Below are 65,348 nucleotides of genomic sequence, written 5' to 3'. Positions count from 1 at the left end.
AATTTTGCTGACAAACTGGTTGCCTTTTAGTTAGCCATTGGGAGACTTCACTGCCTTTTACTCTTTCGGATAAGCTAGTAATACATATTAATTTGTTAAAAACTTAACTCATTATTGGTGTTATTTACATTGGCATGTGATCATGGGAACAAAACCTTGAGACAAGTTATACAAAGATTTTTACAGTTGGCAACTTTTATGAAGGACCAAATGAGTGGAAAAGTAGGGGATGAGAGGAGTCAGAAAGAATGAGCGATTTTTTTTTTTTTTTAATTTTCATTTTCTTACATAGGTGAGTCCAGAAAATGTTCTTCAATGTTAACAAGTAGTTATCTCAGGAAATAAATATATAATCCATAGTTCCTTAAGAACTTCATAATTCAGTGAGATATGAAGGTGGGATGCAGTGCATAAGGTGGGTATATGTTCCTGCTATGATCAAGTCTCCAGCATCCCCAAGTAGTCTGGGAGAGGAAGAGCACCTGCAGTGGAAATGGCCACTAGGTGGCAGTGTCACCCCACAGTCGCCAACAGGATGGCTCCATGCATCTTGATTATGATCTACTGGAGGGAATATAGTAGTAAATTGCTTTTCAGTATTGATAGACATCACATTCCCTTTTACCTTTGTAAAATTAATGTTGCCTATGTTCAACATCCTTTATTATTTAATAAATTTGTTTCAATATACAGGCACAAGAAAATGTCAAATTCCATTTCTTCAAAATTAAAATTTGGATGTGTTTACATAGCCCTACTTTAAATTTGAGGTATGTCTTAAGTTCAAATATTCATTTTTTTGTATTCTGTCTAAAGCATTTTTATACCAGTGTTGAAGACAGCTCAATAGAGCCACAGAATATTTATTTTGGAATACATTTTCTTTCGAGTGTAGAAAGCAAAATTAGGAACAAAATTACATGACCTCATCTTACTTGGCTATATTCAGCTGACTGAGTTGATCTACATAAAATGTTAATTACTATTTGAGAAACAGAAGACAAATGTACATGGTTCTGAACCTTCAGAGTCTAGGATTTCATGGGGCAACAGGACAAATTAAATCAGAAATGGAAGCCTCATCTCATTTGAACAAAGATTAGTGTTAGCTACTAAAGATTCAGCAATAAGTGGTATGATAAGGTCTTTGTTTCTTGTGGGCTTTATTTGTTAAAAACCAGTTCAATCATAATAGTTTAAAATTTTGAAGGATAGCCATCAATTAGAGAATTTGTCCTCTCAGAGAAGCTATAATCCTCAAATTTTAAAACATTCACAGTAAACAATAAACAACAACAAAAATTTCCCCCCCAAAAAAAATTTTATTGTCATTTAAAACACTTTTGGAGGGACTAGGGGTTTAGTTCTGTGGTAATGTTACCTAGCATGGGTAAGGCAAGCATATGATCCTGGGGGTCTGATTCACAGCACCACACTGAAGAAAAGCAAAACTTGCATCTGTGTATTCCAAATTTGAATTTTGGTTCTACCACAAATCTCAAGTACCTTCTATAGCCTCTCTAACCTTAGTTTTTCAATTTTCAAAATGGGGTCATTTCATAATGCCTATCACAGAGTTGTTAATGCCTATTACAGACTAATAAAATAACACTTGTTAGAGTATCAGTGTGTGATACAAAATTATATGGTAAATTAAAATGTCTTCTTGAGGTTATCAAAAAGAATCCACAGACTAATCATCTTTTCTGTTTTCAAAGTCACTGATATTTAAACTCTATGAATCTTTGTTGTGTATTTATGAAGACACAACTGGAGGCATAGCCCAATGGAACAGTACATACTTAGTATGTGCAAGGCCTCGTTCAATCCCCTGCTGTCCTCTCTCTCTAAAAATAAGATGCTTTACTTGTCCTTGTCTTGCATAGTCTACTTACTGTTCCCATTAAATAAGCATTTCCTACAAAATAAATGTGAGACCACAGCAGAGGATACAGTGAGGAGTTCATTAGTTTCTCAGAGCATTTCCTCATGTGTAGGTTTATTTTGTTGCCACATATGCAATACTTTGCGTTGCAAAGGCTCACCTTCTTCAGACCATCTCCCTAGAGAGCATCAGGTCACATCTTGGTTTGTACTCTGTTTGCTTTATGAAGTACTAGAGCCATCTTATATATAAAACTGTGTAGGACTCTGGAGGTTATAAAGTTCAGAACATCCCTGGGTTACACAATGATATGATTTTCAGGAACATGGGGATGACTCCAAAACCTACATCACTTTTATAGAAAGCCTACCATTCACAAAGACATATTTCTTATATCTTTAAAACTAAATTTTTCTCTTAATAGAACATTTAGAATCACATTAATATTGGTTTAGTTTCTTAATGCCTCATAATACAAATAAACTATATTATTTAAGCCATTTATCACAATATTATGTTCTTTTCTTTTCACTTTTATGAAAAAAAGTAACCACTTGAAATAAATGAATTTTTGAAGAACTGCTTACATCCTGCCATTGACAGAAGAGATGTGACTAGATTAGGGAGAAAAATGTGTTTTTCCCATATTGGTTTTCTAAATGTTTATATGTGTACAGTGTTATCAAGGGGAAGGGTACACAAATTTCTGAGATATAACTTTTGCTGGTTGACAACCTCCAATATGTGTGGAGAGGCAGGAATAAGCACACAGAATAACTACATGACAGTATAAAGCAGATTCTAAGAGTCTGGTATCACTCTTGCTGCTGAGGAAGTTCCAAAGACAGTCTGAGTGAAAGAAGTTGGGGAGTGGTTTGTAGAAGAGGGATTTGGTAGAGTATGTAGACTGAAAAAGAACTTACAAAGGAGGAAATCATGCAGAAAATCCAAATGACAGAAGTGAAAATAGTATGCTTGCTCTGCTATGGTTGGGGAAAGGTTGTTATACAGTAAAGAACCAAGTCAAAGATGATTTGAAATTAAAAGAAAAAGAAGAAAGTTGATATATTAGGTGGGGGGGGAAGGCTACCAGGTTTTGAGTAGTGCAGCAACTTGATTTTAAAAGATGGGGAAAGGGTTAAGGGAAATTTGTCAATGTTAGAATTGATTGGAGGGAACCTGGAATAGAATCTTAAAGGTTCTATTAAGTCTTAAAGTTGAACACTCCTGAATATATTCTATTCTATTCTACTATAGTAACAGAGATCTCTATGACTTTGTTTCTACTGTAGAGATAAGAAAACATTTTTAGATGTAAAATTTCTTGCCCAACTCACAGAGTGAGTAAGCTTGAGAAGGAGTAGGAGGGAAGGATGGAATTGATAAATAATGAAAGGTGAGGGGTGACAAAGCCAGCATACTCAGGTGGTTTAGAGCTTATACTCAGCAAAGTCACTGAGATCCACAGTGACTTGTCTTCTTGTCACTGTAGACATATTTCACAACCAGGTTTTAAGTTCTATCCTCCACAAAGTTTCCTCGCCTTAAAAAAAAAAAAAGTGGAATTGTTTTTGTTTTTGTTTTTCTATAAGCCTTATCACTTATAAACTAAGAACTTATAAGTTCTTATCACATGTCCAAGAAAACCCATGTCACTAGACAGAAGCACACAGTAGAAATTCCTAATATTTTTTATTGGTGGGGGGAATTCATGCTGAAGGGAGGGAATACCTTCTCCTTGAGGTCCAGGCTACTGAGGTACCTAGAGAGGATCAGAAGAATTCATTATTCTATAACTTGGTATTTCTCCAGTTTTCAATATGTGGAAACCATTCATCCTTTCTATTAATTTTCCTATCCCTCCTTCTTTAAAAAAATTTTGCAAAGAAATAATGTTTTATCTTTGTCAGCAGGATGCATGCTAAGTGCAGTGCTCTGGTCGTAAATGCATAGGAAGTGAAGTGGAAATTGTAGTTTACAGTGTGAAATGGATGGGCACCAGGCTTTTATGTTAATGTAAGCATATCCATAAGTGTAGTTGAGATTGAATTAAGAATATACTGATGACACAGTCTTTACAGGAAGCTTCATCTAAAATACATGGAGCTGTGAAATTACTGGTTGCTAGAACCCAACACCATCAACTAATCTCAGACTTAAGTCATTTGTTTATATCCAATAAACATTCTCACTCAGCTTGTTTAAATCTAATACTTGTTTCTTAGTCTAGATTTTCATTTTAATTTACTCATTATTTTTTAAAAGATTTAAACACTCTAAACAACTTATACCTCCAGAAACATAACTTTACAGAAGAAAGAAAAAGGCAGGTCCAGTTAATCCGTAAGTGAGGTGCTCACCCCCACCCCCCAGCACTCTTTTTATAGAAGACCTCAACCTCTTCATTTGAGAAGTGGTTCCTAGACGTTGCTGAAGTTCAGACACCTCTTTTAGGATCAGTCTGAATACATGATAGACAAATCTTCTATCAAGTTTTTCCCCAGCAGCCAACAATATAAATTCCTGTTCTGGAAGGGGTGTCTAAGAAAATGGAAGGAGAGGAACCAATAATTAAATCAACTTTTTTTTTTTTTTAAAGAAAGAGTGAGAGTGAGAGAGAGAATTTTTTAATATTTATTTTTTAGTTCTCAGTGAACACAACATCTTTGTTTGTTTGTGGTGCTGAGGATCGAACCCGGGCCACACGCATGCCAGGTGAACGCGCTACCGCTTGAGCCACATCCCCAGCCCATTAAATCAACTTTTATGAAAGAGAAGATATTGTTAGGAAAGACACTGACAAAATCCACCCCCCCCCAAAAAAAACAAATAAAAAAAATTAAAGGTGTCCTTTTTATAATATATATATTACTTTGGAAGTCAGCCACCTATAGGTAAAGACATACTTCTGATGTTCCAAGGGCTTGACATTATTATCACCACCAATCTTATACATTTGAGCATCTAAATTATTACAGTTTTAATTAATTCCAAGCTTATCCTAAATGTATTATTCTGTGAACTAGCAAAACCTCCCTCAGGGATATCTTTGGCCTTTAAATGTATTTCTTGAAGAATCAATTTTGCTTCTCTTGAAGACCAAATACCAAGACAGGACTAGGCAATTGATTGTGTAAGCCCATCTGTATAGACTCATGGGGGAGTCCCAAATAAATACACCAATCAGAAGGCTCGGCTTACTTTCATGGTATTTTTTGGTTATAAGGGTTGATCCTGACTGTTCTGGTAAAGATAAAGGGCAATTTACCAGTGTTCTTTTAATAATTTTCTATAAAAAGAAATGTACATTTCCTTAATCTATAAGTTGATTATTAATCATTTTTCTAATTTTTTTCATGTAATTTAACAGATTTGTTTTTAATGATGATTTCCTAAATTTAGTGAAATATCAATGAACAAATGCCTGGGATAAAGTTCTTTTATGTTACTTGTGTTTTTAAACTTTCGTCTAGAAACCATCTGTAGTTGCCTTTCCAACTGACCCTCTCATAAATACTTTGATTCAAACATCTCATTGGTCCCTTCCCAGGAGAGAGTAAATAAATGAACACTGAGCAGCAATTCATGCCTTTAACTTGTTCCTTCCCAGTTGATAGCAGCATTGATGCTAACCAGCCATTCATTCCTTCTACTGCTCTCTTCTAGTGGAGGCCAAACAAAGCTGAAGCTAAACAGTCATTAGTCATTGCCTCTGTGGAGTCAGCTTCTTTCTGGCCCTTCCCTTTCTTCAGCCTCCCAAATACCCTCAGAAACACTCTGGAACACGCTTTGACCCCCTTTAGCTAAATTCTGCATCTAGCCCTCTCAGTCCTTTCCCCCACTGGAATCTGGAAGGAATTCCTGTCAGTGATTTCCCATTGTCTCTATAAACAATTTTCTCTCAATATTAAGTATTTCTAACTCCATGACTTTGATTCTTTTTCAGTTTATCTATTTTATCTTAAGTTGTAGAATTTTAAGAACGAAGGTAAATCATATTTGAAAAATAATAAAAAATAATATATTCAAATTAGAAAGGAGGCGATTAATTTCTGGAAAAACAAAAAGTTGCACAAGAAACAAAATACAATGAGAATATGACACTTAGCTTGACACAGTACTTATCTAGCTGTAATTTTGAAATCCAACTACAAAAATAAACAAAAGTATATGAAAACTACATTAGAAGAATGGGAAGAAAATTGTGTGTGTGAGTGTGGGATAGTCAGGAGAATCAAACTCATTTTCCTTGGGAAGCAGAAGAAAATAGATAGTTACTAACAATATCTAAAAATTATCAGTAGAATCTTCCTGAAGAATAGCAAAACAAAATTTAACATTGCTGGCATTGGGGAGTAGGAACTAGCCACTTGTCTGGCTAAGCCAGGGAACCCCCCATGTTATAAGCTTTGTAGTATTGTTTTGGCTCTGAAAACCATGAATACCTATTGCTATAATAAAAGATAAGCCGTACGCAGTGGCACACACCTGTAATCCCAGAGGCTCTAGTGACTGATTCAGGAGGATCTTGAGTTCAAAGCCAGCCTCAGCAAAAAAGCAAGGTTTCTCACAATTCAGTGAGACCCTGTCTTTAAATTAAAAATATAAAATAGAGCTGGGGTTGTGGGTCAGTGGTCAAGTGCCCCTGAGTTCAATCCCGAATGCCCAAACACATACACACACACACACACACACACACACACACACACACACACCATTTAATTAAAAAGTAATTTAAAAAAGAATCAAGGCATAAACAAATAATTGAAAAAATTATCTCAGGCAAGATCATCTTCCTAAATTGAAATCAAGATCCTCTCCCTTAGTCACCTGACTCCCTAGAGTCAGGTCAGGCTGTTACCACAGGTGTAGTCACTGGAGCCTGCATGCCTTGGAATGAAATCTTTCTGGACCTGGAATCTCACCAGCTTCACCTGCAGGCTCACCAACAGGCCCGCTCTTCTGCCTGGCCAACCCTAGTCTCTTCCTCCTGAGTAGAGCACATCATAACACTGGTGGTAGTGATGGTGGTGGTAGTGGTGGTGATGGTGGTGTTCCGTTAGGTCCTTCCTGTGATTCTCAGATACATCTACATTCTTGATACTATTTTAATTGGTGCTCCCCTTATGGTTTTTATAACTGCAATCAGCTATCTACCAAAAATGTTTATGGAATGAGAGGCATCAATTCTCCTTACCATTAAAACTATTATTTCCATAGACTTTTTTTTTGTTGCACAGTCCATGAACTGTGCAAAAAATGCCACCTTGATTTCTCATTTTCTCAAAGAGCTCTGTACTCCATGAAGCTTGGTACACATGTTGTTGCACACGGCTGCCGTCTGTCATCATGGAGTAGTGAGTTCTGATCACTGAGACTGTGTCAGGTGCCAATACTCATCCTTCAGATTAGTGCTCTACCAAGAATTTTAAGAACATCATTTCGGTTTTACTGCAGTCATCTACCCTTGTTTCTGAAGTTTAGTTGTGCTGTTGGCATGTGTGTTTAGGTTAATGTCACGGTGAAATCCAATGTGTGAACATGGGGCTGTACTAAAATGGGCACATTACTCAGAGGGTTTTTCAGGCTCTTCCATCTCCACCAGTTGCTTTTTACATCAAAGGGAGAGAATAGTAAGAAACCACATAGTTGGTTTTCTGACTGTTTTACAATAGCACTTTAAAGTCAGGACTCTTTATAAGCATTCAAGGAAGAAATGCATAAGCAAAGTTTTAAGAAAACTTTTATTGAAAGATTGGACTTACTGAAGAAACTATGCTAACTGGAATGTTGTATAATCTACATTAGAATTCCTGTTTTCATTTCATAAAATGTAACTCATTAAAGATCAAAATGTTTATATGAATTAGTCTATGCAAAGCTGCTTTGGTGTTCTCTATGAAGATGTTCATAGTTTTGCTTTCTTTATAAAAACCTTATGGAGATTGGAGATTATTTTTCTTAAAAATTCTTAACCTTTCATTCTATTTAGCATTAGCAGTAAGCATCTTTGTATTCATCATATTGATTTATATCTTTCAGATTGATAAATGGATATGATGTCAACCATGGGAATAGCAGTGATTTGTTTGAAGATCAGTCCAACTTTTAGGAAATAAATACAAGGCTTTTCAGAGGGCTAGAAAATCTGTGATAATACTTGTGCTCATTTATAATATAGTCATAGAATCAAAGATGTTAGAACTGAAAGAGAGCATTCCGACTTAATTTTATGGATGAGAACTATGAGCTCAGAGATGAGTGGCTTTTCAAGGTTAAATAGAGAGCAAATATCAAATCTTAAGTCTCATTGATCCCAAATTCATCATTTCTTCCACTGTGTTATACTATCAAAATATTTTTAAGTCTTGCTAGAATTCTATTTAAGCCCACAGAAATGCCCATTTACTAACTGAAATCCAAGTACCAATAATTTCTAATTGTTCTCAGGTTTTATATTATCAGTATATATTTATATATCATATTATATTTAGAAATCCATGTTATTTTTCTAGTTCTCTAATGGCAACATTAATTATCTTGGCTTCCAATGCAGGATCACACTGCAAGTGCTTGCATTCATTTACAGTTTGTGTCTAATCACTGTATAATAGCTTTTTGGTCCACAAACCATTTGTTTTAAAGCATAAACTCCTGCATCCAAAATCTTTTTTTACAATTATAAATTCCTGGACTGCAAGGACATTAATGATTTTCCTAGGCTGGAAGTGTTGCTTAGTGGTAGATTCTCACCTAGCATGCAAAAGGCCGTGGGTTTATTACTCAACAACAACAACAACAATACACACACACACACTTTCCTAATGTGTACAGGCTGCATAAAGTGTGCTTTTTTTTAAGAGAGAGAGAATTTTAATATTTATTTTTGAGAGAGAGAGAGAATTTTAATATTTATTTTTTCGTTTTCGGCGGACACAACATCTTTGTTTGTATGTGGTGCTGAGAATCGAACCCAGGCCAAACGCATGTCAGGCAAGCGCGCTACCGCTTGAGCCACATCCCCAACCCCATAAAATGCACTTTAATACCCTAAATAAGTATCTTAACATGAAGTGCGAGGGATTTCTTTCAAGTTCATGTTTGTGTGTTTGTGTGTGTGTGTGTGTGTGTGTGTGTGTGTGTGTAAAATCTGAATCAATGTCTTGGTGCCCTGGGGCAGTTCCACGTTTGTTTTTTGTGTGGCCTACATGCCCTATGGGCATTTGCCAGGTGATAGTCATTATAATAAGCATTATTGTTACAGTCCTATTCCTTCCTTTTCCTTTTATTAAGGCCACACTTCTACAAAATAGCTGAAGAAGCTGATCACATGGAAGACATTTTATTTTTATATAGTCTTTAAAGGACTGGTTTCAGTTCATCATAAAATACAACATAATTATGGAATCTGAAAATTGAAAGGAACATTGGAAAACAACCTCTTATGTCTACTGTGAAAAAATATTTTAAAAAAAGCAAAGAAATCCTCCACAACTCTTCAATAGCTAGCTAGCATAGCTCATAACCATTAAAATCAGTTATCTTATTACTTTTATAATTCCTTATTTTTGTAATGGGATCACATAACATATTTATGTCTGCTGTCAAAAGATTATTTAGATTATTTACTGGTGGTATAGATCACAGATTTTTAAAAAGCCTTGATTTTCTTAAGATCTTCTTAATAACTACCTATATTCTTTGAAAAGCATATTTTAATTTCTGAGATTTTTTTAACAGAATGCTCATGAAATGAAAAGAAGTGACTGTTATCAGAACAAATTGAAGTCTACCTTGGGAATGATTTTCCTTGAGGATAAATAGAAAAATAAATATTCCCAGGCAAGCTATACAACAGCTCACCAGGTTTGGCCCATCAGAAGTGGCTATATTTGGGGGTTGTGTGGGTATTAAACTGTGGTTTCCAAAGAGATGTTCCTGAATTCAGCACAAAGCACAATCTGGCTGCAGTCACTGTCTCTATAGCACTCTTTCACCAAAGGAGAATTTAGATCGTGTTGATTATACTGATTATATACCTCAAGCAGTCCTGAGCTGCTCCTTTGTTATTTAGGAAATTTTCTTGAGAAATAAGTTTCTTGATTTCATATTCCTGGGTGCAGTGCGGTTGAAGAAAAAAAAAATCAAGCGAGAAAGCTGCACAGCATTCAGGCAAAATCTGGTTGGAGAGGAAATCTGTTCCCATGATTAGTGAGCGAGCTTCCCCAGCTAGCCTGTAGGTGGGTGTGTTTAACAGAAGGAAGCAATGGGGACCGCCTGTCAGCCAGCCTTTCGAGCTAATTAGCTCAGCATACAACAAAGATAAGTGAGCCTGAGAGGAGGGCCCCCTGAGGGGTCTTTAGATTCTGGGAAATGTCTGATTGGCAGATGTTAAAAGGGATTCTTTGGTAATCCAGTGCATCAATGAGCTGCACAAATTCAGTCCAGGACTGCAAGAATTCAGGCATGAGGACACTGTGCAGCAGGCTCACACAGACAGACCCGAGATGGACAGAACCTTGGAATCTCTGAGACACATCATTGCCCAAGTCTTGCCTCACAGAGACCCAGCTCTAGTCTTCAAAGACCGTAAGTATTGAACGGGAAAGAAGTTTTTTTTTTTTTTTTTTTTTTTGACTTTAGAAAATAGTTCTAAACGTCTAGTCACATCCCATTTAAGTATGAATTCTTCTAAATCTCTGTAGTCATGTTCTGTGTCCTAAATGATGTCTAACTTGTTCCTGACTCCAGTCAGAAGATTTCATTTCATCTACTGGCAAGAGGCGCTGGGTGATTTTGCAGTGACACATCTTGCAGGACTGTTTAGAAGTTCCTTTCTTCCAAAAATCTAAAACCCGCCAAATCTTAATGAACTTTTCCAGATGCTCTTTAAATAAAGCAGGACTGACTGGAACCGAGATTAAAACTAAAAATAAGTTGGAAATGATAATACAATATACCTGTATTTGTTAACCTGTTTAATTCTCCACAGCATATATTAGTTTTGGTAGACCAAGTATTGTGTTTCTATAAAATTTTGTTGCAAAATTTAATAATGAATCACCACTGAGCTCTTTAATTTTGATAACAAATTATAACACTTCAGGTAAAAATAAAATGAGAATCACTCCCCCCCCCCCCAATCTCAGCAAAACCCCATCCTTTGGTATAGGTGTTATTTCAAAATCTTTTAAAAAAATAATTATGAAAAATAATTAAATCAAGCTTTCCAATTGTAGCAATACTATTAAACTATTTGTCATATAACTTCGTTTCTGGAACCAATTTGATTTCCTGCTGCTGCAAAACAGACTATCTTCACGTTGTATCTTATCTACAATGGGTTTCATATTACAAAGGGCTTCTGAAATAGAACTTTGCTTTGGAACTGCCCAAAAGGTAAAATGCATATGGATTTTTTTTTTAACTTCAATCGGTTACAGCTTTCCTCCTTGTGAATCTAGTTATGTTTGTCTCCATCAAAACATCAATGGTTTGGATTTTTGCTTTCTGATTACTGAATAACGTTCCTTTCCAGATGTCCTTTTAGTTTATATTTCTCATATGTGTGATGAAAAAAGAGAAATGTTGGGCCATTTTATTCTATAAATTTTTCCTCTTAGAAATTAAATTGTAACCAATCTACCCTCTAAGGCATGAAGTGAAAGCCTTTTCTTCTTCTTCTTTTTCTTTTTAATATTGTCTGCAAGCATTTGTCAATAGCTATGTTAGAGCTAATAAAAATCACTCCATCCCCTAGCCTAGCCTGGAGTCTATTCAGGCGTGGTATGTTTCTTTAAGTGAAAAGAGAAGGAAAGAATGTCTCTCTCCTACAAAGGCTCTGAATTACTAGTGAAGGATAAAAGGGCTTTTCGGCTGCCCAAAGCTTTGGATAAATTATATAGGACCAGGGGACTTATGCTGAGAGTGGAGGCAGTAAAAAGAAATAGAAGATTTTTCCCTAAGCTCACTGTAAATTTAAGAAGTTTAAATTTGAGATTGTATGGCCCACTTTTTAAGCTGATCTAAATTCCAGAAATTGCTTACAGTTTAGAAGAGAGAATAGAATTCTTTAGAGGGAGTAATAATGAAGCTTATATTAAGTTCTATCATCCAGACTTCTTCAGGAAGTCTTTTATATCCAAAAACAAAAGCATCCCATTTTATATATTTCATTCATGGATACAGAACCTAGATTTGATCCCGTAGCATTGCCTGCTTACCCTAGCATGGGCTGCCACTCTGCAGTTGCTTGCCTGGCTTAATGGGTGTGAATATTAAGCTACTGACCCTCTTCCTTCTGGTTTTTATAATGTGAAAAATGACTCCGTGAAAGAGAGTCAAATAGTATATTTCTAGACCAGGAGTTTCCGTAGCATTGAAACATCTTATCACTCACCATCCTGTGGAATAGTGGGAATGGGTTAACTTGCTTTCTGGTGCAGAACCTCAAACCTGTTTGAGGTCTAAACCATGCCTTGGCAACCTGTAGGTGCTACACATGCCAGAGTTTGGCACGTGGACCTCCTTTCTTTGGCACACTCATAAGTTGCTGCCACCACACTTTTGCTGGCAGCCTGTAAAAAAACTGCCACTAGCCTTGAATGGCAGGTTCTGAGAAGCTCCCCCTCCTCCTGTTCACTCCTGGCTCCTCCTCCTCTGCCACCCCTTCCAACCTCTTTCTGCCAGAAGGGAAGGGCTGAATACTTGAGCACATTACTGCCAATTAAGAACAATGGTCACCTTGCTTTTCTGCAAGCTGAAAAGCTGATCCAAGAATTTTTAACACCCAGCCCAGTTGAACAAAGAAGCATTAAAAAAAAAAAAAAAAGACTTTCAGTTTTTCTAATTTTTTCTTCTGTGAATGCAAAAGCAGCATTTGCTCTCTTCACTATTTAGACACACAGAAGGCCTAGAGTGTAAATGGTCACTCTATTCATTCATTGCCCTCCTCCGTTGGCTTTGGATTTGCTTAAAAACAAGCAATTGGTCAGAAAAAGCACCCAGTACGTTTTCTGGTCTGAGACAGATGCACATGGGAACAGTTACATTCATTGAAGGAAATTAACTTCTCAAGTTTTTTTTTTTTTTCCTCAGGCAAGGAGGTCCTTCAAATTTTACAATATGTTAAATCTGTCATTTTATTTTAGAGGAGGTGTTCATCTGGGAGTATTTGTGATTTGTTTTTTATTTTCTCTTTACTGAAAGGAAATTAATTCCATAACACGTTTTTTGTTCTTTATTCCCTATTTCACATTTCAAATAAAAAATAATGGAAAGAGGTTTTAAACAAGGCAGGCTCTCAATTTGAAGTTTGCTTGTCTAGGCTGACACTACATCAATTTCTCTTCTTTGTAACAAGTAGCACTGGATAGTTCCATACTACCAGACAGGATGTCTTTGCAGAGAAATTATGGAATATGTCCATGTTGCAATATGTATTCCCAGCTTTGTGCAATATCCAGGTTCTCTTCACGCATCATACATCACAACCAAAGATGAGCTCTCATGAAGGTGGCCCTGGTGCTCTTTCAGGGGAGTATATGTGCTTACTGTTTGTTTGCCACTGTCTGCCATGTCCTCAGTTGCTTTCTCAAAAGATATCATCACATGACTATAAGAGGATTGCACTTGCAGATCCTGATCTGAGTGTTAACTCTTCAAATTGAAGGAGTGTAATATGCTTATCAGCCATTTTGGAGCTCTTCCTTCATCCATTTAATAGTAACATGAGGATAGGAAGTCCTGGTCATGTGATAGGCACTGTGCTAGAAACATTGTCCACAGCAATCCCGCAATACATACCGTTGTTATTTATAGGTAAGGGAACTGAGTTTCATGGAGGTTAAGATAATGTAGCTAATAAGGGATGGAGGCACAGGATACAAACTCCTCACCTTTTGTTCTTTAGTCTTCCAAATCCTCACCTTTAGTAATTAAAAGACTCAGGTGTTGGTTACCATGTCCTTGCATTATAATAGCAGTATCTATTAGGAAAACATGGAGGGGAAAGAAATAGGCTTCTCTAGAAGTTTGAAGAGAGCCTATTGGTTTCATCTGAGCAAGAGTATGTTGAGAAAGTGAGAAGAAAGGGCATATATTTTGGGGGTGAGGGTACCAGGGATTGAACTCAGGGGTACTTGACAACTGAGCCATATCCTCAGTCCTATTTTATATTTTTAATTAAAAAAAAAAAGATCTCACTGAGTTGCATAGCACCTCATTTTTTGCTGAGTCTGGCTTTGAACTTGTAAACCTCTTGCCTCAGACTTCCAAACTCCTGGATTTACAGGTGTGCACCACTGCACCCCTGAGCAGGAAGGGCATTTTTTAGGAGAGAAATATCTTGTCCCATAGAAATGCAAGAAGCATGCCCTGGGAAGATGCAAGTTGGGTCTGACTGACATTCAGGCAAAAGGGAGCCATTGGAGTTAACCATGATCCTAGATAAATTCAGGGAATTTATGGCTTTATAGTACATTGGGGAAAAGCTTATATGGACATCTGTTGGAGGTACACTTTCTAATACCTAAGTTAGGGGGAATCACAGCTTTTTCTCAGCAAGAAACAATTCACTAGCTCAGGCAAGATGTAAGATTTGTGAATGTCAAATGTGCTTATGGGGAGAAACCACTTTCATTGACTGAAGGACAAAATCAAGACATACTTTCTTTAAAAAAAATTGTTTAAAATCTGGCATAATTATCAATATGAAAATGAGGTTTTTTTTTCTAGCATTGACTTTATAAAGTGACAGGTATATTTCCCTCTATCTCACAATTAAAAAGTAAGATGGAACTTGTACTAAACGTTGCTCGACTGGAAGAAAATTTCTCACATATTTGAGGTACATTAACTCTTTTATTTAGAAAAACATTTTTCTGCATGAAAGGTTTTATTTATATCAGATAGGTGAATACTTTACTTCAAAGAGTATATTTTTACCCTTTGGAAAAATTGAACCAGACGATAGAGCTATTAAAAACATCTTAGTAATCATGACTCTGGCTATATGCAGCAGAGGAGAGCAAAACCCTCAAGAGTCAAGTATTTTTTCCATCCCATGCTTTTTAGTGTAGTTACTTGAAATCTATAAATTTGATGATACATTTATAGTTTTCACATTTCACAAAAAGGAATGGAGTAGGAGGGAAGGGATGGAGGTCCTTGTGGGGTAAAATCCCTACACACATTGCACTGCGTTCCACAATAGAAATCATGCCTGAAAGAATATACAACTCAGAAACAAACAAAAACTTCACTGTTTGCTCTCTCATTTTAGAATAATGACTACATCTTAATTATAATAATTTAAGCTCTGATAATTTTAGCATTAAACTGGAGATGTGTGTTTTATAGAAGCCTATTCAAATAGTAGTTTTACTTTATTATGGATGTTGCTATTTTTATTTGAATTTATACTAAGAAAAATGTAGATTTCAATTCAGCCATCAGTGACAGAAGAGCTGTTTGACGTTTGACAGAGTTTAAATACTGAAAGTCTCAGCACCAGAGAAAAATTTTTCAAAATGAGGGGGGGGGGAGTGGCTTCTTGATCACAGAGCCCTATCTGTCCTGATACTTTTATTTCTTATGTATAAAAAAGACTTAACAGATCAAAATAAAATATGATAGAAACCCATCCTATGAGGCCAAGCTATCTCATCTCACCAGAGAGTTTTTTTAAAGAAAAAAACAGTTAAGATTTGTAGCCTGAACTCAATTTTAACAACTTCTGAAACTCATGTGTTAAGTTACAGCCCATAATAGGATACAGCTGCCTAAGGGTGAGTTTCTAAGTTACGATCTTTCTGTTTAAATGATACGGTTTTACTGATTATGTGCTACAGATTGATTTAAGAAATGTAAGACAACTTTAGAAGCCCTTCATAAAAGAATCTTCTCTTTTTTAATACATTTCATATTGAAGTTTTAACCCCAAAGGCTCTTAATTTCTTTTCTTCCATGTTCAAATGCCCATTTAAGTTTAGTCTGTAGAAGTAGTTAAAATACTTATATTCTAAAAGAAAAAAAAAGAATTTTATTGTAAAGTTTATTATTATGTAATTTTTTACATTTTCTCTCTAGTATCCACAGGATGTTGTTTGACTTAGGGTTTTGCCCTTTTTTCCTGGTGGGATGATAATCAGTTGATCCCTAGTTTGAGCTCCTCTTGTTAAGCAGCTGTGGAACCCATCATTTAGTCACCACTCCATTGGCACTCATGGCCCATCCTATTTAGTTTACATTGTCTCCTGTGTGGCACTGCACAGCCTATTATCACTTCCCTGGGGTGTTTTTGTCCACGCCTAAGTTGTAAGTCCCAGAGCAGAGCTGGACCTTGCACTTTTTTGAAACCCCAAATTGCCTCCCACAGAGACAGACATCTGAACAGGTGCACAACAGATGGTTTTTGATTGCTGATTGGTGATCTTTCTTCCTCACGATAAGAGGGGCAGATTTTTGCCTCTGGCAGGTGCTCTCCTTTGTGATGAAAGGACCTTTCTAATCCATTCATCCACTGGCACCCATTATCACAGGCTAACCTCATGTAGGGATAAGTTGACCAATACACAGGAGCAAGCTTGGAGCACAAAGGGGCCATACAGGTAAACATAGTCACATCAGGCAGCTCAGCCAGAGAGATGCTTCCAGCTGGCCTTAGAGTAGCTCAGCATCATCCCCACCAGAGCACAGAGCTTTACCTAACCCATCCTATGTTCATCCTTGGCATGTACCAACAACTGTGGGTCACCAAGGGCCATGCACATGCTCTTCAAGATCAAATTCTATCTGTGCCTCGTATATACACACTGCTTAGACGGCTGTGTCCAGTATTGAGGAGTATTCTTAAAATGACTATTTCCAGGGAAGGAAGATATATAATAAACTTAAAGCAACATTTGTAAAGATTTGACTATTTTAAAACAAAGTAGAACTGGTCAGTTAAGCAACCTGTGTGACAGATCCTTATTTGGTAATCTAAAATCAAAGGTCCTACAAAGTCCCTTTTAAATATAATATAATGTCAATGCCTGATAGAATATGGGAAAGATACATACATACTTCCTGATTGGTTAAATAGGTTACATCAGATTTTTATTTTATGCATCTTTTGAGATTGAATGACATCATCTGACCCATAGTGCATATATAAAGTGCACATGTGAATTCAGACATGCTTATTTAAATGTTTTATGCTTATGAATTCTTATTTTAATTTGTGTTTGTGACTCTCCTGCTCTTTTCTAGTCTCTATCCTCACCCCCTGTGCTTGCAAACATAGAAAGCAAGTGGTATTTAAATCCCCCCCCCAAAAAAAAAGATTTATAGTTCAGCAGCTTTCCATTCTAAAGGTGAAAATTAAACCAAAAAGAATGAATATTTCTTTTGCATATTTCATAGAATCTCCTGAGAGGCTGACTTCGTAAAACAACCCCCAAAAGATCATAATTCCCTCAGGAAAATATTTGGGGCAGGGGGTGGAGGTGAAATGAGAAAAGAAAAAGCAAACAAACGTAGAAACTCTGCTAGCTTTCCAGCTGCTGAAGGAGTTGACTCTGGGGGGCACAAGTAAAGAAGAACCCCTCTGCTGGAAACAAAGCAGGACTCCAAGCTGCCTGTGTCCCACCCTGCCACTGTGGCTACATCTCAGTGCCTACACGAAGAAAAAAAGGGACCCAGACACACAGGCTGTATCTCCAACATTCCATTTGCCTGATCAAAGCAGGGACTGAGGATGGTTACACGGATAGACAGTATCCTGGCATCCACACAGACCCAGCACAAAACCCAAGCACACTCCATTTTTCAACCCAATTGCATAAATGACAAAATACAGCATCATATCTTGAGTTTGTCTCTTCAATTTGGGGGGACTCTTCCTATCTGTCCTCAACAAAATTAGGATATGACATTGGTAAGAACAAGTTGTTCAGGATTGAATTACTAGAATAGAAAATACCAATTAAGTCTATTTTAAAATATCACCTGCTAAGATTGTATTAAAATATTTTATAACATAAATCCATCTGTTTAGAGGTTGAGAATCAATTTGAAAATAGGTTAATCATCTTGAAAGCCTCTTAATGATTTATCCCTAAATGGCAGCCTTTCCAGTTTGTCTTCAATTGTTTTGGGCAATGGAAATTTTACCCAGCTAGAATTTTTCCTCACGTAGGGCTAAAAGAAATTGATCATTTTTTTTCCTGATAGATTTATAATAGACTTTTAAGTTCCCTTTTTGCACACAAATGACTATCTTCTATGCAGGACTTATATTAGTTAATTGAACTGAGCAATGAAGTATATTGTTTCTATTTTCCTGAGGCATATTTAGTCATTAAATATTAATTTAAAATAAAAGTTAACTCCTTTCTGTAGGTTTTGCTAAGAGAAGGTCTGTTGTCTTTAGCATTCATTTGAAAGTCAAAAATTGGGACAAAAAATCCATGCTTCCAGATCCTGAGACATGTAGCACTGGACACATTTATATGCTATTATAGAGCTTTGACTTCGCCAATGAGTGTTAGCAAAAGAGCTTCCTCTTTTGGATCTCTGGGCTCTTCACATATCTTGGAATAAATAGCAGGATGTGTTCAACTGGAGACTTTTCAGAGTTGTAGACTATTTTTAGAATATTTAATCATACGGTTTCCAATTCAAGAACAGTCAGTTTCAAAGATGCAATATGCAAACATATAATCATGCCTTTTCCCTTTTCTTTCCTGTCACCTTCTATAATCACAAATATTGGCTAACACTCTAGAACCATGTGTGAAACCTATTGTGAGCATTTTCCATAGCAACTCTGTGATATAGGTAGTGCATTTCCCAGCTGAGGAACTGATGCGTGGAGTGGTACAGACAGGATTCAAACCCAGGCAGTCTGACTCTAGAGAGGAGGTTTTTAACTACTCAGTTAATGGCCTGCCTGTTGATAAAAGATGGAGAGACAAGATGCAGTACACATTTTATTGTGTATGAAGTAGTGCCTATATTTTAGGATTCTTCTATAACATACTCTGAAATCCACTGGGAATTTAAATTCTCTACCTCTCACACTTTCCATATGAAAACATATATCATGTGTCCCTATGGTATCTCCATTATGTCCAAGCTATGAAAATGAAAATACAATAATGTGTATATATGACAAGCTGTGAATTTTTAGGGTAAGCTCTCCGGGTGTCCACTTATTGATGTCCTTTTCTGAAGGTGCTTCAGCCTCCTTCCAGGATATGGAAGGAACACTTTTTCTTTTTTCCCTAACACATGTTAGGCAAGCACTCTCCACCACTGATCTACATCCCCAGCCCAGAAGCATTCTTTTGCTTGCTTCATCTCCTGCCCACATCTCATGTCTTTTTCTACATAGGCTCCTCTTAGAGAAATGTTCTGCCCTGAGCTCCTCAGATGCACAAGAGCAACCACACATTCTGAGTGTCTGGGCCCTTCCTTGTGGCTCCACAGTTTCATGGATGGAGTCGCCACCTACAGGCAGCAAGCATAGTACTTTAGGCAAGGGTAAAGGGCAATGGATTCCGCGTTTCCAGTGTTATCTCCCACTCGGGTAAAGCTGGGGCATAAAGATGGGATCCTTTCCAAGCATTACAAAGAGCTAAGCCCCCTTACCCTGTTCCCTTATCAAATCATACCCTTTTCCTAATGGCACCCTTTCTTATTGCTCCTATAGGAGAATAAAAAAATGACTTCTCACTGCCCTTTTGGGTTTCTTGGTTGGGTATAGGCCAAATTGACATTCAACAGATCAATAGGAGAACATCCATATTTAAGTATACATATATGCAAGAGATTCCCACAAAATATGAGACTCAAAGGAGAGTCAGATAAATTTAGCATCCTGAGTTATGGAAAGGAGCAGGGTCTTGGGGCTTCTGGAAGATGGTGGAGACACAAATTATGAGAGGGTGAGTAAGGAAATGTATAGCAAATGAAGGTTGTTTTAGGCAAACAAAAATTACAGGAATAAAAATTTTTCCAAGAACATCCCTCAAAATAATAGGGGAGGGTCTGGATGGATGTGGTGTCAAGCTTCCGTCTCCTGTGATAGACTTTGATTCATAAGATTCCTGGGTAGGGGAGTCATGACTATTGATTTCCTTTTGTAGGATCCATCTTTAGGAAGATTAAGAGCAGCTCAGAGAAAGTTTCTGCTTGTATCCATTGGTCTCCAAGTATCTTAGGCTGAAAGTAACCAGCATACTAAGTGGCATCTTCTGAATATTTCACTTCCTATACAATTCTTCAGTGGAGGCATACTTACCCCTCTTACTCTTTTGTTTGATGCCACTCTCACTCTTTTGAAAGCAGGATTTCTCTTCCTTCCTCCCCACCTGTCTACACTTTATTCCCCTAAGGAGAGTGCAGCTTTGGCTCTCCTCCGGTATACACTTTTCCTGACATTTTCCTGACACAGTCATTTACTTTCTCCCTTGTATTTACATAATCATTGTGCTACAAATTCTTAAGCTTTAAATATTATTTTAACATCATCTGTGTTCTACCGTTTAGCACTCTTAATAGTTTGTTCACTAATTATGTGATGAATGTATTGTTTCTCCAGTCAGATTGTAAAGCTCTTTGGGGATCTCTGTGCAGAAACTTGCATTTCTTTATTGTTTCATATTATCAAAGTCAGGGTTGACACATCAACTATGCCAGTGTCACATTGTTGGTAAATTATGGGGTTCTGTTCAACTGATCCCAGAAACTATATTTAACTCCTTTCAACACAGCACTCCAGGCAGTTGACATAAATTGATTGCAGTTGGCATCCAAAGCTAATGGAGCTACCATCCCCATTCAGAGATTTCCTAAGCCACGTTTATTGTAAAGGGACAAACCAAAGTGAGCGAGTGGACAGCAATCTTGTGTCTACTCTGAGCAGGCTGCATCTTTCTGCATGAGCTCTGCCGTCTCCAGCTGGGACATGGCCACCATCACACCCAGGCTTTGTGGCAACTGCAGAGGTTCATTTAGAAGGAAATCCTGACCTCTCCATGAATCACAGTGAATTTCACTCACCTTCTGCACATTCATTGTACTACAGCTGCTCAGACTATGCAGAGTCTTCTTAGATTCCAACTGAACTCCACAGCTGCTTCTAGGTAGACAGCCCAGTGCTGGATACCAAGAAGGCTATAGAAAAGAATGAATATCTGCCCTCTAGAATCCCATAGTCTGCTGCGAGTTAAGTAACGGAAAACTGCACTATTAGATGAATTGTTACCACAAGGGGTTTCATTCCTCTGGCCAGAAAGAAGTTCAGCCAAGTCTTACTTGATAAATTTAGCCAGGAGCCCCTATCCATTTTATTAGCATGGTTTATAGGCGATTAAGTGCTAAGACACAGGGCCACTAATGGAATAAGAGCTCAGAAGAGGGGATGCATGTGGGCTGGAATCAGAGAGCATGGCATGATGAAGGAGGTAGTGTTTCCTCTGAAGTGGGAGGAGAGGGGAGGGGCAGAAATAACACTCAAGGTAGAAAGAAGCACTTGAAACCAAGACAGAGATAAAAATTTTTAAAAATTAAATTAAAAACAGGAGAAAAAAAGAGATGATAAATAAGCACGCTGTGTTCAAGGACACACCAGTGGAGGATTTCTGCTAAAGAAGGTCAAAGGTTAGATAGCCAAGGTATTCCACAGTGTCTTCATTAGTTAGTTGAGAAAGCCTCAGTATTGAACTTGACTTGTGGGGGAGGAGGGGTCGAGGGGGGGATCTAGTTACTACTCTGAAATCTCAAGTCATTTTCAAATTTCAAAACACACTGAAGAAGAAAATGGTCATGCTACTATGTATAAACTACATGCCACATTGTCTTGTTGACACATAAAATATTCAAAATTGCTAAAGATGTCTATTATTCTGTCCAGAAAAGTAGTTCAGGGGGAAGAATCGATAAATTTGATGTGCAATGTCAACAGAGAGAAAAATTGCTTTCTATATTCTCAGACATTAAAAAGATGATTGAAGGCACAAAACCAAATTGGATATCATGCTATTGTTCCAAGATTTCTCCAACAATTCTCACCTTCTCCTTCCTTCCACACCCACAGCCTCAGCCATTTGATATTCTCTCTCTCTCTCTCTCTCTCTCTCTCTCTCTCTCTCTCTCTCTAATACTTCTTTAGTTGTAGATAGACACAATATTTTTATTTATTTTATGTAGGGCTGAGGATCAAACCCAGGACCTCATACCTGTGAGGCAAGCGCTGTACCACTGAGCTATAGGTCCAGCCCTGATGCTCTATTTCTTAAAAGCAGTTTTATTAGTTAGACTTACAGCAAAACCAAAATATGAGTTCTATTAAGCCCTGCACCAGATGTGCTGCTTGACCTGTTCTGACTCCTGGGCCAGCCAAATTGTCTCTTTTCTTCTAGTCTCCAGCTAAGGATCATGGATACCCTCATGTCCAGTGTACAGATTCACCAGATGACCCATTTATCTTGACCTGGTTCTGGATAAAGTCCTTCTTCTCCTTTCATGTCCATTAACAGATGAGAGAAAAAAAAGGATCTTTACTAATCTTTAAAATAAATAATATACTGCTAAAAATGATGTGTTCTAGACTGTAGCTTCCTTCCCTGAGATAGAGCGGAGACCTTTTGCTCCCACAAAGAGGAATAGAGGAAATGACAAAGACTGCTGCTGCCACAAGCCCCTCAACTACCATCTTGGCCATTTCCTCTTGAGACCTTTCCTTCATTTACATATTGAAAGAAGGGACTGGAACAGGAGGTTTAGCCACAGCCCACTTTGACCATAGTTAGCGGGTATTTACACCATTGCCGAGAGTGCAGAGTGTTGCTAAAAACTGATTCAGAAGATGTCTATTCACATGATCAGAGACTACTCATTTAGTAAGACAGCTCAGTGCTGGAACCATATCATCTCACTTATATGAAAAAGTACAGATATTAGCATGTGCTTTACTTGACTTTGTCAAGAACAAAATGTCAGAAAAATGGTTCACAGGAAAAGGTAAGTAAATTAATTCTTGTGGTGTGTTCCTTATACCCACCATGCCAGCAGCCTCACAAATGCAGCACATCTCCTACACCTCTGATGACATTCAAACACTCAACTAATATTTATTATGTTCCTACTATATTCAAAGCATTGTGGAAAAATGATGTCATTGGTCCTCCAAAGAGTAAGGTCTCTAGTAGACGTAGACAGACACAAAAACAACTTAAGTTCCATTGTATTAGGGAGTAACTTGTGATAAAAAAGAATATAGACTAGAAACACAGACTGACTGGATTTAAAATTCAAGACTTTGTAAGTGGGTGATTGCACCTTGAACTTATTTTATTTCTCATTTGTAAGCTGTGTATGAAAATACCTATTTCAAGGGGGATGTTTCCGGGTGAGGAGGCACACATCTGTAATTTCATAAGCTAGGGAGGCTGAGGCAGGAGGATCCTGTGTTTAAGGCCAGCCTCAGCAAAAGTGAGGTGCTAAGCAACTCAGTGAGACTGTGTCTCTAAAGAAAATACAAAATAGGGCTGGGGATGTAGCTCAGGAGTCAAATGCCCCTGAGTTTGATCCTTGATACAAAAAAAAAAAAAGAGGGTGTTGAAGGATCAAGCAGTGTTTGACTTATAATAATTACATAAGAGAGATGGGAGTAGTCCTTCTTACAACAGGACTTCTTAAACTTTAATTGCATCCAATTGCCTGAGAATTTTTTAAGTGAAGATCTAGTTTGGTAGGACTGGGGTAGGGGCTGAGGTTCTGCATTTCTAACAAATCCCCAAGAGATATTCATGATATTTCCCAGACACTGCACTTTCATTAGCAAATGACTAGAGATTATATTTTGTTTTTATTTTTGAGGAGCTGATGCTGGAGGTGAGTCTTAAAAACGAATAGGCACCATTCAAGAAGACAGTAGGCAGTAGAAATGAGGGTATTCCAGGAGGATGGAAGGAAGTATGGGGCTGGCCAGTGCTAAAAGAAATACAGGAGAATGAGAAGACGGGAGGAAGAACTTGGAGAGAGGAGTTCGGGATGAAAGACCAAGGCAAAACAGAGGATCTTTCATGCCTTGCTAGGAGCTATTTATTTTACAGGTAATGAGGAACCACAAAAGGATTTTAAAATGTGGAGGATGTGATCACCTATGAGACCTAAAATTATTGCCCCGAGAACACTGGGAGGATGAGAGGATGACTGGCATCAGAAGGGTCCTGTGCTATATGTGTGAGATGGAAGGAGTAGGAGCCACTTGGCAATGGTAGTGTGAACTGAGGCAGAGATGCCTTTGGGGGACATCCAGGATATGGAATTGATGGAACTTGGGCATTCATTAAATATGAAAAGAGGAAATAAAGTTTAAGGTTCCTGCCAGCTTTCTGATTTAGGTTACTGTGTAGGTGATAACATCACTTTCCAAGTAATTCAGAAGGATAAAAAGTGATTCAGGAGGAAGATAAGAGTTTATAGAAAATAAAGTGAGTTGAATTTGGGAATATGTTCTATTTGTGCAAAATCCGAATGGAAGTGTTTACCTAGCAAAGTTGGAGTTACCGGAGAACAATTTGAGAGCTGTTCTTTATAAAATGGCAGATAGTGTTGTGGAGATAGGTTCCATCATTCAAGGAGAATAACAGAGAGAGAAGCAAGAAAAAACAAGATAGGATTCTATTTGGAAACCAACATGAGGAATTAGCAAAGGGAGAGAAACCTACAAAAGCAACCTGGGAGAAATTATTAGGAAAAGAGACTCATAATCAGGGAGAAATACTATCAGAAAAGCAGAAAATATTGTCAGGCAGATTTCTAGAATTTCCAGAAGAAACTGATAGCTATATCAAATGCAGCTGAAATCAAATAAATTAGAACTAAAAGCTAGGAATTGGTGATATTCATCAAAGTATTTTCAGTGAAATAATGTAGAGGGAAGCCAGATTGTGGCAGGCTAAAAAATGAATGTAAGATAAGAAAGCAGAAATAGACAATGTAAAATATTCTTTCTAGCAGTTTGGCTATATTAGGAAGAGTTCATAACCAGTGGCCAGAAATAGTTCCAAAGTTGAGTGTTCCACGTAATTGATTGATTAATTCACTTATTCATTCATTTGTTGTCCCAAGCACATTATGGCTTCTGGGAAGCAGTAAGTAGAGGAAGCATTGAAAAATAGGTCAAAAGAAAGACTAAGAAAACAATGCTCAGGAAAAGCAGCACAATTCATTTGAGACTATAGGAAATAAGGTGGAGTTGGACATTTGTGCAAATGGGTCACAAGATGTAGGGATGGATATTGCACACTTGGTAGCTCAGGTTTATTCTTTAAATGGAAAGCAGGATAATTGACTGGGCGCACCTAGAGATTAAACTGTGTAATGAGGTTTAACTTCAGTCCTGGGTGGTTGCTTTCAAACGTGACCCTCTGCTCACATTTTCTTTGAAATTGCCCATAAAAGTTGCTGATGCTACCTCACCAAAAGAAAGGAGCACGTGTTTCATAAATAGAGCATCCTCTGGTATACACCAATCTCTGAAATTCCAAACAGCAAGCTGGCCTTCTTTCCTTTGCACTCTATTCATCTGGTTTTCCAGTTGACAAGAGGAGATAGAGATAGAAAGATGGATGGTGTGTGTGTATGTACATATGTTGTACTCTATAGGGGTGACGACATCTGTAGGACCATCAAAGAAATCTTCCAAGGTTGTAGAATGAAAATGTTGAAGACTGCTGCTTTTCTTCTTACTTAGTACATACCTTAAAACCATTTAACCCAAATAGTTTTATATGCCAAAATTCTTGTGTTCATTTTTCCTTGATAATCATGAATCCTCAACTTCCTACTCCAGTTCTCAGCTAAATCTCATTCTACAGTTTATTAACTTAAAATAGGAAGCTAATGGCCCTTGCTGAGTAGCAGATCAACAGCCTACTCCAGTAGTTTTAGGCTTCAATCTTCTGGACGCCTCTGCTGAGTTCTGAAGGTCAACTGCAAGTACAGACACAAACCAGTTGACTCATAAATCCTTGTTTTCTTAGAAATGGAAAGAAGAGGAGGAAAAGAGGATAGGAAGCAGAAATAGAGTTTAGAATATAAACATTATTATTCTATTTTGAGTTACATCTACTTGTAGAAAATACTATTTTAATTTTTAAATGAATTTAAAAGCTCTGTAATGGTCAATTATAAGCTTAACCCCCCTTCAGTATGTATTTTATTAACTCAACTTCCCCACTGATAGTCTTACCTTTTCTCAATTTATTTCCCAAAATACTTCTTAAATATTAAACACTGAAGTTTTCTTTTTCATCTCCCTAGACATTCAATTCCTCAGAAGTCTCCAGAGCTTTCTTAAATTATACACCATGAAGTTGATCCACTAGTGATGTAGGGAGGAGCTGCAATGAGGGGCCTGTACTCTAGTCAACAGCTTAGATAGAAAGTAGCTGTGCAACGTTTTTCCTCTGGATCAAAGTTTCTGGCACTTGTGGCTCCCAGAAAAGAATCAATGCACAGCATTTTGGAGCACATCCAGCAGCGTGTTCAGAATAATAGCTGAGGGCATAGACACCATGTTGGTAAAAAATATTTGAAAGGACAAAAACCATTTAATCTAGAACCTCAGGAAATGTGAGACTTGTCTGTATTGGTGTATGTTTATATGCAAGTAAAAAATGCCAGTTCAAAATGACTCAAGGGGAAAAGCAGATCATTTGTTTAGGTAACTCAACTAAGGATTCTGGATCTGGGCAAATCTGGAACAATGGGCTCACACTAGGTCATTAGAACTTCACTTTCTTTCTCTATCTCTTGGTTGTACCCTTCTCTGTGTTGACTCTCTAGACAGCTTTCCTTTTTGACTTAAGCAGTGCCATACTTACTTCCTAAACTTACTGCAACCCCAGGAAAAACGGAATTTCCAACAAAAGTTCTGGACTCATTGCCTGTAAATGATTTGGATTTGGTCAAATCCCCAGACCTACCCCCTGGAAATTGTGTGATTCTTCAAGTAAAACCTTTGTTCTTTTCACACAAGAAGGCAAACAAATGCCAGACAGCAGATATCTTACACTGCCTTCATATATGTGGTGGTCTCTCCTGTGGGTTAAGAGATAAACTATTATGAGAAGCCCCAGAGGTGAGAAGCAGACCCCCTGCATTCAACCTGACAGTAAAGCAGATTTCAGCTTACTCTGGCACACCATGAGCTGTTGAAACGCCCAGCTTTAGATATGTCACGTACCAGGTCCTTCCACATGTTCAGGTACAGGCCGGATGGGCAACTGTCAGGAGTACTGGTTAGGAATTCCTGCATTAGGCAGAGCTTTGCCTACATGACCCATAAGGTCACTTTTGACTCTACAATTCTATTATCCTTGTTAATTTCCACAATTCAATTTGGAGTACAGGATAAACAAACCAACCTAATTTGATCTGGAACTTCTGCAGGCTATCACGGGTCACTTAATCTAAAACACATGGCCTAGCCATTACCATGTTTTCTGAAGTCATCTAACAGAGCTTATCCTTAACAAGGTCTCCATGTTATTAGTTTCACTCATGGCCTTTCCCAGCCCCCTGCTTATTCCACAGTTGCCTTTCATTCTCCTTTAGATTGGGGGAGAGGGAGGATATAAGAGTTACCTTCTTTCTGAATTTCTTCTCTTAAATCTTATAAACGACGAATCCTAATTAAAATGATATCAATTTCATCTTTACTTCGCAACTGGACTTTCACTTTGCAGGGAGTTGATGAGAAATGGGAAATAAGGCCACCGATAAACATCACTCTGGGAAAGTCTATTCAGGAAAAATTTCAAAATTAGGATAAGTCTGAAAACCACTTTTTTTACTCATTAAGAAACATATACAGGGGCTGGGGATGTGGCTCAAGCAGTAGCGCGTTCTCCTGGCATGGTACCGCCAGGGTTCGATCCTCAGCACCACATACAAAGATGTTGTGTCTGCCGAAAACTAAAAATAAATATTAAAAAATTCTCTCTGTCTCTCTCTCTCTCTCTCTCTCTCTCTCGCTAAACACACACACACACACACACACACACACATATATATATATATATATATGTTTTATTTATTTAAATACATTTAAATAAAATATATTTTTTCAAAGCTGAAATCAGCCCCAACCTTACTGGAACTGCCATGTTACAGAATCTAGCTTCAAATAAAATTTGTTTTAGCCAGGGTATGTCCATCCTTAATAACAGATGGCTGTTTCTTATCTTTTTCAGTGAACGTTGTGTCAATGTTACAGGAATTTTGGGAAAGCAAGCAGCAGCAGCGGGCTGCATTCCCAAGCGAAGGTGTGGTCGTCTATGAGTCTCTGCCATCCTCCGGGCCTCCCTTTGTGAGTTATGTGACACTCCCAGGGGGAAGCTGTTTTGGCAACTTTCAGGTGAGAGGCAACTACCAATTCATTGGTGAAAGTTACTTGGTTAAAATAGAACAAATCCTTTTGTAAAATAGTGAAGTTATGTGTTTCCTTGGATATAGTGAACAAATTTGTGCCATATACTATCATATATACTGGAAAACTGGTCAAATGTTCCAATTTTTAAAACATTTTAAATTTAGCTTTATGTGAGAGTCTACCCTGATATTTCTTTATAGAAAATAAGTTTTATAGCACAGCATTTTATTTGCCAGATAGTTGCTGCCCTTTCCTTCAAAAACTTCTGGAATAAAACTTAAAGAACTAGCAAGTGGCGGCAAAGCCTTTCCATCAGGAGAAAGTGTCCCCTTTTATAAATTTAATATTAATCAATTTAATCAACCTGCACACCAAAGCACAAACCAACAGCAAAGTGTTGAGAGTCACAGGGCTGCTATCAGGCATCAGTGCTAAGCCCAAGTCTGCCACTCCCTACCTGCATACTCTTGGGAAACCTATTTACGTTTTTCATTTCCAAGCTTTAAGATGTGGAACAGCATCCACAGGATTAGTTGGAAATCTTATGAAATGTGCATATTATGTGTTCATCATGGTATCTGGTACATCATAGGTATCCCGAGAATTGTTTTTATTATAAAGACTCTTCCAGTTGGTTAAATTTTTATGTCTGTTGTCTAAAATGGTAGATTTCTAGCTGTATACTTTTCACACAAAAATATTTACCTACATTACCTCAACATTGTATAACAAAAAATAATTGAGTAACAGGAAGTATCAAGCAGTGGGCTGAGGTTATGGTCCCTACCCTGAAGAAATCAATGTTTTAAAAAAGTTACGGAAATTACAGAGTTATATTTAAGAGCCAATGAGGGCTCAAGGAAGGAAACTTCTAAATTTACCATACCTCTTTATAGAAATTTTTAATGTAATGACCTCTCATTTTTTAGTAACTGGCAAAGATGCTTTCATTATAGTGTACACTATGAAATTCACAAGCAACCAAGTATCTCTCTTAACTTTGACAGCTGAGAATTCCAGAGGCAGATTTTCATTGTGTCCCTTTGTAGTGTCAGTCTACAGAACTTAATGTTATATCAATTTTAAGGCTAACATCATGCCTGGTATTATTTGTGTTTCTATCTTTACTTTCCCTTCAAATATAATACCTCCTTCATTCATGTTATCCTTTTACCTGTTGTGTCTGTTTTACATTGTCTCAAGTCCTTGGTGGAATGAGGGATGAGTATAAATTAATAAAGAGACCCACAAACCTGTGCTGCCTTAGAGAAGTCAAAAGATTCCTAGAGGGCAAAAAGGCGAGTGGAGATGTGCATTCAAGAGTATTTTGGCCAGTCAAAAAGGGAAGAACACAGTTGCAGCATAAGGAATACTATGAGCACAGGCACATAGCAAGAGGAGACCACAAACACTTGCAGAATTGTGGGATATGAGAATCATTCTGTGTGGTAAGGACCTATGCGAAATGACAGCTAGGCACTCCCATTGAATGAGAGACCATCACACCCTCAAAGGAGCACAGGTTTTATTCTATATAATACCAACCTCTGAAGGTGAACAAATATATTTAGACATATTTCAGAAAGATTATTCTGGCAGTAGTATGAAAATGTTTCAGATCTAACTAGATGTGGTGATGCACGCCTGTAACCCCAGCTACTCAGGAGACTGAGGCAGGAAGATCACAAGTTCAAAACCGGCCAGGGCAACTTAGGGAGACACTTATAAAATATAAGAACTGTGGATGCAGCTCAGAGTTAGAGGGGCTGATTAGCTGTGTGAGGCCCTGAGTTTAATCCCAAGTACTGGGGGAAAATGCTTTAGATCTAAATGAAGCTAAAAACTGAGAGACCAACAGGAAATGAGCAATGAGTCCCCATGGAGGTAAGCAGCATACACAGTGTGGTTAGAAGGTAAGGGTGAAAGGACTATAGTAGGACAGGGGTTTGGGTGACACCTCAGCTTTGACTTTAATATCTGGACAAAAAAACGTAAGAGAAGGAAGAGCAGGTTTGTGGAAGATGAAGACAAAGTTCATGTGAGGTAACTGGAAGCCCCCAGGGAAAGAACTGCAAACAGCCCTTCAGAGAGAGATGACTTGTATATTTATACATTCCTGAGCTGAAGCCACCATGGCCACAGGTAGTGATGAGTGTAAAGTCCCTGATAACCTTCAGAAGAGTGATTTCAGTGAAGGAATGGGACACAACTCAGACTACAGAAGGTTAGAAGGTCAAGAGAGACTTAGGATGCAGGCTGCATACCTCAATAAGGATTTGGAAGACTACCTCCTACTCCTATGGTTAACTTTACTTGGGGAAAACAGAACCACCTTGCTTCGTGTCCAATGGGGAGCTGGTGAGAAAGCATGCTCTCATCTAATTGCCACCAGTGACTTCTGGGCATCTAATCTTAATTAAAACTGGGAAGGACAACTAAGACTGAGCCCCAATATTCAGACAGTCACCAAATAGCCTACAGAATCAACAAGATGAACTGCTCATAGATTATAAAATGTCAAGATGTCTCAAGATTGAATCAAGATGATGGACTTAGCACATACCTCAACCTTTTTTATAGTCTAAAATGTCTTGAAAAATGTTAAAGAAGTATTTAAAAATATGTAAATTCACAATATAGTGATGGGCAACAAGAAAGGGTGGCACTGGAAGAGCTGAACCTTGAGACAGTTCTGGGAGATGAAAGTGGAATCAGATTATCAGGTGCAAAAATACTACAGTCTAAACACATTCAGGAGGAATGTACTGTAAAGGTAAAGAAGAGCTAGAGAAACTCCAGGAACAGAAGAACAAATGCAGAGAGCAGGAAGGTTTTCTAGAATAATTTTAAAGCTAATTAAAGAACTGCTTCCAAAACTTGTGACACACAGAGCCAGTGAGGTATTGCTGTCCCCTTCCCTGAGCAGGAGTCAGCAGTGGATTTTGACATCTGATGAATGGAGGCAAATCACCTAACGAAAGCAGTTTGCATGTGGGTTTCAGAACAGACACAGCTTGACCAGAATAAAGGCAGGGAAGGAGAAGAAAGGCAGCAGTTGAGAAAGAGGTTCTCTAACTCATGTGTACCTATAGTCCACAATTGAGCATCCTGAGAGGATGGCTGCCAGTGAACATACCCTTCCTGCTCATCCAAAGGGCCTGTCAGCAGTTCCAGTGGGGAGACTCCCTAGGAAACACACTCAGACCAGGGAAAGGTCTTGCTGGCCACCTCGAGTAATAGGTATCTTGGTCCATGAATGTTAGTGAACTAAACATCTGAGGAAAACCAAAAGCATAAGAGAAAAGGCCAAGGCGAGCAAACAAAAGCACAAAGTAGTTCAAGCAATACAGAACGTAAGAAAATATTATAGTAGACATCCTGGGAAAATATTGAAAGGAATTTGCCCCCTAAAACAGCTATGATAAAATGAACAAGCAGGATACAAGAGATAAAATATGTTATTGCTAATTTAGAAAAATAGAAAGAACAAATAAAAGAGGTATGAAGAGTTGAGTAGACATAGATGACAGCCAAATTAGTAATAGGTAGCAAATTAAAAAATAATAATACAATAAGTCTTCAAGAACTTAAAGCAAAAAGAGCATTGGAGGATGAAAGTACAGGAGATGTGGAGACAAATCCTAAAGATGCACATTAATAAGAGCTCCAGAAAGAGGCATGAGAAATAGAGGGGAGGGAATAAATAACAGAAGCAATTTTCTTTGAGTTAAATAAATTCACAAGTTTCAGATTGAAATGGCCCAGCATATTTCCAGCCAGATAATGATAAAAGAATCACACAGCTCTGTGACTAGGTAGCACCTAAAGACAGGTTCTGCTTAAAAGTGACCAAGGAACCTTTTTTTTTTTTTGATATAGCATCTGTACATTATTCTGGCTTTTAAATTACATTAAATGTTTAGGTATTGATGAGGGAATTAGGAAAACTGATGAAAGGGACAAAAGTTGGGAAACTAGGTTAACAAAACCAAAATCTGTGTCTTCAAAGAGAAACAAACAAACAAAAAAGATAGATCTTTGGCATTTCTGTTTAGGCAAAAGAGCAAGGCATATACCTCACTAAGTGTAAGAGAAGGGATTCAGTCATAGGATTGTAATACAAGAATATTTCACGAATCTTATTTAAAAACGTGTTAGTAAGTTTTCAGTTATTGTGACAGAATACCTGAGATAAACAAAATACCTGAGATAGACAACCCGTAAACAGGAGAAGCTTATTTTGGCTCAGTTTTTGAGGTTTCTGTCCGTGGTCACTTGACCCTGTTGCCTTTGGGACTGTGGTGAGGCCCATCATGGCAGGGAGCAGGTGGTGGAGGACAACTGCTCAACTCATGGTAGGCAGGAAGTAAAGAGAGAGCAAGGCATGAAGGTCCCAACATACCCTGCAAGAGCATGCCCGCAGTGATCTACACCCTCCAACTAGTCCCCCCTGCCTCCTAAAGTTTCTACCAACTCCCAATTGCGTCACCCGCTGGGAATCAAGTCTTCAACACATGAGCTTTGGGGAAAACATTTGAGATCCAAATCATAACATTAACCATTTCCATACTCACACAGTAACCTACTTATGAGGACTGTTTCTACCTTCTCTTCAGGTCTAAACCCTGCCCTATCTGAGGACTCCATGCCATGTTATATTCTTGACAAATATTCTCTGAATCTTTCTACTAGAAATCTCTACCTCTGGTTTCCCAAGGCCATTATTTCTCTTTCTCTTCTGATGTTTTCATGTTTGCTACCTTCAACTGACTTCACTATGTATGTTCTATCACTGAAATAAAATGTAAGTGCCTCAGGGCCAGCATCTATATAGTATGTCCCTCATGATTTTAAGCACATTTGTCATATAATAAGTGCCTAATAGATTTTGTTGAATGAATATGGAAATGAATAACAAATCTGAAGAATAAATGAAGTTAGTGTCATTTTTGTACATAATCAATAGTAAAGATATTCCACTTAACTCTGCAAGGTAGAGGGCTAGGAAGTAAAAGCCAGTGACATTGAAATCAACAGATATTATTTTGTTCATATCTGTAGCTAAAATATTGGAAATGGATGAAAATTATTGATTAAAAAAGGACTTATAATTCTGGATTTAATTTAAGCATGATAATTTCCCCCATTTGACTCATGACTATAACCAACCAACTTTGGCTGCACTCACACTTGGGCACCAATACATTTGTTAAAATTTAATAAATTTCAGTGATAGAACATACATAGTAAAGTCAGTAGATGGCTCAGAGTTAAGGCTCTGAGTTCAATCTCCAAGACCACAAAAAATAATAATAAATTATAAAAAAACAAAAATAAACAAATGCACTCATTATAATCTATCTGGAATATAATGCATTTGGCAGATCATTGGAGTAGATTGAGGGGATATGAATCTAAGAAATGCTAGTTCTCTTGTTCTTATTTTTGCTATCCTGAGAATTATGAACTTCCCAATTGTCTCATAAATTTTGTCCTCAAATGATAGGACTTCCCTTAGGAGGTAGATCCAACATCCTCCTTGTGGTCTTTAAAAACATAGAAAACAAAATGAAAATTTGAACTCTTCAGCTGGAGGGCCTCTGATTGATCTCTCTGGTCATTTTAGGGTCTCCTTTTCCTTATGTTTAAATCATCATATTTTAAGGTTCTCAGGAGGATTGTTAACATCTTTGCTTTAGAAGATCCAGAATTTCCTGATTCAAATGTTTTGAAAATGTGTTTGGGTGGTTGGCTGCCAAACGTGGCCCCTTTACCCATTTGGCTCTCCAAAATATAATTTGAGAAAGGAAAATCAGGAGGAGAAAAAAAAAAAAAGAAAAATTTTCTTAAAGCAATGTCCCCGCAGTTTTCATTGTCAGTTCAGAAACCTTCCTACATTGCTTTTTTCACCATATAACACTTCATCATGCTTTTGCCAGCAGTTGGCCTAGGAGAGCCTGCATGCTCATTCCTGCAATGCCTTTCACATAACCAAATGTCACCCCTGTGCATTGCAAATCATTTCACAACGGATTATTAATGCCAAGACCATGTGCTGAGACATGGAGAAACCATTATGCCAGCAGTAGCCTTCTTACTGAGCCGTGGACGTCACTTCCAATGGTGCCAAGTAATTGAAAATACTTGAAGTGGAGTATGGGCCTGGATTGCACAACTAATCCCTCTGGTTTCAGGCCCTTTCATGAAAGCTGTAAGAGATTATGCTCATTCATTCTTTAGAAAAGTGGTATTCAGACTCAACCTTAGTCTTCTGATTAATCAAAGAAAGCAGTCCAGTTAAGGCTCCAATGGACACAAACCACTGGTTTTTATGTAAAGAAACTTCCCATTGAAGTAAATGGAAAGCTTGTGTCCACCAAGACTAATTAAAGAATTTTTTTTTGTTGGTCTTGACACCACAACCCACAAAAGAGAAAGAGGGGAGAAAAAAACCAGCATATGTAACCCCTGCCTTTAAACCAGGCCTTCAGAAACTACTACAAAAAGAGAAGTGAAAACATGATTTTATTTTTGAATTCCCAAACAATAAATAATTTGATTGATTGATGGATCCAAAATATTTTTCAGGAAGTTATATTGAAATGTATTAATTTTGTATCTTTTATGAAAGAAACCATTTTCTATTATTGCAGACATTAAGTGAAAATTCATTCATTATGAGTACAATTTCTTTATGCAATTTTTATCTAGGCAGTTAATCCTTCCCTAGCCACACATCATGACCATGAAAACTTGTGGTTTCACCATAAACTTTCCATGTTTCACAGTAAGAGGAACAGAAGGGCCATCAGATGGTCTTCTGGTCCCTCTCTTGAGGAACTCAGAAGGAAAGTCATTCATGCTTCAGCAGCTGCTTTTGTTTCCAAATCCAAAAGAGAACTTGAACATTTTATTTTATTTCATATTTTGATTTAAAGGTTTGTGATTCAAGTTTTGTTTTCAAGCCAGTGACGTGGTCTTCCATATAGAGTTTGCTAGAATGACTTGGATTAATGAATTCCATTCTTACTTTGAGTAAAAGCAAAAATTCCCTTGGCTATAGTACTACAACATGCAATTATTTATGTGCATGAATTATGATTAAATGAAAAATGTGCCCCCTGGCTAAAACATTAATGGAATAGCTTGATTTATTTGAAGTTTGAGACACTTATTCACCGGGGTATCATATCTTTTTCAAGTAAATATTTTGTTGTTGTTAAAATTGCTTCACAGAAAATAAACAGGTGTTAAAAGCTGAGGGGTGGTTGTTAGGCTAGTTGTATAGCACCAGAAACCACAAGAAGTTGACACATTTAATATTTCCACTGGCAAGCTGTTGATTTGTTGTGGGTCTTTTCTTCCATTTATGTTTGGTTTTGTGGAGCAGGGCTGCTCCACAGGGACACTGAGAGGGACACTGAGCGCAAATGTGCTCCTTACAAATATTTCTCTCTAAAAGGTATTGGATTCATTTAACGGCCTTTGATTATTTTGTCACTATAATATTCAAACCAATTTCATTTCCTATGAAAACACCTAAAAGAACTACTTCCCCAACGATCATATCTCCTAAAAGAAAGATAGGAGTTCTTAAGATTGTTTTATTTTTGTTACTTAGGCAAAAAAGGCATACTTCACCTATATGATCAAACATAATAACAGATGTTTTATACCTTCATGCATTAAGTGAATCTTCTTGAAGTCCAGGGAACTAAAGGTACATTTAAATCACAATAAATTCAGTTTATAAAATTAAGTTTTTCCCAGGAGAGAATGACTAAGAGAAAATTTGATCAATTTTTATACTGGACTAAATGGAATTGTAATGCTCTCTTTGCTGATAATTTAATAAGGCCTGGCCTTAACATTCCACACTCCAAATGGTGGCTAGATTCCTGCCATAAAATCGAAACTATTGCCCAGCACTAATGCTGTTTTAATGCTAAGTATTTCTATTTGAAGTCATCCATGACGTCTTCTCTGTCTCTAGAGTTGAATACCTAGACTCAGATGCAGCATAACAACTTCTAAAGGCACACTTCCTGGTGGAAATCTCCATAGGAAAAATTCTGGTTTATTACTAATGAGACCCAAAGATAGGAAGGCCAATTAAAACCCTATCCCCATTTAAAAGTCTTGTCAGCTAATTATCAGACATTAATGACTTGCCCATGAAATTTGGAAGTGCATATTGTTTTAATGAGACCCCAGCTTCCTTGCCTCACTTGAATCTGTTTCTTTTATTAAGCGGAGTGGATTGAGATTCTTGACCTTCAAAGAAGACAGTAAAGTGTAGAGAAAGAAAAGTTTAGACAAGGCCCCATGATAGACTTCAAACTATCTCCACAGGAGTCTCCCAGACCCTGGTCTGTGAACTCCAGGAGGATACTCACTGTCTGCCCCTCTCATCTCTCCTTGCTGAGTAGGGAAGAAAGTCTGACTCCCTCTCCTTCTAATCCCCTCCCATCCCATTCATGTGATCCTTTTAAAGCATCAAAATTACTATAAAAATAAACTGAAATATTGAGACCTGATCAATTCATCTTGTTTTCACCTTAATTTGAAAAAAAAAAATTAAATTAAAAAAACAGGAGAGAAAGAAAAAGGCTTCAAGGAGCACAGTACCACGTGGGTTTGTAATAGTTACCAGGGACTTGCTCCAGGTATGTGTGTAGAATAGCATTTTCGGCAGAGGTAAATTAGGAGAAGGCCAGGTGGTTTATATTATAAAAATAACATTCTGACCCACCATGTGCCTGAAACATTTCTTTCAGTTGACAGGAACTGGTGAGTTTTCTCTGAAAATTGGACTCTCAGACCAGTCCCCTCCCCCATACCTAGCAAAGACCCACATTCCCAGCACACACAGAGCTCTAAATTGTTCCCAACATATTTGCTGGCAGCATGACCTACAGAGAGACACAATATTGGGTGACTGAGTTTCAATCATTGCCCTCTTTTCATATCACCATCTGGAAGGGGGTAAAATGCTAATATACCCACAATTAGATAAATTGGAACACATGTAAATGTTCATGCTTCGGCCAGGGCAGTCAAGGTCTTAAAGAACAGAAAGCACTGGGGCCTGGCTTGTGGCATTCTTTTTTTTTTTTTTTTTTTGCTGAAGGCTTGCTGTCAGGATGAAACCGAGGTGTCGGTGACACTGACCAGAGCTGGCAGGCCATACACACAAACTCTTGCAAGTCACAGAGACTGTAAGTTGCAAAAGCAAAATGTTCCGAACCACCTGAATGTTAGACATAACAGTCTACAGGATTTGGGCAAGAATTCTCACCTCTCACAGTCAGTTTATTAAGTTTTGCCACCTGCACAATCCCAGCTTGGAGAACCTCTCAGTACTGTGTACTGTTGAGGGAATGCCACCTAAATATCACTGACCTGTCATTAACTCTAGGGAGGATGGCATCATTATCTTTGGATACAATCTGCAGCATTTGCCATTACATTACTATTATTCAAAAAATTTTGCTCCTTACAAGCCACATTTCAATCCCTTGGTTACCACTGATAGGCAGTGAGTAAGAGTGAACCTAATTTGGTTGTACACATTTTGAATCTGAAGACCTTTCTTCCTATCTTTAAAACACATGCATGAATAATTCTAGAAAGCCTCTTGTTTATGATGCACTGTGTTTGTGGTGTATGTTCAGTAAAATCTTGGGACATAGAAATGTCTACTGAACACATGCATCCTGCCTCATTTTCTGAAACAAAAGCATGGATGAAAATTGATCAAATGAGGGTAACATTGTTCAGAGTATGCATTGTGTCAGTTTGGTTAGAAGGTGTTTCTGTAAACAGTAACACACCTATAACTAGTTCTAAAATATTTCACAAATAGCAATAAAACTAATTTCTTAGGAGGCATTTCCATTTAAAACATTCATGACTATCAAAATTTTATTTAAATTAATTTAACAGCTTCTGTTCATCCTAAAAAATTGACTAACCATTATTTTATTTGAGGACAGTTTAAAAATAAATCTTGGATGGATCAGGTATGGTGGTGCATGCCTGTAATCCCAGCAGCTAAGTTCAAAGTCACTCTCAGCAACTTAGTGAGGCTCTCAGCAATTGAGTGAGACACTATCTCAAAATTTAAAAACTTAGAAAGCCCTGGGGATGTGGCTTGGTGAGTGACAATCTCGTCGTCGTGTCATCCTCATCATCTTGGATGGATGTTAACATTACATTATGAAAAATTATTATGGAAGAAATAAAACTTGATGAGTAGAAAAGTAAAATTGAGATATCACTTAGATAAGTCAGCAAATTTTAGAAGAACTGTAATGAAGAATTTTTTGTTGTTAACCTGAATACTGCTTTTTTTGACTTTGGGTAGAGGCAATTTCTCTGGTGAAAAATTAGCACTTTTCAATGTTAACAAAGGTGAATTTACCATGAAGACCAAGAAGCTTCCACAAAGGCCCCTTGCAAGTCACAATGCCAACTTTTTTTCACTTGTAACTTTATGTGGTTTTTCTTAAATAAGGTCCCCAAATTGGGTAAGCCTTGGGCCACATAAAACCTGGATCTGTCCTTGCCAGTTAAATATGAGAGTCAGGGAAAGCATGGAGTGATGTTCCTCAAAAAGGAACTTCATAATCGCCTGGAAATCTTAATAAAATGTCGATCACCCACTGTGATCCATCCGCAGAGATTCTGGTTCAATAGGTCAGGTTGGAACCTGGGGTTACGTATGTTTAACAAGTTCCCAGAAGACTGTGCCATGAACACGGAAGCTTTTGAACTTTGTTCTCTACTCCTGGATTAGGCTTGGTGGTTTTTGATGATCTAAGCTCCAAAATAAAACACAAAGCCAGAAGGAGCTGGGCTGGAGAGGGGGATGGGATTTCTTAACCCATACAACTGAGAAAATTTAATATGAATGATTTTTACTTTTGAAGTTCCCAAACATTTCTTAAAATTGTTAAACAACTCCAAGAGGCAGACTTTCCAAAGCTCTTGGCCCCATATTTCATCAAGAGGATATATTCAATCCAAAGGAGACATTTCCTACAAGAGATAACATTTGATCTCTTGTTTAGTCATATTGGTCTTTCTATTTCTATCTTCCTATAGTTCAGGAAACCATCAAATGGGGAATAGGAGAAAGGATATTAAGATAATCATTAACACATTCCCCTCCTCGGCGAGCATGATTTACTACCACAGTGTCCTCTGTCCTCCTTGGCCTTTTAAGTGAAATCAAGTTTGCCATGTAGGGATGGGGAAAACACCATTGGAATCTGATGGCAAAATGACCCATGGAATGTCAAAGTTGGAGTCTTGTCTACAGTACTCAACTGGATTAGGGAATACTGTGTGACCTTAGCCAAATTACCTGTCCTCAAATTACATTTCCACAACTGCAAAATCAGGATGACAAAATCAGCCTCACAGGATTGCTGTAATAATGGAATGTAATAATAAACAAAGTGCTTAGCACAGTTCCAAGCACATAGTGTCAGCAATGAGGATTATTGTTATTGAGCTCTCCCTCAAGGGTGTGGTAAGACAATTTCTAATTACTGGCAGTCAGCAAAGCCTTTGTCATAGTTATCTATTGCTGCATAACAAATTGCCTCAAAAGTTATAAACATTAACTGTCTCCTATAGTCCCTGATGACCAGGAATCTGAAGGCAGCTTAGTTCGGCGATTCTGGCTCAGGGTCTTAGAAGGTTGCAGTCCATTTGTCAGCTGAAGCTGCACTCATCTGAAGCCTTGATTGGGACTGGAGGACCAGCTTCCAATCTCTCTCAGGTGCTATTGGCAGAAGGCTTTTATTCCCTGTCATGTGTCCCTGCTCATAACTGGGAAGCTGATTTTTTTTCTAAAGCAGTGATCAAAGAGAAAACAAGCAGGACCGAGATGGAAGCTCACGGTCTTTTACAATCCAATATTGGAAGAGATAGCCCATCACTTCTGCCATGTTCCATTGGTTTCACAGACCACCCCCAGTGCAGTCTGAGCAGGAATACACTAGAATGTGAACCCTAGGAGGTAAGATCATGAGGGCATGTTGCAGGCAGGCTACTACTGCCTTTAAATAGCTTCCTGGGTTATTTTAAGTCATTCTTTTTTTTTTCTTTAATTTTAGATTAGTCAGAAGACTTTGAAATGATTATAATGGTTTATAATCTACCAGCAAATGAAAGGCATCTGAGCATCAAGACAAATAATGTCTGAGTGAGGTCTGCTGGCCACTTGGAAAGCATGTGGCTCCATGTGCCTAAGAAATCCACAGCTGACTTCAGTAAAATCTACACTGTTAAATATTCTAGCTCTGCACGTTCACAGAGTGCAAGGGACAGGCGTTGTCTGTCTATACTAACAAGTAAGAATGGCTAGTGGATGTAAGTAAGAATGGCACAGTGTACTAATCTGTATTTATGATGGGGTCTGGATTTAAAATAGCAAGAATAAACTATGCAACCTGGGAAGTCTAATTCTAGCAGGCAGTTACATTGAAATAACATCATACTTCACTCACTCCCCAACTGATGTCTTTGAGGGCCAGTTTGAACACCAATAAAACGTCCTGTCACTTACCATATTTTATTTTCTTACAGCATTTCCCACTCTTTGATGGTAACTCTAACAGAATTCTTCTTCCAGCAGAATCTACACTCTGGTTTAGATAGACTCAGTAGATTTCTGTTTTGCTGAATTTCTTTCCCAAGTACAGGTTCTTATGGGTCTAAAGTTCCCCTTAAAAAAACCCTAAAGAAAAATATGCAACAATTACTGGCTTAGATTTGTAGGAGAAAGTGACTGGTTAATATTATAGCCATTTTGAAGAACGTGTCTTTCAGAAATGTATAATACAGTAGTAAGAAAAGCCCCAAGATGCTCAGAATTTATTTTATGCACTTATCAATTGGTACACTTTCTATCCTGTTTTAAGGAAGGATTTTGTACACTGAAACAAGAAAATAAGTAAAGACAGTGTCCATCTTAACATTCTGATACTGGCTGAGTCTCTTTTCCCACGCATCCTGGGTAAAGACTCTTTCTGTTCTCTCATCCTGGCTGCACTTTGATCTCTGAAGCAGTGCCATTTGGTTGTAAATGTGGTGCCTTTGATCTAGTACTTAGCTGGTCTTATTTAAAATAGATAGTTTTTTTTTTTAAACTAAGTAGTGTTTACTAGGGCTCTCTCTTTATGAAAAATGGCTTAAATTGCTATTATTTAGATAGAAACTTGTTTCCTAAGAGTGCTCCAATCTGAATCTAATTCTCTAAATTCTAAAACCCAACAGGTCTAGTGTAGATTTTGTAAAGCTAAATTGCTATTAAAATGTGCTGCTGCTACAGATGTCAGGTAATACTTGCAAAAACTTTGTTTGCTTTTTAATGGGGAACTGATTTTCCAAAGAATAATAAACATAGCCTGCACTTAGGCAAAAATGGTCCTATCAGTCTGTCTAAACATAATACCCAATTATCCCTCTGAAATCCAGGTATTAATGTATTTTTATATTACTGGGTTACACATACCACACAACGTATATTGAAATGGGACCCTTTTCTCAAATAATTTTTTCTTTAAGAATTTCTTGAACATTATATTTGGTGGTCTAGTAACTTTTAAAAAAATTTTCCTATGCTGTATTCAGTTATTCACAAAAGCACTGTGCAAGTAGGGCAGGGGACTTATAGTCAGCTAAGACATGGATTCTGCCCTGAGGGAACTCACAACCTGGAGGTGAAGCAGGAAGGCACAGCACTAGCAAACAATCACCCTGCAGTATAGTCATGGTCAGTGGTCCTCTTAGCCTGGCCTTGAACATGCTCAGGAAACACTTCTAGGGAAGGTGGCATCAGAGTTCAGTAAAGGACTGCGGACTCAGGACCCTACATTCTGTAAATTTCCAGCAAAGTCTACAAGACAAAGCTCTGGTTTTACATAGGTGACCTAAACCTTGGAGGAGGTCTAAACTTTGAATGACTTTGCTGCCTATAGCTACATCCAAAGTCTTTTTTCTCATCATTCAAAACAAGGAGAAAACCCAAACTATTTTCCACATATGTTTTAGAACTCCAACTCTATTCTTTCCCTTAAATGATTGTATTAGTTTTCCATCACTGTGACAAAATACCTGAGAGAACCAACTGAAAAGGAAAAAAAAAGATTATTTTGGTCTGGTTTCAGAGGTTTTCGTCCATGGACAGTTGATTCTGTGACTTTTAGGCCTATGATGAGGCAGCAAATCATGACAGGAGTTTGTGGTACAAGAAAGTTGCTCACCACCTTGCAGCCAGGAAGTGAAAGAGAGAGAAGAGTAGCTTGAGTCCCAGTGTCCCCTCACAGGGCATATCTCCAGTGACTTAACTTTATTTCTCTAGGACCCACTTCCTAAAGGTTCCACAACCTCCCAGTCCACATGGCTGGGGACCAAGCCTTCAATATGTGGGGTTTGGGCAGCATTTAAGATCCAAAATGTAGCAAGATTATATGGAAAATTACTCTGTATTGTGATTTAAAGTAGCTCTTCCTGCCCTTAAATATTCTACTTTATTAGGCCCATTCAGGTTTTTTTTTTTTTTTTTAATTCTCCTCAGTGTCTTGTCCTGCCATTTTCGAGGTTTTATACTTACTTCATCCATGCATTGACCATACAACAAACATCTCTAAACACTGACCCTGGGTTAGGCCCTGCCAAGGTCTGGGGGTTAGGAGAGAGGATGAGAAGAGTGATGAGTAGTCAATTACATGATCACTACATCATTTCTACTATTCTATGACGTTTCAGGGGAAATCACAGAGGACCTGGAACCTGATTTCAGAAGCCCCTAACTGGGTTTGTGGAGATGGGGGGAGAAGCAGGCCTCTGGAGAACATGCCCTGGGTAGGGCAGAGATGGTTAACATAGGGCGCATGGGGCAGAATTGAAGAAGGGCTTAAAAACTAGAGGTATTTGGCTTAATTCTGTGAGTGGTACAGGTCCTTTAGGCTGTGAAACTGTGGAAGAATGTGATTATTGGCATCTTCCTTCTTCTTCCATACCAGTTATCAAGCAAATTCTGAGAATCATACATTTTAGGAAGTAGAAGATTTGGATGAAACAATTAGCCCCAAAAGTTCAGATGATCCAGAGCTCATAGTCACTGAGTGGAGGAGAAAGGCTACCTGACCACCCCACTGGCAAGGGCCGGGACCTGGCTTCTCTTCCTGGGACTTGTTTTGCACTAGTAATTGTAGAATCTACAATCCTGGGTTCAGGCCATCACACTCTGGGGCCCAGGTCCATGGAATCCAGAGTCCATGTTTTTATAGGCCTTTACCCATCTCTGGATACCTCAGATACACATCAAGCCAGAACTTGAAGAATAGGAATTTTTATCTGTTAGAAAAAGAGACAAGAGGACATAAAAAAAAAATAGCAGGATATATTAGGCAGATCGACGTGAGCAATGTGGAAGCTGGGCTAGGAGGATGGAAGGCAATAGTACATTTGGGCACACGGGGTAGAATTAGTAACTCATTTGTCTTAATGAGTTACTAATCATAGGCTGTCTGTGTTGTCTATCCTTGGGAAAGCCAAAAGGAATACTAATTTATTTTTTACTTCAATCTTGCTATTGTTTCCATTTTACAAAGGAGGAAATGGAGACACAGGGAAACTAATCAATTTGTTCAAATCTTACAACTAGTATGTGTTAGAGCTTGAACTCCAACCCCTGCAGTCTGACTCTGAACCCTGTGTTTTTGATCATTGTTCAAGAAACTCCAGTTTCCATGTTAATCTTCTTTCCTTACTTCTTTTCATTGAAATAGAGATTCAAGGAAGGTCCTAGTAATGAATTTAAATAACCTAGCCCACAATAGCAGCCATTACTCTTTTATTAGGACTTATTAACAGAGTAGGCAAAGCCTCTGATCCATAGTAGACATTGCATAACTCTGCAATTGGACCAAATGTCTTAATTGGACAATTAAGACATTTGCATGGGCTCTACAACTAAAGGAAAACCTGCATGATCTTCAGGGAGTAGCAATGGGTATAGAAGAACAGGTGCAGACATTGAATGTATGAATAGAAATGTCCAGAGATTCACTGATGCAAGGATAAAATGGTGAGTTGCTGAATCCTTTAATGGCTGCTTTTCTCCTTCCCTTCTCAAGTGCTGCTTAAGTAGAGCTGAGGCCAGGCGGGATGCAGCAAAAGTGGCCCTAATCAACTCCCTCTTCAATGAACTGCCTTCTCGCAGGATCACCAAGGAATTCATTATGGAAAGTGTTCAGGAAGCGGTGGCCTCCACCAGTGTGAGTACCATCAGGGGAGGGATAAGCTGGCCTCACTGAGAATACCAAGGAGGCGTTTGAATCTTGGGAGATGCTAAAGTGAGCAGATTCTTAGTTTAAAAATTGCACGGGTTAAATTTTTACCCACTGAATCATTACTTTTCAGCAAAAAGAATACTTGGATTAGAAATTGTGAAATTGGAGCTGGCTTTCCACTCCCCATCCCAGTAATATTCTTTTTTTTTTTTTTTTTTTGTGCTAGAGATTGAGCCCAGTACTGCTTTACAAATGGGCTATATTAGCAACTCTTTTTATTTTGAGGCAGGGTCTTGCTAATTGCTGAAGCTGGCCTTGAACTTGTGATCCTGCTGCCTCAGTCCTCCGAGTCACTGAGATTACCACCACGCATGGCTCTGTAATATTCTTAAATTCCCTGGATCACAATTAATCAAACTTTACATTAAGGTAGATAATTTCATCTACCTTTATTTATTTATTTATTTACGTCAAAGTCAGCCAATGTGGGGCTCTATAATCTGTATTTTTAAGAAAACACTATTTAAAGAGTCAACCTGATACATATTAACTGTTATAATTATCATATTTAATATCAATTTATTTCTTTCAGAGAGCTTAGAAAATTTCTGTGATGGACACAATTAAATATGAAGTACTTTAAGAGCGAAAACCCTTAGAAATTTAAAAAAGGCATTCTCTTAGCAATTCAGCACTGAATTATTAATTGCCCCATGAATGATTTGGAGGTCCTCACCCCCATTACCTCCAAACTATAAGCCACAGAGGAAGCCTTGGGCCCCCACCTGTGACAGGTGTTTCTCTTGAGTGTGCTTGAAGGCAGGAATTTGGCATTACCAAAGGAGTAGCCAACTTTGGTTTGCATTAGCATGCATAAACCCTATCTAAGGTTTTCCTTTTGTTTGCCTCAATCTGACTAGAAAGCTATCCTTCTGTAAAAGCTGCTGATAGTGAAGGAGACATCATCTGACTATCATGGTCCTTTCCCCCTCACAAATGCTATTATCACATAGAGGAGATATTTGAAAGGGGAAAGGGAAGAAGAGCAATTGACCTGCCAGGGAGAAGGCAGGGAGCTCTGCACTATATCTGGTCTAAGGATGAAAGGAAGCCTTTATTTTCCGGCTCTGTAAATTTCAAGTGCCTTTGAGGAAGAGAAGCTAGGAAAATGATGCCTGATTTATATAAGTGTGGAATTTACTCAGGAGCAGGGAGGGCCCTCAGTGTAAATGTAATTTATCATTTTTTCATGGAAATTTCTAAAGAAAAAGAATATATATGGCTTGCAGGCTTCTGCATGGATTTCCTCTGGGATATTTAAAAAGCCAACATAAATATTTCAGCAGCAGTGTGTTAATGTTATTGCATTCAAAAGCTATAAATTTGCTGCTATCTGATGCTGGTCACTGTTTGCTCAGCCTCACAAGGTCGCCATTGCCCACCTTCCTTGGAATTCAGGCCATGGGATATTGAAGGAGGCCTGCATGCCATTCCAGAGTTTATGTTAGCTTCTTAGCACCACTCCCACAACCACACTGAAAGGGAATTTCATTTCTACCCATCATTCACCCACCTTGTTTCCTAAAGATTAAGTGGTCTGAGAGTGAAAAAATATCACCCAAGATCCATGTCTCCAGTCCAAATGCCAGCATATTATAAAAGCTCCCCCTAAGAATCATGGCAATAAAATGTGAATGGTCCATGCAGTTGGAGAATTCTTCAATGTCAGTTACATAATCTTGCCCTGGCTGTCAGTGAAATCAGAGCAAGGTCAGTGCTTTGAGAGTTCAGAAAGCAATGAAGTCACCTCAAAGGGCAGTCACACCAGCATTAACACCACCACCAAGGAAAACCCTATGCAATGATATGGGAAATTCTGCTTTGGAATTACTATTCTGTCAAGTGAATAATTAGTTAACATTCTAATCAAAAGCTAGATTCAAGTTGATTATAAAATCTTCTTTATTCTGAATTAGGGTAAGATTAAGGATTTTATCCAAAATCAACTGTGACAGTTGATTGTAAACTTGCTGTGTGGCCATAGGATTGATCTCTGGTCACTCAAATAAGGGGAGGAGAAATCAGTAACATTTTCTTTTTCTCCTTTCCTTCCCAAGGGAACTTTAGATGATGCAGATGACCCGAGCACGAGCATTGGAGCCTATCACTATATGCTGGAGTCAAACATGGGGAAGACCATGCTGGAGTTTCAGGTACCTGACTTCCTGATTATTCTATCCAGAAGCCTGGGAGAGATGCAACTCTCATCATTAACATCTCCTATTCTAATAACCTAGTTCTCAGCTGGGGGCAGTGGTACATGCCTGAAATCAAAACAACTCATGATGCTGAGGCAGGAGGATCTCAAATTCAAGGTCAGCCTGGGAAAGTTAGTGAGATCCTGTCTCAAAATAATATAACAAAGGGATGGAGATATAGCTCAGTGTTGAAGTACCCCTGAGTTTGATCCCTAGTACTAACTGCAAAAAAAAAACAAAACTATTTTTGTTTAATTTTCCCTTTCATGGAGTCCAACACCATGGCCCCATTTTAGCCACACTTTAGTGAACTAAAACAAACAAGCAAACAAGGCAAAATTTTCATTTTTATGAAGGGAAGTAAAAGACTTAAGTCTAAGATGTAAGTGAGGAACATGGCAATCTTACTTCCCTGTAGCACCCCCACCAGCTTCTCAGTACAAAATTTCCCTTAAACCAAATCAAATTTAAAATTCTGGTTGTACCCATCTAGTTTATAATTTTCAGACACCATAGAGGAAGTTTCCCACAGTGTACACTGAAAGATACCACTTCAATGATAGTATCTCTGTTATATGAGAACTGCCTCTTCCTATCACCAACCAAATCAAAAAAGTTAACAATCTGTTACCGTTTTCCGACCACTGCTGACCAGCAACAGCAGAGCTGAGGAGCTTGCTACATTACCTATTGCAGATGGTCTCCTCTTTATGACATTGCAGCTTTACGATGGTGTAAAAGCATACCTGAACAACCATTTTATTTTTTCCTTTCAATATAGTACTCAATAAAATACACTGCATATCCAATACTTCATTATAAAATAGGCTTTGCATTAGATGATTTTGCACAACTGTAGGTCGTGTTTTGAGCATGTTTAAAGTAGGGTAGGCACGTTTAAGGTAAGCTATAACGTTCAGTTGGTTAACTGCATTTTTGACTCAATGGCATTTTCAACTTACAATGCACTTCTCAGGATATTACCCCTGTGGGAAGTCAAGGTGCATCTGTATTTGCAAAATAAACACTTACGTTAACAACAATGAAAATAGTATTAATAAGTAATGCTTCTTAGATTCTTTCTTCATCTGATGTGATGATTAGCACTTAACTAATGTTATCATAATTCAACTCTCGAAACAACTATATGAAGTAGCTATTATTATTATCTTCATTGCTGAAAAGAAGTTTGTCATAGCTTAGCAAATGGCAGAGCTAGGGTTCAGACCCAGGATGTCTGATCATCTCTGAGCTCACATGCCTGACTCTTATATGGTACTGGGATGGACAAATGAAAATTCAGTGGGGATCAGGTAGGAAACATGTACTCCCCTAGAAAATGAAACTTGAATGTAGTTGAACAAAACATGCAATGATGCTAGAAATCAATATATAATATTACAAACAGGAGACTTTATTCCCAGTAATTCTATTTTCTTAGGTTAGATAAGAAGAAGTAAGCAGAGATTACAAAATTAGATCCAAGAAGCAACCAGAAATACAAATTTCATGGACAAAGTGTGAAAAATAAAAAAAAAAGTTTCATCATGGTAAAATTTACCAGGGTGTTACAGCTGAGGCCTGAAACAATCAACTTTCTAATACCTTCTTCCTACATTTCAAATCTTTCTCCAACCAATGGCATAGCCATGTCTCCTGTGTACACATTCCTCCTGCTGTTTTTTTTAAATCAATAATTTTCTTTATGAATTGCCCCTGTGACTGAAGTAAAAATACTCTTTCTTCCTTTTGTCCTTGATCTTGGTCATCTAATTTTCTCCTTTAGGGGACATGGTGTTGCTGACTAGGGAGCCTCGGAGTCTACCCTGTGGAGCAGGCAAGGGCACGTGTTAGCTCTGGTTCTAGCACAGACTCTGGGGTGCTCTGACTGGTTTTAGTCTTGCTCTGTTCCTTGTAGCTCAACCTGTTTCTTCATCTGGGTGTAAGTCAGGGACAATAATAGCACCACCTCACACTGCCCAAGTGAGAATCAAATGGGACAGTAGGGGAAGAGTTCAGCACAGTGCCTGGCACATGGCAAGTGCTTCCTGGGGGTCAACAACGTTACTCTATGTCTTTCTGGAGGACTGCTTTACTGAAATGCCAGGAGTGGCTAGACGGATTCCCTTGACAGCTCTGCCTAACCTAAAGCTTCAGATGTGGAATGGCCAACATGACTGTGACCCCCTGCAACATCTGAAGGTCCATTTTTTTTCATAACAACATAAAACTAAACAAAAAATTAAAAGGGAAAAGAATGGCTCAAGAGAAGGAATGCACATTTTTTAAAATCACATAGTCCTGTGTGGGAAGCCTATCACTTACCATCTGGAAGCTTGCCCATTCCGAGACTCAGTTTTCTTATCTATAAAAGAGAAACATTAATGCCTACTCTAGATTAAATAATGTGACATTTATAAAGCACATAGCATAGAACTGCCCACATGGAGGAAAACAAGTTTTTTAAAAAAATTCCTCCCTTTACACCCCATCAAAGAATATTGCACTTCTTTTATTATAGAATGAAGATTTCCTGCCCCACTACACAGTACCTTCCATGTGATTTACTAGCTCTATTTTCAGAAAAATCGAGAATGATTTTTAATGGGATGGGGTCAGTTTGCCAAAGATGGGGAAGTGAGAGTTTTTAAAAATCTGAAAATTCCTTCCAAGTAGTATGAAAGGCTTTACTCAGCCTCCTTTTAGTCATATTTTTATTGCCTTGCTTTGGGCTGTGTTTTCTGTGTGGTCTATGTAATAGGGCATTTTAATATGTGAAATAATAATTTGAATCATACTGTGGAAATGCTTCATAAACTCCCATAAAAAAGACTGGGTACAGGATGGGGACAAAGGAAGAGAATGATGTGAGAACAGGGAAAAATCCAAGCTCCCTCTCCACAGGAGAGAGTCTGGCAACCCTGGAGGAGGATCTGTGGAGCACATCCCTTTTCCTTCCGCCTACCTGCTGGGGACCAGAATGTTCCTTAGTGGCCTAGGCTAAATGTATCAGCACAGGTCTGCACATAATGGGAACTGACTCTAGACCTGGGCTGTTTCTGCAGAGACGCAGCGATTCAGTCCCCTGGTGGGTCATAGACATGTGTTTTTATCTAGCTATGGATGGTTATGCCATAGAAAAACAAGGTTGGTGTCTCCTGACTGCCCTCGGGCTTTCAGGGGGCCCATGCTGCAGCCAGCACTCAGAGGAAACATGATAGGCCTCTGCTTACCTTCACTTCGTGGGAGGGAAGCAAGGGAAGTCAGGGCTGCTTGTTTTAAGGTCACCTTGCCACAGAGAAAACTGCCTGCTGTTGGGGGTGGGGAGGGCATGGGGCAGCCATAGTCGCTGGGTCTTGTCAAGGTCAGATTCTAGGCAGACATTGACTGAAGCTGGTTAATATATTTATTCTGAAGCCTAATGCAATCCACGGAAGAGTTGTTTATTTACATCTTTGCTAAATTCTCCAGGTCGCCTTTTAAAACCTCATCCCATAAACAAATTTCCTCTTAAATCCATTCTCTGGGGTGGGGAGATGGTGCCCACCTGTTTTTCAAGTTCTCCATTTACAGTGTTTGTTTTTCTTATTTCTGATGAATCACAGAACCGAGCCAGTCTTTCAGACAAAGTTCCAGAGGGAAAGGGTGAGCATTTTCTCCCCGACAAAGTAGCCGAAAAAATCAAACATCATGTCTAATAGGAGGCAACACCAGGCAAAACTGTGAGCACAGAGCCCGCTTGTTGCCAGTTGAAATGGAATGAATGAAAAATAAACCAGGAAAGCTGTTATTGAGAGCTGCAACTGCAATTTTCCCTGAAGAGGAAAGAAAACACAGGATTTATTCTCCGTTCAACTTTAATTCTCTTTGCTAACCATGACCCCAGCTATGTAATTGGCAGGGCCCAATACAAAATAAAAATGCAAGGGTCTTTGTTCTAAAACTATTGAGAAGTTTGAGACTGTAGCATGTTAAAGTTTGTTAAGTTTGAGACTGTAATATGTGCTGAACACTATGACTGCATAGACCTCACACTCATGAAGCAGGGCTTCCTGCTGACAGACACAGGAGAAGGGCTCTGACTAGGGTTAGGTGAGTGAGGCATTTGTCTGTGGCACAAAATTTTAACAGACACTAAAAATGATCAAGGTAGATAATGTTATAGTGTAATTTTTTAAAAACTCAAAAGGAATGTAAAAAAAACTCCTAATAAGTAAAAGATCAAAAATTTAAACAAAAGACTCTAAGTGTGCATGAATCATCTCACTCCGCTTACACATTTCTTCGCCTATCTTACCCTAAGAAGCCAGCTTCTGATTGTCCTGTCAGTCTAGCCAGGCTGCCGGACTTCTAGATTATCCCATATAACAAACACCAGGACATAAAAGACTTCCGGGAAGGGCTGCTGTTGTGGCTTGCCCCACACATGTGAGGCACACTGGATTCAATCCTTAGCACCATAAAAGTAAATAAACAAAACAAAGATTGTGTCCATGTATAACTAATGAAAATTAAAAAAAAATAAAGACTCAGGGAAGAGTAGGACAGGACCTGGTGGAACGGACAATACTAACTTCCTTTAGGGTGACAGGACTTCTCCAGGTAGAAAGCAAGATGGCAAGCATCAGGCAGCGAAGAAGCATGGTGGGACTAGGAAGAGATTCCTCACAACTCCACAGCAGCCCTCTCCCTGTCAGTCTGCAATCATGCAAGGATCTTTTGGGGCTGAGCATGTTGTCACTCAGTATCAGGAAGATAGTAAATTTCATCTCATGAGAGGAAATATGACAGGAAGAATAATGATGATGAGATTACTATCTCTACAAAGGAGGACAATTCTGAGGTCAGGATATAGTGTAAGAGGGTGAAAGGAGGTCATTTTCCCTAGAGAATTTCAGCAACCAGAGTAACATTGAAGAGGCAGCTGTGTTACTGAAGTGAAAAAGAGCTGCTTGGTGATGGGATCATGATTCAGACAAACCAGAGAAGGAATCTGGAGACAAAATGGTATAATCATCTTTGGGAAAGTTTGTGAGAGATGAAGGTTGTCAAGGGGCATGAGAAAGGTTTCCAGTTCTGTTCACAGTATCATTGTGGATTTTAGAATCTTTGGGGATTTGCAGATTGGAATGACCTCAACTCATCTGGAAGAGGCAGCCCTTAGTGGTTAGATAAATATGAGAGCCCAGAAGATCTTGGAGGAAGAAGAGTACATATTTTTAGGCAACAACTGTCAGAGGATGAATCAAAATGCCTATTAGCAACAGTCTGTTTCTCAACTGGACTCTAGGGATGATAGGACAATACCAAGATGATACTGGAAACCACAAAATAAATCTAGTATATCTCTTAGTTGTCAACTTTAGATAGGGGCTGGGGTGTAACTGTGTAGAGATCTTGCTTAGCATGCTTAAGACTCTGGGCTCAATCTCTGGTAGTGCGTGCACACACACACACACACACACACACACACACCAAAAAAAAAAAAAACTTTACATAAAGATTTGGAGTGTGTGGGGGTCAAGTGGAGGAGTAGGGTGGTATTTGTCTTCTTAAAAAATGGAAATTCACAATGCTCAAGTAGATTCTTTATAAAACTTGAAACCACACATTTGTAAATTTCTATTTACAAATATTGGCCCTCCTATTGCATCATAGATCCTGTTCCATATTAGAGTATGCACAGTTTACATTCACTTTTATGGTTACAAAGTATTTATGAGTAGATTTGGTGGGAAGGGTAGCACATATTTACCAGCCAGAGTCACTGAGGCTACTTTGATGGAAAAATGGAAAAGCATAGCAGTGAGGGCCTCATTAGGCAAGATTTGAGTTCTGGAATGAAGCACTTCCACTTTTCCATATTAGTGTACTGATGCGATGGTGTGAAAACCTAGATAGTGTCCAGGAGAGAGGAGGCCATGAAAGGGTGGCTTCCCTGGATTTTAGACCCAGGACTCCAGGAAGATAATGGGGTCTCTGGAGTGAAACAAGAAATTTGCTTGATATTCATATTGCATTTTTATTAATAGAAACTAGAGGTTTTTTTTTTTTTCTTTTACTATGGCTCTTTGGGCTCCCAAGATACTGATTGTTCAGTGGAAAACAGAAAAGAGAGCCAAACTTGATCTCAGACTGAAAAGAAGAGAAGCACTAAATTGTAATAAAGTAAGAATAGATAGAGCTACTTACTCCTCCCATAGTTTTATAGCTTTAAAATTTGCCAGACAATTATAAGATGCCTGAAATCTAAGACTAAGTATGTGTCTCCTGGTTTTCCTAATGAAAATTTTTTCCTGAGTAGGTGGAGGTAAAGACAGTCAAAAAAAAAAAACAGTCAGCTTTTTGTATAAGTAAGACATCTGTCTAAATGTTCTTTTTCATAACCTTTCAAGAACAGGAAATTTTTTAATTGTGTTGAGTAATTTTCCAATAATTATGTGGTTGTGTTTTATGCTATTCATCCTAAAAGATATCTCTCTGGCAAAAACAAAGAAAGATAAAAAATCCCTCTATAAGTGAAACACAGATAACTCTGGTGGAAAACTTCTAGCTCTAACTACATTAGGAAAATAACACTGTTCAGTATATTGTTACATTTTAGCTTGCCCTTGATATCAGACAGTGAAAGGAAAAATGGAGCTCCTATAGAACTTAATGCCATCAGATGTGGACAGTGTTGACTTGTTTTTTCTTTTCTTTTTTTTTTCTTTTTCTTTTTCTTTTTCTTTTAGTGTGTGTGTGTTGACATGTTTTAATGTCAATACAACATTATTGTCTGCATTTTGAGGCATTTTTGACTGATTTTATAAATTTAGAGATGTTTAAAGTTTTTCTGTAGCTTGTCCATTGTATGTTTTATATTGTCATAAGATAAAGTCACAAAAAATTTTAAAGATTTAGTTGGCTTTTATTTGCAATTCTAGAATTGGGCAAGAATTCCATAAAATAGAATACATATTCTGACGAGCTAAGTAGTAAAGCTTGAATTTACAGGCAGAACACAGCTAAGGAAAGCAGAAACAGAACCAAAAATAGATTGGTTGTTTCAAAGTTAATTTCCTCTTAAAGGTTAAAGCAGAGATGACCTCCTTATCATGCTGGGATCCCAGCTACAACTGGAACTTGGCTATTATCACTTTCTTCTGGTTTCTTGGAAGATCAGAAAAACAACTTAGTTTCAGCTCCATGACATGGAACATTAGCATAAGTGACTACATTTTGGTTTGGTCTGTTAGACCCACTGCAGGAGCTCAGTCAAAACTAGTGGCCTCCTGTTAATTTTATTTCATGATATTTACATATTTAGTTTGGGCTTAAATTCTTAACATTTATTTATTTATTTTTAATAAGTTAACATGGTTACATGATTCAAAATTCAAAAGGTTTTCTAAAAGATTAGAAGAAAGAAACCCTCCCACTGCCACCTCTCAGGCATACATTTACCCCTAGAAACAGCAAGTGCTACCAATTTTGTTTCGAATTGGTTTTTGGTACTCAGGATAGAACCCAGGGATGTTTACCACTATATTCCTAGCCCTTAACCTTCTCCTCCTCTTCTTCCTTCTCCTCTCTCTCCTTCCTCTTCCTCTTCTTCTCCTTCAAGACAATTTCTTGCTAAGTTGTTAAGACTGGTCTCAAACTTGCCTTCCTCCTGCCTCAGCCTCCCCAGTCATTGGTATAACAGGTATCTGCCACCATACCTGACCAGATTATTTATTTGTTTGTTTGTTTTACTATTATTATTTTGGTTCTGAGGAATGATCTCAGGGCCTTACACACATGATAAGCCTCTACCACCTGAACTACATCACCAACCTTATTACCAGATTCTTTTGTATTTTGACAGAACTCTTCCAGGCAGTTACATGTCAATGGTACAAAGGGAGCGTTTATTCTTTTTTTTTTTTTTTTTTTAAGTAGGTACATTTTTTTTAACCTTCATTTTCTTATTTTTTTAATGTGATGCTGAGGATCAAACTCAGTGCCTCACACGTGCTAGGTAAGTGCCTCTGCCACTGAGGCACAACTGCAGCCCCTCTTTTTTTTTTTAACAAATAGTAGCACAGACTACACCTGTTTGCACTTTGCTTTTGTTTTGACGATATACCATGGAATTCTTTACATTAGAACTTAGAGAATGTTCTCATCCTTTTCGTATGTGAAGTATTCAGTAGTGTGGATTTGTCATACTTTATTTAAACATTTCTTAAAAGAAAAAAAAAAAAGAACATTTAAAATGCTCCCAATCTCTGACAATTTCAAAAAAACAATACAACATCTAACCTTGCCTTTACATTATTTCTCAGATGTTCTGGTATATTTAAGAAACGTTTTGGGTGTATGATTATTAGAGCATATGACTTTTCATTGTTGAAAAATACATGCCAATTATTTAGTTACTGTGTTATGAAAGCACAGATATAGCAAGGGCGTGAAGGATGAATTCTCCAGGAGCCTGGGGACTCTACTCTTTGAAAAGTCCCAAAGTATTATGACAATATCGCATGTTTCCCTGATACTTTTGGGGATCAGAATTATGCCCTGGTCCTCTCTTGCAGATGGACACTTCTGCTTCATAACTAATGACAGCTGTTCCATTTCATAGGAGCTGATGACCATTTTCCAACTACTGCACTGGAATGGAAGTCTAAAAGCCCTTCGTGAAACGAAGTGTTCTCGACAGGTGAGACTGTCCAGTAGGTTTGCTCTGTATGATAAAGCAGATGGCTGGTTGTCATCTTCCTTAATGTAGATTATTTGTCTACTTAAATTTTGTAATTATTTATCAAGAGTAGAGGGCACATGAAGAAATATATAAAACACTCTGAACATATGAAAAATGGTGGCTGGATTTAGGATTGATATAAATACCTGTACTGAATGCCAAATGCAGCCATCATTGACAGACTTGGTCTCCAAGTTAGATGTAGAATCTCCTCCGGCTGGGTGCCTTCACAAGCTCCAGTGCAGAAGGAAGTTGAGACTCACTGTCTGGAACATTCTCACTGCCAATAGGCAAAGGTGGTTGTGGTTAGAGTATCCCCACCCCCACCCACTAAAAGTTCCCAGTGGACTACAGAAAGAATTGTAAAGTTGGACAAGCTGGCATTCAATCACCTCAGTTTTTTTGGCAGTTCTTCCTTTTTCAGAGACAGGGTCCTACTCCTTCTTCATTACTTATGAGAAGCACCCTTTCCCCCTTGTTAAAAGCAAATGTAAACCCTCTCCTGTATATTAATGGTCTTCACCTGCTGGCCTCTGGGAGATTTATCCTTTCTTTACCCACCATCAGAATTTGAAAGACGGCAGTTTATTTTTGAGTATTTCCTAACAGGAATTTGTATGAGGAACAAAGCCTCTATAGTCAGCAAGTGGAGGCTGAATGTGAAAGTTTTCCTGCGGACTGCAGCCCCAGGAGTTTTCTGTTGTTCTTTGCTTAGAAAGCCTGGTTTCCAAAATGTCAAAAATGGAAAAGAAATGAGTAGCTGACAATGGCTTTGGCTATTTTTTTTTTTTCCCTCTTTCCTTTGATTTTGTAAGAGGCCTTTGAAATATGCTGGGTTGGTTATAAACACTTTTCCATGATTGTTTTTAATTTGTTAAGGTCATAAATAAATACCATATGTTTTTGAAAATAAAAATAAGCAATGCATCCACTCCATACAATCAAACCTATACATGACAGTAGGATGTATTAACAATTTTTTTTTTAACAAAAGAATTGAAGGTAGAGGCTGGGGTTGTGGCTCAGTGGTAGAGCACTCACCTAGCATGTGCAAGGCCCTGGGTTCGATCCTCCGCACCACATAAAATCAAATAAACAAAATAAAGGTATTGTGTACAACTAAAAAAAAAATTAAAAAAAGAATTGATGATAGTGGCTAATTTTTAATCATTTCCAAAGCAAGAGACAATATACCATGAAGCTATCATTATCCTGTCAATAATGATAATGCCTACATTCCATAATACTATTTTAACATTCTCTCTGTAGTAACCATGACCTATCTAGACTGTTATTTTCCTTATGTGAATACCACAGCAGCTAGGAGGCTGACTCTTCTGGCTTCCAACAAGTCTTGTTCTGAAGCTCCCTTGAATAAACACTTCCTATTTTCTGCAAAAGGTGTTTCACTCTTTCTATCTTCTCAAAGAAGATGATGCTGGGCAGAAGTGTCCAATGAAAGAATGAGGCAATATTCATACCAATTTTTCTAGGAATATATTTTTCAAAAGAAGGCTTGTGTTTTTTAGAGATGTAAGGGCTTTATTTTGTGAACATTATTGTCATTTCTAATAGTATTTTGAGGCAGACCTGAGTGACTTGTTCGGCTGGACCAAAATTAGCTCATCATTTCCTTTTTAAAAGTATGTCCAGGAGATTTGGTTTTCATCTCTGGATATCAGAGAAATTTGGTTGTTGGTAAAGCCCAAGTCTGGGGTGGAGTGGGAGGGAGGCCTTGAGCACCGTGCTTCTGTGGCTCTCTACTGACACTCTGAACTTTGGTTTCTTGGTTCCCAGGAAGTCATCTCCTATTATTCCCAGTATTCACTAGATGAAAAGATGCGCAGCCACATGGCACTGGACTGGATCATGAAGGAGCGGGAGTCACCAGGAATTCTCTCTCAAGAGCTGCAAATGGCCCTGAGGCAGTTGGAGGAAGCCAGGAAAGCAGGACAAGAACTACGGTTTTATAAAGAGAAGAAAGAAATCCTAAGCTTAGCCCTGACTCAGATCTACAGTGACCCTGACCCTTCCTCACCCAGCGATGACCAACTGAGCCTTGCGGCCCTTTGTGGCTACCACTAGCAAGGCCAGGTCCCAGTGCCCCCAAGGACTCTAACCTTAGGAAGCTCTTTGAAGGAGCATCAATAGCTACTACCTGAAGGCTGTACTAATACTCCCATCCATGCCATTCATAGACCGTGGGAGTGACAGGACTCAGGCAGATCCCAATCTCCCACTTGATTTATTTTCTCATTACTTTCTCAAAAGCTTCACCTCAGAAGGAAAGATTGAAGACAGGGTTGTTTGAACAAACATTTTCCAGGGTTAGCTCCAATCTAAAGCCTAGCTGACATGTGCCTTGCTAGACTGTGTATGTTGTTTTAAAGAATGAACCAATATAGCAGCCAGGACCAGGGGAAGTGGTAGGATAGCAATTTTAAAAAATACTTGGAATTAAATGAACAATACAGATTGTTTTAAAAAAAATATAAAGGGTCAGAGTCTCTTTCCAATCTCTGAAAGCTAAATGTCAGTTTTTATTCCACAAAGTATAATCCAAGGCAGAAATGGGAATGTTTTCTGGACATTTCACTATCAAAGATCTTGAAGTGGCAACAGTATGAAAATCTTAGATAAATTTAATGTGGATGAAAACACCACTGTAATAATTTTTTGAAACCCCATTCTTCCATAGGGGAGGGTAAATGTCACCTACAGTGGTACTCTTATTTTTCTTTCTCAAGAAGAAATACTATTCAATTTCTGAGTCTTGCAGTTAATCATATTTGTTTTTAATTTGCAAAGAGGTGACTTGAAATAATTTGCTTTTATTTTTGCTACTGCAGACATATCTACAATTGAGAAAATTAATCACATTTTAAACATTAAAACATTTTGAAAAATCATTAGCATGTAACAAAGCATTTTTGATTCCTTTCACAGGACTAGAGAGATCTTTAGCTTCTTTGTTGTTAAGTACATAAGAAACCAGGAGCTCATGTATAGTATCATTATTATTAAGTTAAGTCACTGGAATCTTCTTTACAAGAGGGATAAGATGTTTCCATCTCTATCTGACCCATCTCTATGAATCAACCAACCAATTAGAAAATCATAGTAAAATACAAACTAATTTTCAGATAGTTCCTGGCCACTTGGATTTAAGAATGACATCGGTAATTTTAAAGGTTCATAGATATTTCTATATCTGTAACATGAAAAGGATTATTCTGAATTTAGACAAAATTCAAATTAAAGATTTTTTCAATTATAAATTGTTTAAATAGTCTCTTTTTCTTATGCAAATGCAGACTAACTTTCTCAAAGTTAAATCATTATAATTACATTGAAGCTTACAAAATATATTTCACCCTCATATTTAAATATGTACAAAGATTAGTGTCAATCTTTAAATCCTTATGAAAACCACTATATCTGACCATATACTTTGGAAACAGTCTTGATAATAAAAAATTATAAACATCCCATTTCTCAGACCAGGGGAAATTTTAATTACACAATTGTCCTACTCTAATATCTCAAAAAGGCAATGGTAAATTTTACCTTAAAATATTATTTTGCCAAAAGTCACATTCCTCCCATAATTGGGTTAAATGTCACCTATAAAAGAACAATATTCCCTTATATTCCTGAAAAGGAATTACAATTAACTTTTGTATGTGGAATAAATTTTAAAGTTAAGGAAATTTACTATTTAAAGTACTTTTTCATAAATCATTCCTCTTTACATTATCATTTCAAAAAGTCCACACTTTCCCATGTTGGGTATATCTAGAGTTAAGTTACTATGAGGATTTGCAGCCTTTGACAATGACCACCTCAAAGAGACACCATCTAATTAAGTATAGGAAAACAGGGATCAGATGGGACAATGTCAAATTTACATTCTGTCCTACAATTAGAAAACTATACCCATTCTTTAAACTGCAAATAGAGGCAAAAGAAACAAAAGTTGAAATCTTGACTGGTCCCTTTGATTCCCATTCATAGCAAATCAATTTTGGCTAAGACAATGGTTATCAGAACATCACATAAACATGAGCAATCTTGGCACAGGGAAGAGCATGGTTGAGGTACAAAGCAGATTTTTTTCTTTTCTTTTTCTATATCTTGTTCACAGTAATACATTGAAGTAAAAGGGACCACATATGGAGTCCTGAATCCTAATGGATTATTTTTTTGTACTTTATTTAGTTATAAACTCCTTGAGACTCTCAAAAAGGTTATGGTCCATCACCAAGAAAAATAGAACAAGACAGATACACTCAAAACTGAACAGTTTCAAAGAGTACATTGACTTTCAAAAGTCCACAGATTGCCTAGAGGATTATGGGCCCCCAGTTCAAGACTCATAATTTTGAACACATACACACAGTCTCTTTAGTGTCACATCAGATATACAATGTAGCTTAGATATAGCCAGGCCATGCACCCTATTTCTAAGATAAATATTATCATCCGGAAGTACAGAATTCCACTGTTTGACAAAAGACAGTCTAATTTTCATAAAATCCAAATGTACCATGCTGTTATAAAGAAAGCTTAGACAAACTAGCCACAAAATTTGGGTAAATATATCAGATTATTACAGACTTAATAAAATAATTGTTCCTCTAATGTTAAAAATCAGCTGTCCATTTGTTTAAAAGTTCACTTTTACTTTTGCTATTAATTTTATTTACCTATTTCTAGCAAAGAAAAAGAATTCATGAAATGTAATTATTCTCAACCATGAATCTCATCATATAGGTCTCTAGACAAATGCAAAGGTAAAAAACTATAATGGTTTAAAACTCTCTTATTTCTTTAAGGAAAGCACTTAAAGCCAAAGGTATCATTGTAGTTGAGTTTATCTATAGCTGAGATATTAGGGAATTCTGGGTTTTATCATGTCATGACATTTTTTGTAGCTAACTGACAAAAGAAGGCAGACTAGCAATGTTTTCATTATTGTTAACTGTATTCACAGGGAAACCCTAATCAAGGTATTCTTTCCTGTTATTTTTGTTTGTTTCTTTTGCCATGTAGAAATGCAAATTTGAGATTTCTTTTATGGTGAAAAGTATAATAAAATTTTTAAAGAGTTAATATTAAGGGCTGGGGATGTAGCTCAAGTAAAAGTCCTAGGTTCAACCCAGTTCTGCAAAAACAAAAAAAGAAAAAGAAAGAAAGACTTTATATTAAAATTGTTTTCAGGTAGGACTCCAGGAAAATAAAGCTCATTTTCCCTATCATAGTGGTTTTCAATTTTGGTTACACATTAGAAATAGCCAAAGAGTTTTTTTAAAAAAATCTAGATATCCAGACTGTATCTAAACTATATCCAAATGAAATCAACTCTTTGAGAGTGCAGTCCAGGCATCAATATTGTTTAAAGATCCCCAGGTAATTCTAATGTAAAAGAAGGCTGAGAATCTCTGCTCTGCCCAGGGATTCAATGATCAGAGATCAATGCCCTAATCAGTGGGAGATATTACTTCATTTGAACTTGACCCCAAACTCAGATGTGGAGGTCTTCTGGCATAGATAGGGGCAAATCCTTTTGTTTAGACAAAATGTCTCTCCTGGAGCCCAGAATTAAAACAGGGCAAGTGCCCACATGCATTGGTGCTTACACACATCCCTCATCCAAGCCAGAGAGCCAGATTCTGCCCCAGAGTATAGGGTCTTTCTCAAATATGATACATGAACCATCTGCACCAGAATCATCTGGGGTCCTGGTTTAAAAACACAAATTTATGTGCTGTACTCCAGACTTATTAAAAAATTTCTGGCAGAGGGTCTAGATTATTTACCACTTCTGCTGTGTTTCAGAGCACACTTAATTTGAGATCTCCTGGCCTAGAGTTATCTAACACATCCTTTACTGAGCAGCAGAGTCCTGGCCTTGAAGGGGAGCACACAAAAAGGAATACCTCTCCTGGAAGATAGAGAGAAGCAGAAGAGGAGATGTGCCGGTTCTCTCCCACAAGTGCAACTCCCACTCTCGGATCACTTTGGCTCCAACACTCAACTTTATTCTTAACTACTCTACTAGAAACCATGACAATCTCTATTGTTCATGGTTAAATTCACTTATTAAAATGTTACTAAACCCTGGTAATACTTTCCTCTGGGAACAGAATAAGTGGTGGGAAAGCAAGGAGAACCTTTTTCTAAGAGCTGTAGATTTTCTAGTTATCGTTCCCAAGTGAAAGTCCCAAATTGCTATTGATGGGCAGTTTTCAATTTTGGCAGAAATTGTATTCCACAAGTCCATTTGTAAATCAGTTAATTCAACCCTGAGGGTGAATTTTTCCATAGGAAACAAAGTCATAAATGGTCATAAGTCTGTTAGACCAGCCTATATAAGCCATAGGGTACCTAAAATATGAATCTATAGGACCTAATATGGATTTAGATTGTGTAGGGGCAAAGAAGGTAGGACAAGGAGTATCCATAGGGCATCCTACTGAATGCCTTTCTAAGTGCAATTCTCAGTTTTAGATTAGTTTTCTGGACAGTCTCTTTACTTTCCTTTGTTCCCCAATAGATCAACTTTTCAGTGCCTCACCACTGCCATCAACAAGAAGTTGCTTCTTCTACCAACTTCTAAAAAGAGATGACTTTTCCTGACTTTCCCACAAACCCCTAGAAAATTTCTATGAATTGTTATAAGTAGAAATAGGAATGTCTAGGTGACTTTAAAAAGCAGCCAATAAGCCTCTCTGCTGGGTCTGTGGGGGCAGGAAGAGGCATGTGAAGCAGGACTACAGTGGACAGGTTGCCTCTAAGCTTTCCTGTTTCCTCAGTGATCTTATTTGGCTCCAGGTGACATTGGCTCACTCTGGTCCCAACTAACAACACCATCAGTTAGCGCGGGATTCTGGGAAATCTGCTCAAATCTACACCCTGGACTGATTAGTGTCCTCCTCAGGGATATTTACTAAGAAACATAGAAGGAATTTGCCATTTTGAAATGGGAGCTGAAGTTGAAAGAAGCTCTGCCTGTTAAAGGGATAAGAAAGCAGAAACCATATCAGTAAAGGAAGTTGGTCAGCAGAAGGTGGAGAAGTTGGCTGGTGTAGAGAACACATATATAGAGAAGCAGAGATCCAAGATGGTGAGAGCATGAGGCCCAGGAGAGGATGACAAGGACTGTGGGCCCACACACCTTCCAGTAAACTTCCTTATTCTTTTTCTGAGCAGATCACACACCCTACAAACAAAGAAATCTCATCTGACTCACTTAAAGGCAAACAACATTTGACTATTTGGGACTTTTCATACTAGGAATAGAACAAAAAAGCTGACTCAAGGAGGATCTTCTTCAGTGACAGGAATACTGCTGGGAAAATTAGATTCAGCACTAGATTTAGTGACAAGGTTGACATTAACCCACTCACTGCTCCTCCCACTCTACAAGGTATCTCAAGATCAGGAGTCCTTCTCTAACCTGAAATAAACTAGCGAATTATGTGCTAACCATTCTGTTCTTTTCCTCCTGCAGAGAAATTTCTGTTTTCTCATGTTCCACAATAGGTAGAACTAGAGAGGGAAAATAAAATTCTATTTTTTTTAAATAGTGGTAGCCTTCCTGCCACTAAGTCCTCCCTGAGAAGAACCTTGCAAGTGTGCATAAGCAAAAGGAGAAAAGCAGAGTCTTTTGTAAGTGAAAATGCTTGGCACCTTGAACTGACCAACTCATCTCAGCATCTTGACCACTAAGCCCAACACTTCAAGTAAGTGTTTCTTGAGTAGAAGTTTGTCATAATTGTCTTGATGCCTTCTTGGTGAGTTCAGTCATTCACCAAACATGGCTCTGAGTGGTAAGGACTAATCTGGGGTAAGATAGAAGTCTAAGTCAAACCTGTTGGCAAAGAGGGACTTTACTGCTTCATCACACACATACAACACACACACAAGATCCCAGGCCAATTTTTGCTCCTGAATTCAGGAGCACAAACCAGAATTTAGTCTCTCTTAATGTACAGTCGTGTATGGACGTGCACAGACATGTGTATCACTGCTCATGTCTCAGATCTGCTTTCTTTTGTGTTGGCTCCATTTTTAGGCAGGCTCTTTCCTTGTATCAGCAAATGTCTCTCTCCATGTGCAGCAACCAGTGTCTCACTCTGTTATAGAGAGTGAGACACTTCCCTACAATGCCAGTTCCGGATCTGAGGGCCATCGTGGTGCTTTTGTCAGGCGGCCATTCCTGAATCAATGCCTGTGGTCAGGCCCGTGTCATCTCTCGGTCCCTCTGAGCCCAGTGGTCAAGACAGCCTACCTAAATTTACACCTAGAAAGGAGGAGAAACCCACACAAAATAATGGGTTCAGTGACCAGAGGGAAACGTGGCCATTTCCCAAGACATTTTAAAAAGCATTTCCTCTTTGAGAGCCTTCAAAGACAGAATGAACAATAGAAGAAATGTAGTCTCTAACCAGAAATTGGGAAAAAGCTTTCTGGGTAGACAAAAACAACAGATGTATACTATGAATACATTGTACCATTTCCAAAAATCAAATCCATCCTCAAAGGACAAACTGTCACTATTAAGGATGTTCAAAAGAACATTCTCCCCAGAGGGGAAATCCAAAAAATACTTCCAGACCAATCACACTGGAATAAGCAGACAGGTTCCCTAAGGACTCCCCAAGGGGAGAGTGCTCATTTATATTTAAGTGTTCTGATGTGTGGGGAAACCTAATCACTCACATTACCCTGCAGTCACACTTCATATATCTTCAGAGCTGATGAATTGGTGCTATGCAAGTGAGTCAGGGAATTTCTTCTGGTCTATTTCTGGTGGGCCCTGGCTTTCATTATCAGTGGCTGCTAATGCTCCTTAATAGAAAGGAAAACTGTTTATCCCCACAAATGAAAACAGTTGTAGGAAAACTGGGCAGTTCAAAAACCTAGATAGTTTATACATCCCTACTTGATATTGAGTGACTTGCAAGCCTACAGTATGGCCCTCCTCTGACTCAAGGCAGACTCAGTGAATCCTAAAATGATTTTGAAAACAATTTATTTGGAGGCAATCCATTGTGTCTCTCCTGGATAGTTTTCATGTAGTGATTTGTTAGATGCTGTCTGGAAGTCAATAGGTACTGCTGGGTGCATACCGTTTTCCATATGGAAATTTTGAAAATTCAGGTGAGTCAGTGAGATTCCAGATGACAATGAGAGTTAAGAAGTCAACTTGTTACCATAATTAGTTGAAACTGAAAAGTTGGAGATATTTTACCCTCTCAGTTAATCTTGCAAATGATCTGGGAAATACATTTATTTATTTACTTATGATGGCTTCTTGGATTAAAAGAAAACATTTTGGGGCACCAAAAGACCACCAAAGCAAAATAAAATAAAAAGGGAGGAAACATCAATTCTCATAAAGGCCAAAACATCAAAACATAGCTCCTTTTACCTCAAATGATGATTCACGTAAATATATTTGTTAAAGATTAAATTCTGTAAATTAAGAGAACTTACTACCTTTCATTTAGAGCATTGTTATTGGCACTATGTCATGCATCCTTTTTCATTGTTTTTCCCATGAGAATCTAAGGACAGTCTCTCCTTGGTTGATTTACCAGCTGTCTATGAAAAGCCAGTGGGGCTTGGCTATTACTCCAGTGAAGAGAGGCTTTGACAGGTTACATCTTGCCACGTAATCAACTTCATTGCAGGCATTGCAAGTGTCACACACGTTGACTGAAGGATTTAC

The 65,348-nt window shown here is 38.1% G+C and overlaps 1 protein-coding gene across 1 annotated transcript; it reads left to right on the top strand.

Annotated features, from left to right (window-relative positions):
* The first annotated feature begins 10,392 nt into the window (after window positions 1–10,392).
* Window positions 10,393–57,755, top strand: Lix1 (limb and CNS expressed 1). The gene is made up of 6 exons (XM_026385911.2): window positions 10,393–10,474; window positions 28,138–28,301; window positions 44,471–44,611; window positions 46,744–46,839; window positions 55,493–55,570; window positions 57,410–57,755. The coding sequence occupies exons 1-6, from the start codon at window positions 10,393–10,395 to the stop codon at window positions 57,695–57,697; spliced, it is 849 nt and encodes a 282-aa protein (XP_026241696.2). The 3' UTR covers window positions 57,698–57,755.
* The last annotated feature ends 7,593 nt before the right edge of the window (window positions 57,756–65,348 follow it).

The sequence above is a fragment of the Urocitellus parryii genome, chromosome 1, assembly GCF_045843805.1.
Source record: "Urocitellus parryii isolate mUroPar1 chromosome 1, mUroPar1.hap1, whole genome shotgun sequence".
NCBI lineage: Eukaryota > Metazoa > Chordata > Mammalia > Rodentia > Sciuridae > Urocitellus > Urocitellus parryii.
Note: the sequence above shows the minus strand (reverse complement) of the source record. Positions and strands in the feature narration are given on the sequence as shown.

Excerpts from the sequence above, each read along its gene's own strand:
- Lix1 (XM_026385911.2), top strand. The coding sequence starts at position 10,393 with ATGGACAGAACCTTGGAATCTCTGAGACACATCATTGCCCAAGTCTTG. Across the intron at positions 10,475-28,137 it reads AGCTCTAGTCTTCAAAGACC|TGAACGTTGTGTCAATGTTA; the intron begins GTAAGTATTGAA and ends TATCTTTTTCAG. Across the intron at positions 46,840-55,492 it reads AGACCATGCTGGAGTTTCAG|GAGCTGATGACCATTTTCCA; the intron begins GTACCTGACTTC and ends TCCATTTCATAG.